The sequence below is a fragment of the Pteropus medius genome, unplaced genomic scaffold (genome assembly GCF_902729225.1).
Source record: "Pteropus medius unplaced genomic scaffold, Ma_sr-lr_union100, whole genome shotgun sequence".
NCBI classification, from domain to species: domain Eukaryota; kingdom Metazoa; phylum Chordata; class Mammalia; order Chiroptera; family Pteropodidae; genus Pteropus; species Pteropus medius.
The window spans coordinates 3,686,464-3,751,749 of NW_024351735.1; the positions used below are offsets into that span (position 1 = coordinate 3,686,464).

The following is a 65,286-nucleotide window of genomic DNA, read 5'->3' on the forward strand; positions in this document are numbered from 1 at the left end:
TTTTTGGAATTTGCTAATAAATTTTTCTGAAGGTTATCAGGAATGGAGACAGGCAAGGTTAGCATCCACCTCATATTGTTGTGAGGATAAAACAAGTTAATGCAGTTCATTCTCATAATTTGCAAATTTTCCCACTAGCTAAAACTTATTTGTAATACCCAAATCAAAACATGTGACCCATTCATGGTCATTCTAAGACATGCACAGTGGTGAAGAATTTTAGTCTCCTCGTGAGCAAGTTCCCAGCTGAGGCAGAACAAGATGACATTCCACTTTCTCGTTTCAGATATCAGACTGTCGGCAAGTGTCGTTTTCAAAATCTGCTTGGTGCCACAGGTGCTCATTTTTGTTCTTTTTGTTAGTCATTATGTTGTTTATAATGGTCCCCAAGGAAGTGTTGGAAAGTGCTATGTAGTGGTGGTAAGCGCAGAAAGCTGCGGTGGGCCTTACGAGAAAACACATGCAGGAGAGCAGCTTTGTTCAGGAATGAGTTATAGTGCTGTGGGCCATGAGTTCAATGATAATCAGTAAACAATATCTATTAAACAAGGTGTCTTTAAACAGAAACACACATAAAACAAGTTATATATTGATTGGTTGGTGAAAACATTGAGACCAGAGGCTCACAGTACTGAAAGCATTGTCAGACACAAAGTTACTGCTACAGAAGTGTTGTTTAATGAAGAAATTCCTGACTAAATGTATACAGAGTCCAGACCCCATCTTTAGGGAGGCTGTACAATGGAACCAATAGGAAGCAGGTAGACTAGACGTCTCTAGGTGTTTCCAAGGAAAGTCAAGGATTCAGATAAAGGGAACCATAATAGGTAAAAGGATGGGATTCTCTCAGGTATAAGGCCCTTTACAAGCACTAGTGCTGCATGGAAGGGTAGTGTGGTGCAGTGGTCTGGCCCCTGATTACACTGAACATAAAATCTGTTCAAAAAAATCTGCTGAGGCAGATTCCCTAGCCTCATCTTAGGATTTCTGATTTAGTTTCTAGAGGTGGGACTTGTGTAGCCTTAATCAGCTCCCCAACACCAATCCAACAGCAGTCCTGGGAATAACTGGGGTGATAGAAAGAACTCCTCCTTTGCAGTATGACAAGCTTGGATTCAAATCTAGGTACTTGACCTTGGACAAGTGAATGAAATCAGTGAGCCTGGATTTCTTCCACTGTAAAGTGAAGATAATATTTCAACCTTGAAGTATCATTGCTGAGAAAAAAGCCAGAGAATGTATGAAAGTTTCTAAAGCTAATGTCTGGGATGTTGTAGATATCCAATACATGAAACCTCCTTCTTGTTGGTTTATCTCAACTGCTGTTTCCACATTTTTCTTTCATGTATGAAAGTGATCCTCCCCCAGGAAACACTGGGTTATTTTCCAGCAGGATGGAAGATTTGAGGCCACTCCCCAACCAGCTTTCTCTTCCTCTTCCTACTGGCTGGGGTCAAACATCAAGTTTAGAACAAACAGATGCTAGGACATCCACGGAAGAACTGAGAACACGCAGCCCATCTCACTTTCCTCACAGTTTCCACAACGCAGACACATTGCTGGTTAAAATGTGAACAGAATGGCAGTACTCTCTTTCCTTGGGTCTGATGTCAGCCCTCCTTAGGAACTTGATCTGGAGCCCCTGGGGCATTGCAGATGTAATTGGTGGATTGAGTAAATGCAGACAGGCCAGGTGGATAGCGTGGGCGCCAGAGCACAGGTGGCCACTGGCCTCGGCTACATCTGCCACCATCTGAAGCTTCCCCAGAGTCATCTGCTGGCCCTCCAGGCACCATCTGTTTGCTGCTATCCAGGATGCGGGTTTCTGGGGCCCTGAGCAACAGCTCTGTACTGCAAGATAAGCTGTCTTTAGTGAGAAGACCCATGTCGGCTTCTCCACCTCATCTCCTCCCATTTTGAACATTTGCCCAAGCCCGTCTCCCTTTTTATTCCTTTCCACCCTCTTCCCCAACTCCTATCCCATCTCCAGAGTTACAGCTCTTCTCCAGTTTGCTCTGAGCTACTCCAGACTTTGCCATTCATGCTTTTGCTGAATTTTGGCTAAGGGCTCAGCAAACAGGAAAATCTCCTGTCTAGGGGCAATGTCAGAACCCCCAATAAAAGCAACTTCCCTTTGACTCTTGGGTGACTCTTGGGTCACTGACTTGCAAAGAGAAGTTAGTTGCCCGCAGAGTGAAATGACGCCCCACATGGTTTCCCTTCTATTCCCCTTGACTGGGTTTTGTTCCAATCAATGTCCAGGTTCGTTGGAGTTTAGTCCTGTCCATTAGAAGGCAGGACTTATATGATCACTCATCAAAGTGCTTTGAAGTTGAGTAGAATTTTCCTAATCTTTCAAGTGTGTTCTACTGAAGAGTGAGGTCAGCTATGTAGGACACTGGAGAGTTGAAAGGCAATTCGCAAACACGTATATTATATTACTTGACATCTCTTGAGTGCTAGTTAGCTAACGCTGCGTCAGGCGCTGCTGTGAACGAATTAACTCATGTAATTTTTTTAACAACCAGGGAGTTAAGAATCGTTAGAATTAGGTATGACCCTATTTTATTGATGAGTACATTGAGGCATAGTGGAATTAAGTAATTTAACTAAGAGCCTAAAACTTTGAAGCAGCTAAATGAAGATTAGAAACCAAGAAGAATGTCCCCAGCATCAGAATTTGCAGCCCTTGCGCTGAGATGGCCTCTAATACAGTGTTTTTCAAGCTGAGATACCACTGAGTTGTATGGTTTCTGGATACTAGGGACAATCAGAGTGGAAGGTACCAAATTCAAATGACATTCAGTCTCCACCCTTCTCACCAGTCCACCTTCCCGGTGTCTGAGGCAACCACAGTCCCACTTTTCTCTGTTATGTGGACTTTCGCCTAAGTCTCTACTTAAAAATGGAGCATCTGAGGGAGTGTGTAGCTCGCCAGAATGAGTTCTGCTCATCAGGGACAGTTTGGGTGGTGTTCATAACTCCAGCACCCAGCAGGACACCTGGCACGTGGTAGCTGCCTAACAACTGTTTGCTGAGGGAGTGAATGATTCTCCCACCTCTCCCTTCCCTTCCTCCTTAGAGATGAGGAAATGAGCAGGAGGGGAAGGGGGAGGAAAGAATGGCAGAGTACCATAAGCATAGAGTGACTGACTGGACACTGACTTTGCCTCTCTGACTGTGAACTCAGCAGGTCATGGAGACCTCATCTATAGACTCTAGGGGTTGAACTACAAAAGCTTGAGTTCCAGTATGAATTTTGTTTCTATGAGTCAACAGCAAGGACACCAGAACCGGGAGCCAGTTGGGCACCAAAGATGTCAATCACATCTCTTATCTCTAACAAGGGAATCCTCCTCCCTACGCAATGAGTGCACTGGATATATTGTTCCATGTTATCTTTGGGAGTTCCCCTGGGGAAAAATTAATATTAAACTTCTCAAGGAAAGAAACAGATATGTATAGGCAGTTATTTTCAAGCATAACTGGGTCAAGGATATCACACGAGAATGAGACCATTAAGAAGGACTGTCTACAGAGACAATGTGAAAGAAAGAATTACAGAGTTCAGAAAGTGACGAAGCACTTATAGGAAGGCCCCACTGCCATTCTGTCAGAGGCAACAACAAGGGCAGAAACATTGCCAGTCAAATCATGTCCTCCAGACTGACCTAAATGCATTAAAAGTCAAATATATCAATACTGACCTGCAAGAGTGATAACTGGCCTATTTTAGAGGCATTGAGATTTAACAGGATTTAAAATGGGATTCTATCTGCCTGACTTTTGACTGAAGTGTCTGTGTTAGTTTCCTGTGGCTGCTGTAACAAATTATCCCAAATTGGATAGCTTAAAACAACAGAAATTTATTCTCTCATAGTTCTGGAGGCCAAAAGTTTCAACTCAGTATCACTGGGCTGAAATTAAGGTGTCCTCGGGGCTGTGCTCCCTAAGGAAGCTCTAGGGGAGAATTGCTGCCTCGCCTCTTCCAACTTCTGGTGTCCCCTGGCATTCCTCGATGTGTGACTGAAGCTTTCTTATTTCTGCCCCCGGTCACATCGCCTCCTCCTATTCTATGTGACAAATCTCCCTCCAGCCCCTTCTTATATGTAGGGATATTTATAATTGCATTAAGAGCCCACTCGGATAATCCAGGATAATCTTATCTCGGCATCCTCAGTTTAATCATGACTTTTGCCATATAAGGTAATATTCACAGACTCTAGATATTATTAGGGCCTAATATCCTTGGGGGACGTTTTTCAGACTACTATAGCTCCCTAAGGCCAAGAACAAATCAATAGGTGCTAGGACAGTGCGAGACTCAAAATGCACCCAAAGGGGTCCAAAAAAGAGTCAAACACCATCCTGCTAGATAGACAGAGGTGGATGCTGAAGAGGCCAGGAGTGTCATCAGGATGCTGCTGGTTTTCTCCCACCCCCAGAGAGAAGGAGAGAGGACTTCCCTTCCTCCAGGCCATACGAGGTGCAGAGGGAACAGAGTGGAGCATGGAAAGGTTTGCAATGTGACTGACCCGCCTTGAGTGTGAGAAGCACTGGCCTGAGCAGGAGTAGCTGAGGGAGAGAGATGTGAGGAAGCACTGCTCACAGCCACACATGGACCATGGAAGACCCAGAGGAACACACATGCTTCCCCAGATGAGCACTGGGATCCAAAAGAAGGGCAGACACACAGAGGTCCCAAGACTGAGAAAGGAATCATCATAAGGAGCCAGCCAGAGGAGAGACATTGCCCTCACCACAAAGCCCACAAATCAGGAAGTGCCCCAAAGAGAGAGAAGCAGAACTGGTCATTTGTCACACCCATGTCTAATCCACTATCCGGTTACATCTGTGCCCCTCAAGAAAGATTTCTAGTCCCTTCTGACACCCCCCCTTGCCCCAGCTCCAGCCCCTGAGAACCCAGAAGCGGAGTCATGAGACAGGAAGAGGAGCAAAAATCCCAGTGTCAGATCTGGAGCCTGAGGCAGACACAAAATGGGAGGAGAAATGCTTTAACTTTGAATGAAGTTTTCAGTTTTGATGTCTACACTGGACTGGCTATTTTAATTATGGATATGCCTAATTTCTGAAATGAGACTGGTCTGGGGACTTAGAGAAACCAGAAGAGTTTTTATTGCTACCAGTGACAAAGTCAGCGGACCTGCCTACGTCTGCCCCCAGTGCTGGGGAATGAACTACCTACAGAATTACAGAACGGATTTGAACATGCCAGAGAGGCTATGCATGCGCCTTATCGAGCCTAGGCCCATTCACTGTCACATTTGGATTTTAAAATACCATTTGGTCTCTTTTTATTTTCTAGACCAGGGAGCTGGATTTTGCCAATGTATCTAGGCCTCAAGAGAAGGTCACTATTATAGGTATAAGTACTAGCTAGAGCTGGCTGAGTCTTTCTATTTCCAAAGATCAACTGCATAAATCACTTTCACAAAGTATGTCCTTAAGCCACGGATTACAAGGATTTCTGGGTCAGTGGGAACTGCCCCGCATCTCTGCAATTAGCTAAACCACTGACCTCACTACTTAAAGAATTCATTTGGCCTCCAAAGGCCAGTCTGTGGGCCAATTCCAGTTTCGATATAGCATCTTCCTCAGGCCTGGGAACAAAGTTCACTGTTTTACTCATTCTTCTAGTGCCTGGGAATCTCCATGCCTTTTATGATCTTGTGAAGCTGCTGCAAATGTAGTTATCTCTGCATTTATCTACTTCAAAAGTTAAAGGGTCTTAACAGTTGTAGCAGATAAAGGCTAGAATGAAAAAAAAGAGTTTTATACCAGGTTTCCCTTTTCTGTTTCTTTGTAGACTTTGTAGGCTCAGGTAGTGAACCTGAAATTTGAATCAAGGTGATAAACAGAGTTGTGGTTTCCCGTCATCTCTGTGGACCCAAGAGCGTCACCCTTCCTAGTGGCAGATGGTCTCTTCAGTATAGGCCAGGACACAATATGAAAACGTGGAAGTGGTACTGGGTTAGAAGTCAGAAGACCTGCAATGTGGTCCTGGCACAGTACTTCCTGTTTCCACGTCGTTCTTCATCTGTGCTCTGGGCGTATGAAGGCCTCATAACCTGTCTAACAAGATCGGGAAAGCCAATGAAACATGGATTGTGAAACTGCTGTACACATTAGTAGCATAAAGATAGCTGATTGTCTATCATCCTAATAGAGGTGGTGAGTAAGAACTCTGACTCCTCTGAGAGGATGACGATTGAACACACTCATTTAATTCTACTCCTGTAAAGGAGGGTAGGGCATAAAGTCACTAAAACAAAGAGATTGGGCCAAAAGATAATAATAACATATATATCCACACACATATGTGCGTGTGCCGTATTTTTAAAAAGCAAAGGACAAATGATAACTGACTAAGCATATTCTGGACAGATGAATTCTAAGTCAGCAGATAGGGGGAAAGCTGAGAAAGAACTGTTTGCATCTGGAAGCCTCAGGAACTGTTAGCACAGGTACCTTTGAATATGAAGATGAATGAGAAGCTAAAAAGGAGACAGTTGGTTCAAAAGTCTGTCTACAAAGCAGTGAGATGCACAGAACTTCTTCCCACTTCTATATAGATGGGTAAGTGTCCCCCCCCCCGCCCTCACCCCCCCCAGAAGATTGGAGGTTTATTCTCTAGGAAGGGCAAAACAGGATCTGCAGACCGGGGAACACTGGACCAACTGGGGACAAGAGTACTTGGTGGGAAACAGGAGGATTAACTGAAATACCTCCAACCTTTCTCCCCTTCTCGATTCTTAAAATTCTGGAATTCGGTGTAAGACTCTCCAGACAGGAGACAGAAAGATTCTTCTCTGGGGAATATGATTAGCCTGAGAGAAGAGACCCAAAGATCCTGACCTTGGTGTTTGCTGTGGAAATGCCCAGTGAAGCCAGCATAGATGCCCCTGTGTATATGGTTCTTAGTCTGAGTTTTAATCCCCCTCTAACGCCTAGAAGCAAAGAGCCAATGACCACAGGACATCTGAGGCAAGACTCAGAGGTGAAAGATAAATTCCAGAACAGACAAACAGAAAAAGACAACTTGAGTGAACAAAAACTCTGTAAGGACATGAGAATTACTTCCCGCCCTTGTGTCCAAACAAACAATGAAAAATTATCATTATTATTCTCACAGAGATAACAACAGATATTACAATGTAGAAGCAACAGAGTTGTTTAAGAAAGGAAAGAATAACCAGGTAGTGGGCATACTACATAGCTCAGCCGTAAACAGTATTTACATAACCCAGTTAAGGTAACCTGCTATGATAGCATCAAAAGTTGATGCAACTATATGAGAAGTGAATAATGGTGGGCAATGAAATCTATGCCCTCATCTTCCAGGTGGGAAGGTAAGAGTTAATGCTTAAACTGAAGAAAAAAAGATGTAATGTACAACATGTAGTTAATACTGCTGTGTGATATACAAGAAAGTTGTTAAGAGAGCAGATTCTAATAGTTCTAATCACAAGAAAATTTTCAAAATTTTCTTCTTCTTGTATCTATATGAGAGGATAAATGTTAACTAAATATATTTTAATAATTTCACAAGATACGTGAATCAAACCATTATGCTGTACATCTTAAATTCATACAGTGATGTATGTCAATTATTTCTCAAAAAAAAACTAGAAAAAAACTGAAGAAATCAAAAGTCGCATTATAAACAATAATAATTTAGAGATACCTACATAAAGATGAAAAGAAAAAATTAAGTGATAGATTTGAGAATGAGAAAATAGGACAGCTGGGGGCAGTGCTAGGAGATTGATAGACTAATATTTTTGGTAATGAGTGTTAAGAACAATTTGACTCTTGAAACTATGTGTATTTAACTATGTATAAAAAATAAAGACCAAGTTATAAAAGAGCTTAGGCTCTGGCATCAGACTGTCTGCATTAGTAACTAGTTCTCATCACTGACTCTCTGTATGACATTGGGCAATCTATTTAACCTCTGCAGGCCCTGATTTATTTGTTCATGTTTAGGTAAGATTCTAATGGTTCCACATTATAGAATTGTTGTGGGAATAAAATAACACGTGTAAAACATGTAGCACGGAATCCGGTACATGGTAGGTGCTCAATAAATGCTACCTAGCATTTTCATTGTTGTTTTCCCACTCCCAGGGATCTAATTTAATTGGTCTGGGATGCAGCTTAGATATAAGGAATTTGAAAAGCTATCCATGTGATTCTAACATAGGGCCAAGATGGAAAACCAGTGGTCTACAACCCGAGGAAATGATAGGGAACATAACTATTGCTAAAAAATAGATGATTTTTGGATGTTTCATTGTCAGTCATCCCGCTTGAGCCCTACACCATCCAAATGATAAAGAGATGGAATATTAACACCACATTGTTTCTAATTTTATAAAAGAGTTACCTATCTGAAAAGTTAACTATACACATAAGTTTTCTAAATTGAACCCCATTTGCTCACTGAATCAGGTTTAATTCCCATAGGAGAATGTTGACTCTAAGACAGGCTAAGACTTGGGCTTAAGCATGAAACAAAAAAATTTAAGAGCACACAATTTAAGAATAAACAATATTATGACAAATACTAATAAGCTCTAAGACTTTAGCGGGGGGAGGGGCGGGCATTCAACTATTGGCATGTTTAGAGCATTTAGGTTGAACTAACATCAAAAGCCTTGGGGGAAATCAATATATTTCGTCTTTAGAGATTTATAGGTCTGTCTCAAATTTCCAGATTTAAAAATGACATTACTCCAACACAACTCAGAAAGAAAGAAAGGAAGGAAGAAAGGAAGAAGGAGTGAAAGAGTGAGTGAGAGAAAGAGAGGAGGAGAGAGGAGAGAGGAGAGAGTGGAGTGAGGGAGGAGAGGAGTGATAGGGAGGAGGAGGAGTTAAGAAGGTGTTATATATATATATATATATATATATGTTGTTGTTGTTGCGCTGTTGTTGTTGTTGTTGTTGTTGTTGTTGCTGCTGTTGTTGCTGAAAGAAAGAAAGAAAGAAAGAAAGGAAAGAAAGAAAGAAAGAAAGAAAGAAAGAAAGAAAGAAAGAAAGTTAATTAGTAGGCTCAGTATCTGGAAAGGCCTGTGGGATAGTCAACAGAATTCAGGGACAAGTAAAGCGAGTCAGCGCCTTGGAGGCCAGCATTAAAATTCATGGTGCTCGCTGTGTTCCAGGGTCCACTGGATGTGTGTGAAATACGGCAATGAAAGCAATGAAAACAAAGAGGTAAATATATAGTGTAAAAAATAAAAAGGCATGTCAGAGGATTGAGAATCCTCTGATGTAAAGAGGCTGATGGGCTCCAAGCAGGAGGCAGAAAACAGGTGGCAGAGTGAACCAGGTAAACCACTGTAAGGCAGATTTTTGCTCTCAGGGAACTAGAAATCCTCGAGCAGAGGAGTGACAGGCTGTAATGAATGTTTCAAAACTATGCAAGCAAACAACCAATGACCTCTTTGCTATATGAAAAATCAACTATGTGGAGGTAAAGCAAGAGCAGGTCAAGTAAAAGGCCACTGTCATTTTCCAGCAGGGATACTAGCTGTTTGAACTTAAGGTTGTCATGGTGGAGATGGTGAGGTCTCATCACATCATGAGGATCTGGTTCGATTTCAAAGGTGAAGATGAAAGGGCTCACTGATGGTTTCTACCTGGGCTCTAAGGAGAGAGAGTCATGGTTGACTCCATGCTACAAAGACTTTCTCTCTCTCCAAGCATGCATCCATCTATCCATCTTTCATCCCTGTTTGTCTCTTGGGTTCATTCTAATTCTCCATATGGCAGGTGATAACATGGTTTCCAAGAGCCCTAAATTCATACCCTCGTATTTAGCAACCATGGTAGCTCACATCATATTTATACATCAGACCTCAGCAATGTCCTGTTTGGATCGTGGGCCTAACCCTTGGACCAATCACTGTTGTCAGGAAAGTGGGATATAATGATTGGCCAGGCCTGGCATACACATTCACCCTGTGATCAGGGCAGCTAAGCCTGCTTCCGGAATTAGAGACTTAGGAAAATTTTCCAGGCAAGCACAAAACAAAAGCTACCATAATTTAACCCCCCAGCTCTAACCAAATTGTTTTCCCCTTGAGTTTTGTCCTCTTTCCCTGGATCCTGAAAACTCTGCCTTTCCCGCAAACTCTTCGCAGCTTCCAACATGGGGTACTCACCTCAAAGGGAATATTGTTCTTTCGTTATCAAGTAGTGAGAGGTCAAATTAAAAGTCACAATAATTTTTAGTCTAGTCTCAGGATCCAGGTCAGTCTGTCATTCAAAAATCGATGGAGTAGGGGAGGGAGAAGAGGGAGAAAGTTCATCCCAAATTGTCGGAAGGGTCCTCCATCCTCTGCCAGTTTACTTGTTGACAGAGAGCCTCTCTGAAATGCTTTCACAAAAAGCTGGGTGAAGAAGCGTTTCCAATCAGTTCTCTGAGCATCCTGAGATATTTTAGAGCAAAGATACGCCTACTTTTTTTTTTTTTTTTTAATCTAACTCAGGCCTTTCTGCATTCTTTGTCACTTAAGGATTCTTGGCCCAAAACCAATTCCACTACTAGCATTTGTGTGCTTTGGAAAAACTGCTGACAAATTGAGGAAATAGTCTATGTTCTGAAAGTATTTATACATTGTGGCAATACAGGATCTTGAAATGTGTGTTTACAAAATGGCAGGAGGGCCCCGCGCACTGGCGCACTGGCTGCCCGTCCACACTAACATTCAGTGACTCCCCTGCAATCAGAGTCTGATCGCTGATCCCACCACAGCTGCCATCTTTATCCTCCTGGAACACCTGCTCTTGCAGTCACAGGGAAAGAACTGATCTATGTTGACAGTTTTCCCTACCCCAAACAACCTTGGGCTGTTTATAGTAAATATTGCACACTAGTGAGGTTTTATTGATCTCTTTTTCTCCCAGACACCCCTCCAACTACTCCTACCCCGCTCTCAGTGTGGTTCATCTGCCACCTGGAAGCAGCAAATGCTGTTCCTCTTGCTTTTCTGCATACCAGAGGCAACGATAATATTTACAGTGGCAGTTAAAGGCCCTTTCTGCTGTCCTCACAGCCCTAGTGCTCAAACTGTGCTGAGACCCAGGGAGAACCAAACTCCGAGCTAGGGCTTCTTCCCTCTGCACTCCCAGAGAATTGTTCATTCTTGCCCCTCCTTTGGCCATCTGGAACATGGCAAACAGGAACTCCTAAAAGTTTCCCAAAATGGCATGGTGTGCCTCTAGGTGTTGAAGAAAAGGTTAGTTTCTTTGCATGAGAATTACAGAGGAGATAAAAACATCTGGTTGAATGTGATGAGTTATCTCCAAAATAGATTTCACGTACTCCAGACAAAACCAAAGACAATCCATTAGGATACAGAAAGAAAATATTATAATTTTTATTTTTTTAATTTTTAAATATAATTTTGTGTATTTTAAAGTAAGCATACTAGTGTAGAAGTATATAAGTATGTCGTTTAAAAATGAATAAATATACATAAATGAAGGTTACGTGCTCAAATTATTTTTATTGCTTAGGGTAGATGATCAAAACACTTTGAAAATGATTAAATTAGGAAATACCTGTGCTCTTTTTTCACACTGAAATTCTGTAGTTCTGTGGTTTTATGTCCAGGACAAACTCTGTTGTGTTAGCAGAAGGGGAGGTAAAAACAGACAACTGGTCTTCTAGTGGCAGCCGGATCCCAGTGGGCTTTCTGCCATTGGGACTCTTTGCTCCCTCCCCATTCCTGGAGGGAGCTGGCTCATGACCACTTCATGGGAAGGAGGTGAGGGAGGTTAGAGACACAGAGCAGAAGATGGGCCTCATTGTTGCCCCTTGGAGCCGTGTGGGGCTCCCTCCCATGGGGACATACAGCTCCACCAGGCATCGGAACCAGGCTGCATCTGATTAGAAAATTATGACTTCTAGTCTTTATAGACTGTGCCACCAAATGGCACCATCTTATCCTAGTTAGGTTTAAGAAGTTTTCTGTCTGATGCAGGCTGTGTCAGTTCTTTGTTTGGGGTTTAATATACAATTTTTCTTAACTTTTCTACTTTTCTTTACTCCTCTTCCATTCAACTTTCCTCGTTTTCTTTTTCATCACTTTTCTTCTTTTCATTATTTAATTTCACCTTCCTCCTCTCTTCTAAGGATCCGTGGCCGCCTCATGGCCAATTTCCTTCAGGCAGTGCAAATTGCCAGCGACCCCATTCCATCTGGCAATCATTATGTAAAGATTGTATAGAGAGTCTGACTTTAATTTCAATTTCCCTCCATTCTCTTCAGTGCTTCTAACCTATATTCCTAAACTCCTCCTGCATGGCAAATTCCTATTTTTAAAAAACATACCTTAAACGTCATTTCTTCTAAGAGCTTCTCTTGTTCCTTATACACCATCCAAACAAGCTCATCAATTCCTTCATTGTACTTTCTGCATACACTTTTTCTTTTCTTGAGATATAATTGACATTTAACATTATATTAATTTCAGGTGTAAAATGTAATGATTCGATATGTGTTCATATTGCAAAACGATCACTACAATAAGTCTAGTTAAATCTATCACCACACATAGTAACAATTTTTCTTCTTGAGAACTTTTAAGATCTACTTTCTTAGCAACTTTCAAATATACAGTATACATTATCAACTATAGTCTCCAGGCTGTATATTATATTCCTATGTAATTTACTTATAACTGGAATTTTGTCTTTTGACCATCTTCTGCACACATTTCATGGCGCCAGCGATATTTAGTTTCACCGATATATTTACATGCTTGTCTCCCTCTGCTAGTCTGTAAACTCATCCAAGGCCAAGGCTGATGGCCTGCCCCACAGCACAGTGCCTGGTACAAAGCAATTTCTTAATACATGGAGTGAATGAAGGAAGGATATCTGAAGCCAACTATTCTTGGCTGCCCTGTTGATCCACCAGAATGTAGCCAACTGCAGAGGTAACGGCAACAAAGCTAATATTTATCGCATGCTTCCATTTGCTTACAGTAAGAAACCAATTACATATATATCTGGTTGAGTGGTGACCAGCAGACCTATTAATTGTACACTCTGTTCACTAAGAAGCAGCTCCCTTCTCCCGACATAGTTTGATAAGTATGTTCCAGGCTAAATGACAGTATCCTACTTGCTTGGCTCTAATTGCCAGATTGTTTCTTAGGTTCATTTCTGTCTTTTAATCACAGCTTATACGTGATTGTTCCTGGACTTTAGGGATTCAAAGTGTGCACTGGGAACACTGACATTTTTTCGTTCCTGGAAATTCACTGGAGATTTTCCAGTGGCCAAAAGGCTGAATCTAATTGAAACATAACTTTACACAAATACAATTTTCTTCTCTTTTCTTTTCCAACAAGGAGTATAATTTTTTAAAGACTCACCACATTGAAAAAAATAAATGCAATTTACTAACTTTGGTTACTAACTCTTCATCTGACCCTTCATCCACAGCCAGGAAAAATCACACACATTTTTATGTGTTTTATATTTGAATTCCACCTGGCTTGTCTGTCTGCCTGTTTGCCTGTCTGCCTCTCTCTGTCTCTCTGTCTCTCTGTTTGTCTCTGTCTGTCTGCCTGTCTTTCTGTCTGTCTGTCTCTCATACACACACACACATCCTGGAGCCATGTAGCTTTAATTCCCAGGCCATGAAAACTTTTGTATTTGTTAATGTTCCCCTCTCAATCTGATAACCAGTCAGCCCTTTCAACCCAGAGATCCCTATAAGCAGCTGCCCAGAGACCACAGAACCTGAGAGAGTAATGTACCCCCTGGACCCCTGCCAAAGCAGCTTGCCCTCCCCAGTCAGTCCCCACTTCCAGCCTGACACACCCAGCCTAACAATGTGTCCATGGAGAAAAAATGCTCTCACAAGGCATGGCAAACCCACACTGTCTTGTAACTTTAAAAATATATTCTTTTGTGGTTGATGTTCCAATCACAGTCTTAGAAAACTGAAGACAGAACTAAAAATCAGTCTCTGAGTTCTAAGATGGTCAGCTACCTGAAGACTATGAGACCTCAGGTGGTTCACTGAGCCTCTCTGGGTCATCTTGAAACTGAGAAAAATTGCCATGTTCCCTTCTTTTTCCTTCGCTCTATGTGATCTGCCCACTCTCCTATTCTCTCTGCTTCTTATAAGGCTATTGTGAGGCCAGAGAAGATAACGTTTGTGAAACGCTTTAAATTAAATTGCTTTTTGAGATGTTATCCTTAGTGCGCTGCTAACCCTGTTAACATCTCTCTATAGGTAGAGAGATCTGTGGATAGATGGTAGTGATGATGCTGGCACGACGCTGTGAATACACTTGATGCCCCTGAACTGCTCGCTTAACGAGGGTTACCGTGGTAAAATTTGTGTTATGAGTATTTTACTACAATTTAAAAATAAATATATAAATAAAGAGTCGACAACAACAAATCTATATTATTTGACTGTTTCGGAAGCAGCTTTCCTGGCCTCTATGGCCCCTGGTCACAGGTTTTCCTTGGTTGTGTCTGCTTGCCTTCTGGTCTGCTATAGAAATCTCACAAAGAATGAGAGAGGTCTAGAGCTGAAAGGGCTTTAAAGGTTGGTGGCACACCTCACCCCTTCCTCTCCCATTACAGATAAGGCATGAGGCACATTTGAACAAAAGGGTCAATTTCAATTTAAGGTTCCTAATTTCAGGATATGTGTAGTTTTCTTAGGGAACAGTAGCATATCGTGCTATATATTATTAGTAGCAATGACCATAATATTAATAGCCATCATAACAAAAATCTATAATAATACCCACCACACATCCCCTCTAGCCCTGGGAGAAGGCCTGCAGAGCTGAGCCCGGCACTCTGGACAAGCTGTCAAGTCCCGGGCCTCCTCTGAGGAAGGCACTCCCCAAGGCTGCTGCTCTAGGCCTGACAGACAAAATGGGGAGGGACACATTCTGGAGTGTGTCTGATTTCAGGCCTCCTCTAGATCAGATTTTAGGTGACCAGTTTCAGTCTAGTGCTGTCTCAGACAATTAAACGCTAAGTCTCACCAGAGAACAGACATTTTACAACTGGGTTATAAATTGCCACCAAGGGGTTCTCAGAGAAGTTGACATTACCTCCAGCTACCTTGACCGAGTGGCGCCACAGTAACTCAACCTGGACCTTTGGAAAGTGCTTTCCCTGGAAACGGGCCTGCTGAACACAGGATGTGATCGCCAAGCAGAGCAGAGTCCCAGGAAAGGGAATACAGCTGCGTTCATCTCGGAGGGACTTTTAGGAAGTGTGTGTGAGGAGGGAAGTTAGCCATCTGGCCAACTCACCATATTTTGCATATAAAGATCTGAAGGTTGAGACACTTGGGGGTGGGGTGGGGCCAGCAACCTGTCCAAGGCTGCTTGGCACTCAGCAGTGTCTGTGAGAGGAAGTCAGGCCAGTGGGAGGCCGGTGATTTTCCTACCACACTACTCCGCCTATGGCCAGGGAGGCAGAGGGTAGGGTGAAAAAAACGGACTTTGGAACCAGGCCCAGCCACATATCCCATCTCTCTCCTTTAATGGCTCTAAGGCTTCGGGCTAGTCATGTCTCCAAGCCTCAGTTCCTTGGCTATAAGATGGATATAATAATTCTCATCTTTCAAGGTTGACATAACTGTTAAGTTAAGCGATGTGTATGAAGTGCCAGCACAGTCTCTGGCAAAGTGCTCCACAAACGGTAGCTATGATTTATCACCATTACTTGAGCCAGTATGGCTCTCTAAGCATAATGGGCCTTACTGGGGCAGGATTCCAAATGCACAGTGGACCCTGCTTGTTGGATTAGGGAAGGTCCAAAGCACAGAGGAAAGGTTCCAAACTGGAATAAAGGGGGACAAAGAAGAAAGGCTGCTCCAGCTAGTTGGGGTGTCAGTAGGTCTGAAGTTTCCATGCAGCTGGCTGGCATATGCCCAGGACACCCATTCTTTGGGATTATCTGACACCCACTATGGTAATTACATGGCTTCCAAAAAATCAACAAGAGCAGCAATGAATAAAGCCCGTATGCCTCAGAATGGCAAGGGAGAAGCTGCCCCTATCAGCTGGCTTGAGGCAGTGGGGCAAATTCACATGGGATGTGCCCCCAGATACATGTAAATGAGGGTGCGCAGAGCACTCTCTCAGCTCTGAGGCTTACATAAAGAATGCTGAATGGCTTAGTTGGCTCAGGACATAGTAACATAGGATCCGCCAAGACCAGTGGTCCTGAAAACATGGTCCTCAGATCAACAACATCAGCATCACCTGGGAGCTTGTTAGACATGAAGAGTCTCTGGCCCTTCCCTGACCTAATGAATTAGAATGTCTGAGGATGGGATCCAGGAAACTGTTGACCAAGCTCTCCAGGTGATTCTTAGGGACATATGATTTGAGAATCATGGACCTACGCCATTTCTCTTAATTTTCTGAGTGAGATCACAGTGGCTATCAATCTTGGCTGCACAGAAGCAGCCCAATGCCAAAGCTACAACCCAGAGCAAATAAGTCAGAACCTCTGGGATTGGACCCAGGTGCTAGCTTTTGTAAGGCTTCTCAGGTAATTTCATTGCGCTGCCACGCTTGAGACCCATTGGTTTGGAGCAAGAATTTGGAATAAGTCATTCATTCTGCTTGTGTGAGTGCTGCAGTGTGTGAGAGCATCAGTCAGCTCAGACGCTGGGCGTGCCCACCTTTTCCTTTGCTCAGAGTTTCTGCGTTTGTTTTTCCTACCACGACTTCCTTAATTATAGGTTCTGTATCCCTAAGAGAATTTCTGAAAACACTTGTCCCCACTTCCCATTCACCCATCTTTACCACCATTGAATCATTAATGTTATTGAATCCACTGACCAATGTTAAGGAACATCCCAGGGGAGGCTCCATGCATTCCAGGCCCTTAGGATCCAGTGCGAATTTGCAAATTAAAGACATTATGTTTTCCTGTCTCTTTTCTGTCAATTTTGTCTGCAATGTTCTTGTTGTCTTTATGCATTTTATTCATCAGGCTAATAAAACCCCATGTGGTTTATGTTTTGTTTGGCCTTTGAAACATGCAGACATCTCACCCCGTACTTAACATTGGAGCCAGTCCTCACCGTGGTGTTTCCTCAGCTGGGGGAGGGTGGGCAGGAAGAGACAATCAGTTTCCCCTCCAGTATTCCATGGACTTACAAGAAAGCTGGTAAGCAGCCTTAAAGGAAATTTTCAGGTCCTAAACACACATACTACGTTTAAAAATGGAGCGGTAGGATAGCATATCATAAGGGCTAGGCTTATGCTTTTAGCTTCAGATCAATTACCTGGAAGTTTTAGAAATTTTCCAAGAAGCCCAATTTACAAACATGTACAGTTTGTGGTGTTAATAAGATTTAGTCGGCTAATATAAGTCAAATGTTTCTTCTCAGGGCACTTCCTAGGGAGCTATCTTCCACAAAGTCTCCAGGAGTATTGAAACCACTCTATTTTGGGAGAAATGGATATTGAATATATTTGTCCATGTTTCTCCACACCGTTAGGATGATCAATCATCCTGCTCTCTCTGGAACTTTCCCATTTTGGCACTGAAAGTCCCACGTCCATTTTTCATCCTGGGCAAACTGAGACAGTTGGTCCCCCAATATACTTCTCAGATCGCCTTGCTCATGCCCTATAAATCTTCTCCTGCTGTACTGCCTCATCTCAAACCGCCAGCACTTGTGCTTAGCACAAATGCATGTGTGCACACGCATGCACACACACGCTAAACACTCCCAGTTCCTTCCTCATAATGCTAATGCTAATGCAAATGCATTCATTTGTCTTTCTTGAATTTCTACTTCACATTTTCCCTATTGCTATCACCACCTTATCTCTCCATAGGAATGATTCCAAAAACATCTTGTTCTGCCAGAATGACTGTGGGGAAGAAAAAAAAAAGTGATTCTTATGTTTCAGAGCTGAAACGAGATGAAAGAGTACATCATAAAAGTTAAAGAGCACCTTTTTATTCAATGAAATAAAGCTTTATTGCATAGTCTTTAAGTGCTAGGTACTGTGCCACAGTAAGACAAGTCCCTGATTTCAAGCTAAGAAATGGCGTCAATATGCTCTCTTAACTCAGTAAAACTCACCAGCATTTTATATTCCCCTCTTCCTTGACTTTCCATCGGACTGAGCAAACATGCCCTTGGTTTTTGCCATTCCTTATCTGGGGCTGCTAGTAGCAATTGACTGTGTCCTCTGCTAGTTCATGCTTTCTAACGTCAGTGCTGCTCCAAAATTAGTATAATGAACTTGATTAATTTTTCAAAGTAATTCTAAATTTTTCTACACTTAAGTTCCTTCACCTACGCACCATGCAGCACATGACTTTGTCATTTACTTTCTGAGTTTAGCGTCATTTGATGGAGTTTCAGCTTGCATTCACTCTTTTGGAAAGAGTGGAAAAATATTACATTTTTCCAGGCTCCTCATAGTCAATTTCTCTTGCCCTATTGCCTTAAATAAGGAAATATATATTATCTCTTCTCTGAGGCTTTGTCCTTTGTCCCCTATCACTTCCTCTTTTAACTTGCTTCTTCAATCACTCCCCATCTGATGCATTTTTTCTGCCTTTGACTTCTCTTCAACATACAAATGTGCTTAAACCGTAATTATTCTTAAGGAAAAAAAAGAGAGATGATCTGATTCCCCAAAACTATGGAATCCCACCTTCCTTCCTTCTCCTACCCCCCCCTCCAACACCCACCCCACCGCCTTTCACATCCATTTCTCCCATTCAGTCCTGTGCAGTCTGGAATTTGCTCCTGCTAAACTGAAATTTTCTCTCAAGGATCATTAATAAACTACTTGTGAAATGCGATGCCCCTTCTAAGTTCTCATCCACCTCAGCCTCTTTGTATCATTTGGGAGTTTTGTTAGAATTATCTTCTTTTGACCTCTCTCATGTTATGTGTCCTGAGTCCCCTCGTCCTTCTCCCACTGGGCCCCATCACCTCCCATTGCCTGTTTCTCCTCCTCTGCCTTCCCTCAGTCTTACCCTAGACCTCAGCCAGTGTCATGGGCTTCAGCCACAGCTCTGTTCTGTTGACTCCCACACCTGCGTTTCCATCTCTGAAGTCTCTCCTGAGTTTTCTACCCACATTTCCAAACATTGAATGGACAACTTCACATGGGAAAAGTCAAAGCTTCTCAAACTTCAAACCCCCAAAATTAAGTTTATTATCATCACCTCTAAAACCTGTCTCCCATGTTTTCTGTCATAGTCAACAAGTCCACTCTGCTAGAAACTTCTGTATCACACTTTACTCTTTCTCTTCTGCACATCTAAGCATGTGGCAAATAATTTCTTTATCTTTATTATCTTTGTTATCTTTATTCTTGGTACTTTTTATTACAAATGGCAGAATCCCAACTTAAATTAGATTAAACAAGAAAAAGGGATGTATTGGCTCATGGAACCAGACATGGAAAGGATGGCCTCACGTGAATGGTATCAGATTTCTCTCTTCACTTCTCATCTCAGCTTTTGTTTTTGTTTGCCCTTGTTCTTTGAGGCTCTTTTTTGTGTAGGGGATATGGCCACCAGCAGCTCTGAAGGCACACCATGATAACAATAATAAGAAGAGACAATTAGTATGAGCCAGGCACCATTCTAGGCACTTCAGACCTCACACGGCAAGAAAAAAGAGGAAAAAGTATTCTCCACTTTAAATTTAGAAAATCCATACATGAAGTCTAAATTGAACCAGTACAAGTCATGAACCCACCTGATGGAACAGTCTAGAACTGGACTTGGATCATCTGCCCACCTCTGAACTTGGATGTTTCAAGTAGGGGGGTCCAGTAAATGACAGCAGGTAAGAAAGCATGCAGGATTAGACTTTGGGGCAAGAAACTGAAATGCAGAAACTTGTGGTGCTAATTGAGGTTCATGGGTGTTTGTATCTTCTTATGAAAATGAAGGGGGCCAATAAGGAATTATATCTGACTAGATGCCCCATCCACACAGACACAAACACACACACAGACACACACACACACACATGCAGAGAAATATAGAAGAGAATCAAGACTTTTCTTAGAAAACAGTTTGCGAATACACTAAAGCGCAAATAAATGCGTCATCAAGTCCCCAAATTTTGTGCCAATAGTTCCTAGTCTCTGCAAGTGTAGGACCTCTTTTTAAAATGAAAAAACAAAGTTTCAAACTTTTAAATGGTAGTTGTTATAATGATAAAATGAGTAAAAACTAGACATGATGGCACACCTTATACATTGCCTGCCCGGCCTGCAGGTGATCTTCTGTGCACTAGTGCACTGCAGGCCTCTTGCACTGCCTCGCTTTCCCACGGGGGTCTGCCGTCATGGGTGAAACTTAGTGCTCTTTTCTCACAGAACTTTTGAAGAATCTCTATTTGGAAAACATTCAGAGACAGTATTGAAATTACGCATTGAAGCCAGGCAAATCTCAATAATGCACTCATGTGATATATGTTTTTAAACAATTTAACTTTCTAATATCCTCTTCAAAGATAAATAGTTGCAAATTTTACCCTTAAGTAACTGCGCAAGTAAACTCGATGCTTGTCCTTGTTTTAGACTCCATAATATTAAACATTTACGGCATGTTTATTTATTATATGATGCTGTACTCTATTTTTTTGTTTCTATATCTATAGTTCCTGTGATTATTGACTTCTCGTTCATCAGATTTGTAAACATAATAAAGCCTAAATGGAGTATACACAACTATGAATTCCATTATATTGTAAATTAAGCCTCCCACTGCAACATTTGGGGGAGATATTACTCCCAGGAGCGATCGCTGCCAACTGCCAGGTGCATTATGAGATGCTATTTTCATCTTCCACTATCTAATATATTCTATGTAACTGGCAAAATTCTGGGGGTGGGAGTTGCCCCAAGTCGTCGTTGTGAAAACTATTATTTCATTATCATGCTCAGCTAGACTTGGAAATAAATTAAAACAAATGTTCAAGAATGTTCTCTTTCCATGTTAAGTATTTCGTCTGATATCTTTTCCTCTTTCACTTAAATGTGACAAAAAGATCCGAAATGGAATGCAGCCTTGTATGAAATCAAATTAATCTCTTATAACTTATTAGAGCATATTTGCCATTAGTATTGTTAGGCTGCAAAGCTATTCTATTTATTTTTTAAAAGTTAAAAAGAAAAAGGAATAGTCATTTGAAGTTTGATGTTGAAAAGAGAAAGCTAAACAGCGTGTTCTACATTTGAAATTCCGCAAGGCGGTATCAAGTTACTGTAATCCCTGGAAGCCTCAGACACACTGTTGATTTTTCCTATAAAAGAGACTTGCATCCTTTTGCCCGATTTCTCCACATCAGTGTGCACGTTTACTCTCCTCAGCTCTCCCTGTTCAGTTAAATGTGTATGAAGTCCAAAGCTTTCTAAGAAACACCCTGCCCCAGCCAGGATCAAAGGAAGGCTTCTAGAATGGAATATCCGCTGTGTGTCTCCATTTGTTAACTTTTCCACTCCATTTTTTTTTTTTATAGTTACAATGGCTACATCTCAGAAACAAAGCCACCTGCTATCAATTCAAGTGAAAAAAAGGCTGTCTTAATGCGCTTATGTGTGTGTGTGTGCGTTCCTATGAAGAAGTTATTTACATGTCTAACCTTTCTTCGGGATATTGCAAAATATTCAGCAGGCTGTAACTGACCTCTCTGGAAGGTGCTAATCCCCAAATGGACATATTAGGGAGCAACTGTTTAGTCACCTCTTCATAGGATGGGTCAGGTGTCAGGCCAGGCCCACGCTCACACCGACGGGCATTCAGCTTAGCAGAGTGAGCACTGATCTGAGGCTCAGGACACCCTTGCCTTTCTTAGTGGTGAAAACTGGGGCATGTGACATTACCTTTGGGAGCCCCAGTTGTCTTATGTATAAAATGAAAAGTTTGGACTAAGTCAAAGGTCTCTACCCACTAAGTGCGGCACAGTAGACTCGCATAGTTTTCTCTTTTTTAATAGTCATGCAAGGGCCTTACCTCAGAGCAGTTAAATTAAACCTCCAGGGGTGGAACCCAGACACCGGTGTTCTTTTTAAATCTTCCCAGATGAGTCTAGGTGCCGCCTGAGTAGAGAGCTGCTGGGCTAGGTGACCTCCAGGGTTCCGCTGGACCTGCTCCTGTCAGATCAGGGCCTGCTGGATCAGCTCTGTTGTGGAAATACTGCCCAGCTCTCCAGTCAAATGCGTGAGTCGCTAGGGCCTGAGCATGAACAAAATAATCAATGTAGGTAACTGGACTACCCAACCGAATGAGTGAGGAGTTTGAGGGAGGGGAGGGAAGGACCTATCGTTAAAAAGGAATCATCATGATTCCTAAGAGAAGTGCAGGCAGCAGCGAAACCTGCTCTTTTCCCCTGGGAACTCTGCTCGGAGAGCTCATTTGCCTGTTCGCGCCCAGCTCCGACTTCTCTTTTGCAGGCCGGCGCTGCGCTGCAAAGATAAACTGATATAATCAATAGCAAGCGCTGCATTTTGCTCTTCCGATCTTGTCACATAATTTCCTTTCCCAAGGCAGTGCCACAATTCTCTTGGCCCAGTTCTCTTGTCTCTCGGAGCTTGTTTTCCTTTTACTCCTTTTTAATCTAGCTATCTCCACATCCCATCATCCACAGACCCGCCCCGCTGCCATGCGTCCCCACCACCCTTGACACGATTTTCCTTTGGAATTTCCCGTTCCCCCCACTTTATACGCTCTTGTCTTTCTTCCTGCTCCTTCGTTTTCCAGCCAATATTGCTGGGCCACCAATGGCTGTGAGAATATGAAAATCGGAGCCACTGGCATGAATAATGAATCGGGAGAGCCAGACTGAAGCCAGTGGGAACTGAGAAGACTATTTGAGAAATGCAGCCAGATGATTTAGCAAGAGCCAGTATCACGTTACTGTAATCCCGGAAGCCCCAGATACACTGTTAATTATGAAAATGCAACTCTGATTAAGGAACAATCTGCCAACATCCAAAGGCAGGCTGCAGCTTCATACCTTGCTTGGGGGCTAAAGCTGGGAGTTCTGGAAGGTGCAGAGACCCCTGCCTGTCGCCACTGCACTGACCAACTAGTGCATGGCCTGGCTAGGTGCCTGTTTGCTCAGGTCAAGAATATTGTTGCCACACCAGGTTGGTGCAGATGGACAGGGATGGTTAGAGGGGCTGTTAGTGCCAACTTCACATAGCAGCAGGGCAGGAAGAGGGAAGTGGCGAAATCTACATCTTGAGGTTGCCAGAGAGGATAAAGGCAGGAGGTCTGAAAGCCAAGGAGAGCTGTCTGTTGCTCTTCTCAGTCATTAGAATCCAGCCTAAGTACAAGGCCTCGGCACAGATATGTCTGATCCTAGACTATTCCCAGTTAGTCAGAAGCCTCCTTTGGACCTCCTTTTACAAACAGGACTTGGTGGGTGGGTCCGGGAAGCCCATGGTTTAATCTGGGAGCTTGCCGGAGCTGGTTGGTGAGTGAGAAGACCACAGGACAATCTTAACCAGCATTCTTGCCAGGGCTGGAGTCCTTTCTCATTTGTCTCTCAAATGCTACCAGACACATTTTTGTAAAATATAAACCTGTCTATACTACTACCTTGCCAAAACCTGTCAGTAGCTACCCGTCAGCTCCAGAACAGAGGTTAAATTCCTAATCATAACATTCAAAGTCCTCTATGGCTTAACCCAAACTTCCACGTCTCTCCACTCGGTGACTTCACCTGACCGCCCAGAGATGCCGAATGCTTTGTTCTCTGTGCACTCTGGCTGCTCCTCTCCTGCACACCTTCGCACAGACTGTGTCCTCTGCCAGAAATTTACTTTCTATCCATCTTTGTCTGTGGCATGAACACCAATTTATCCTCCAAGACCCAGCCCGGAAGCCCTCTTTTCTAGGAATTTCTCAAGAGCCCTCGTGTTGGACATACTTTCCTCCCTTTGTGCTCCTGTCATACCTACTGCTCACTTGACATTGAAGGATCTCTTTGTGAGTCTAGAATAGACACTCTGGGGGCAGATGCCATATCCTATTTACCCAGCAATGTTCCCAGAATGCAATACAATTTCTGGACTATAGTAGATATCAAGTAAGTTTGTCTAGAGAATACCAGCTGGAACAGATTAGGAATATCGGATTACAGTCTTGTATTGTACAGACATGGATTACCATACTTCCTGCCTGGAAGAGAGTCTGGCAATCCAAGCAGTGCTCTCCTTCCCGGTCCCTTACAGTGGAGAGCTCCCCGGCACTTGCTCACAATCCCCTCCCCCATCCTGACTGTGATCTCATGGTGTCAGCTGCTCTCAAGCTCCCAGTCTTCTCATCTTCGTGGGGCCTTGACAGGCAGAGGAGACACACACACCCTGGTGACTCGTTTATTGCCAGTGGTGAACTAAATCTTTCAAGCCAAAACTTACTTCATTTTCCCCAAATAAGGGCAATGTCTGAGTCATGGAGAAAACAGGTAGAGCAGGTATGAATCTCTGTCTGCAAATTCACATGTTCAAAAGAATGGATCCTGATTTTGTCATCACTCAATTTAATTTCTGTTTCAAGTCCCATTTTTTTCTTAGGGTGGCAGAGTTAGTATTCTCACTTCTCCCTTTTCCCTGGTGTGACATCTGAGTACCAGGGGTGTTCGTGTGGTGTCTGGGTGAGGGCATACCTGGTCTTCATTCTCAGTGTCATCTGTTCATTATGGTTCCCGCTGGGAAGCCACTGCATCTAACATCCCTACCCACATGCGTGGGTGCTGAGGTAATCCCATTCCTATCCCTTCCGACATCCTTGGGGGCCAAGACACCATATCAGGGCCATGACGGGACCTGGGGAACTCTGCAGGCTGACTAAGGCCACATCTGCCAAGTCATATTCTACTGTTATTGTCACTTCTCAGAACGTTAAAGAGATAGGACATGGGTTGACTCTACCCTCAGATCATACGAACTTATATGTGAGAATTTTTTGGTTGTTTGGTTGGTTGGTTGGTTGGTTGGTTGGTTGGCTTTTGTTTTGTTCTTTGGTTTTAGGTTCCGGCATCCTTAACACTCGACATGGGAACCAGGGCTCAAGATCTCTTTTCTCAGAAACTGACCAACCTCTTCACTCTCATAACTCTCTGGTCCAATTCTCTCTCCTCCCAGTCTATGACATTCTTTTTTATTTAATGTTTATGTGAGGGTGAAGGGAGAGGCGCCTTCCTACAAATCATCTGATATTCTACTAATCTGTTATCTCTATCCTGATTTCATTTCTTCATAGTTTATTCTTCGTCACAAAAAGACTTGATCTTACCTTTGATCTTTCCTGCCACATTCCTTCCTTGTGTCAGTGATCACCTACCACAGTCCAGTTATTGAATGGAGAGAAGGGAGAAGGTATAAGAGGGAGATGGAGGGGAGAAATATCTTTAAAAATATTAACAGACACTAATGCAGCATTTACAATGAATCTGGCACTGTTCTAGGACTTAACATACATTAACTTATTAGATCACAGCAACCTAATAAGGCAGAAACTGTTAATAATTCTACTTTACAGATGAGAAAACTGAAGTTAAGAGTGACAAATTGGAGGAGCTAAAACTTGAACCCAGGCAGTCTGGCTCTAGACTCTGTACTCTTAACCACTCCGATGATAGCTTCTCATTAATCATTACCCTGCTACATATGTTATTCTTATTGTAGATTCATCTTCCTTGAAGATGTGTAGGGAAAGTTTAAAAATATTATGATGGAGGCTTCTCTTTCTATTCAAAGTGCTAGTGCTGGGATTTAACAATTTTTTATTTTTATGAGAAATTTATCAGTCATCGACATGAATGTCAAAAAATAAAAGAAAAGCCTACAAGTCTTTAAAAATAGAATCCCCCACCACCACCACCATCAAGGCCACTGCCTCCATCTGCCTGGAAATGTTTTATCATGCCCTTCAGCAGTGGGGTAAGAAATAGAGTGCCTGACCTCTAAAAGGCGTGTCAATTCCATACATTTCAGTCTGCATGCCCTTGCGGGTTCTTTCCAGTTCTAAGAACTAATATCCCTTTTGAATAAAAAGATGCCCAAGAAAAAGCACTGTGGGCTTCTAATTCCTCTAGAACAATTATTCTTAACATTTTGGGGAGTTACAGACCTTCTCCAGGAAATGCAAATGCACAGATCCAAATGCATATACAATTTGTCATAAAATTTTAGAACTGAGCCTTGTACTGTGTGTAAATTTTTCCTGGATGGGAAGTTGTTCTGTTTGTTTCTGTACTTTCAACATCTAGCAAAGAGTAAACTAATTGAATTAGGCCCATCTAGCCCCCACTTTGCCCTTGCATCCATAATGTCTCTCTGTGGTACCATAAGAGACAGAAAATCTCCCCTTCCCTTTATCCAACCTAGATTCTCTGCAAACGCCTCGTGCTAACAAGGACTTTGTCCTTTGTGCATTGTGGACCTGTGCATTTGCCTCTGAGAGACAAGCACTGACTGTTTGCAGGATCTGAGTTGAAACGACGACTTTGGTTTCAGACAATTTGGGGGCGGCACACAAAACTCTATGTGCCTCGTGGGAGCCAGGTAGACAAGGCTCTAGGCCTCTTTATAAGCCCATAAAGGACTCCTTTCCACAGGGTAGCCAATCTCCTGACTGATTTTTCCCTCTTCAGAAGAAAATTGAATACATCGATTTAAAAATACTTTTTCAAAGAAAACGATTCATGATTTTCTTGCACCTCAAGAGTACCACAAAAACGCAGTTAACTCAGCTTCTCAATTCTCTAACCAAGAAGCAGAGAGAATGTTTGGGTCAAAGCTAAATATTATTCTTTCATTGAAGGAAACACAAAGATGGTCCAAGATAAATTCTGTGAGCAACTCAGAGCCCCCTGCAAGAGATCACTGTACCCTGCATGTGCAAACATTGACATGATTGTCACTTGTGTTAGTTGGAGCCATGCCACCAAGGTGGTTATTAAGAATAAGTAGGGCAAATAAAGCATACAGATAAAAGATATTATGAAGTAACAATACTTTTATTTCTCTTTTCCTTTCCTCTAGTGTCGGAGTAGAATGCTTTATCTTCGTTACTTCCATCAATATTCTTCATTTCTGTGATGATTTTTATCGTGTGATCTATTCTTGCTATCAAGTTTTAGGATCTTAACTGTGATCATGAATTCCTATACCATGAAAAACGCATCTTTGTTTCTTATGTGATCTCTGGGGCTTTGGGACTGCATACTCATCAGTAACTATTCTAGACATTCTTGTTATATTTATGATTATACAAATTGCATGCATGTAAAACTGTACTAATATATTCCATATATTATAAAATATTACAAAAGTAAATTGTAAAAGGATGAGATAGAATAATTATAAATAAGGCTCTACTATTTAATATGTCTCCTAATAAACTGCCCATTCCCCTTTGGGATTTAAGCATCCTGCTTTCAATCACAGGCCTAGTAAAACATCTAGCATTGTAAACCTCAGAGGAAAGCCCCTTAAAAGGTTTAAAACTGGCTGTTGCTGCCTCGAATTGTAACCTGCAATACTCCCCTAACACCTTTCATTTGTATAAGTGAATTTGTAAGATATTTTCTGTTATGGATGGAATTGTTGTGTCCCCCCCAAATTCATATGTTAAAGCCCTAGCCCCACTGTGGCTATCTTTGGAGACAGGGTCTCTAAGGAAGTAGTTAAGGTTAAATGAGTTATAAGGGTGGGGCTCTGATCCAAATGGATCAGATAGGTTTAGTGTTCTTATAGAGAAGGATTCAAGAAAGCTCTCTCTCTCTTAAGTGTGAGCAAAAGTGAAAGACCAGGTGAGCACACACCAAGATCCGGTCATCTACAAGCCAAGTAGAAATTTCTCAGAAATCAACCCTGCCAGACCTGGATCTGAGAATTCCAGTCTTTGGAGCCGTAAGGAAATAAATTTCTGTTGTTCAAGCCACCAAGTCTGTGGAATTTTGTCATGGCAGCCCAAGCAGACAAATAACATGCTCAGAAAACTCATGAGATTATTCTTGTATCCTGAACTTTATACTCACACAGACATATATTATACACACACGCACACACACACTCACACACACATATGTATATATATAGCTCTATCTATCTATCTATATATCTAGAAGGAGAATTTGTTAAAATAATTATGGATAGTAGAAGACAATGAATAAAATTCAGATAATATACCCTGTTCAATTGCACATTTCTTGAAGGCCTGACTCAATGTATTATTTCCTTTGTAGTTCTTACAGAATATGTAGTATGGAGCTTTGTATACAGTAGGTGTTTAATAAATAAATTAAGAATGTGAATTACTATGCACCATATTTATGGAGTTGAAGTTTTTATTCTATCAAACTAATCCAAATTATATTAATGAGTTTTTATAGCGTATGAAACAATGAAATGTTATATGAGTTTTGAATGGTTTTAAAATTTAAAAGTCCACTAGTTTCTTTCATCTTCTAGATTGCTTGCTAAATTTGACACAATAGGAAAGACTTACTTCAGACAATTAGAAAAGCAAAAAAACAACAATACAAAATTATCTTACCAGCAACCATATTAAATAGTTCTTAATGTTTTCATTCTGTGTGACCTAAATGCCAGCATATGGAATGCATTCTGATTGTGTTTGTATATGTCATATTCTTAAACTTTGTCTCTGGGAACTCTTTGGCTGAAGGCCAGATTTGAGTCTTGGATGGAAGGTCAGGTCCTGGGTGTGCAACTCAGGGTAGAGCATTAATTCCAGATACCCAAGCCAACACTCATGGGGATCTGTCTTCAGGGACCCCTGAGTTGTACAAATCAGTTGCAGCTGGAAGCGTGAAACTGGGTCCTTGGAATAAATGAAGTAAGTGATTTTCTATGTCCTGAAGTTATCTGGACAAAATCACTTTCTTATGCATTCATTTGTATTCTAGCCAGAAAGAAATCATCAGTGAAGATAAGCATGAGAAAGTCTCTTTCAGATGTTTATGTCTCTCTCTCTCTCTTTTTTTTCCCCACAGTAGTGTTTCTTCAAATGAAAGCATAGAGGGGATTCCAATATGTAAAACAGATAATGTGGAATGAGGGTGGGGGCACCCCAGGATTCCAATTTCTAATTTCAAAATCTATGGACTCCTAGTCAGCAGTGGGTCTGACCGCTGGAGAGTCTGATCAGAAGATCTGGGTGGGGTCTGGGAGCCTAGAGGCTGTGCCGCGTGCCACCATCTCATAATCTGTCATCCTTAACAGTGATGCTCAGCAGAGCCCAGTGTGAAAACTACCATCAAGACGATCCAAAGTGAGCCAAACTCTTTGAATTACTCATAAAAAGACAGAGGCCCAAGATTCTCGATTCACTTTAGTTGATGTTCCCATCATTTCCCAAGCCCACCAATCCTGAGGCAGCAACCAAATTTGAGCAAGCTGGTGGAGAGAATTTTCAGAACTTGTTTACTTTAAAGCAGCAACAATGATAGATGCAGAGACTAAAATTCCAACACTCATTTCCCAAATTATCTCAAAAGAAGGAAGTGGAACAACATTTAGATCATGTGGAACTGCTAAGGACACCAGCTGAAAACCTAAAAATAGCTGATCATGTTCCAAGCCTGATCAAGGAATTCCTTTCCGACATTTGACTTCAGTGGATTGCCATGAATGCACAGCTGCCTGGGTAATGCAAAACTGCCACACAGTACGGAAACAAAGGGTCTTAGATTTTAGAAACATGGATCATTAGTGACCTTACATTGGGCTGGCTATTTTCTTGTCTAAAACAAACAAACAAACAAAACGACATTGGCGAAATCCGTATGACTAGAATAGGGGAGCTGTGCGGAGCAGAAATGCCTTCCTGTTTCCGTTTTGGGCGCGGTTATACATCACATTTGGGTGCCCACCTGCCTCTCTGATTAGACAGGAAAAAAATTACAGGGCAGGAACAAGCATACGTGTCTTTCTTTATCCAGATTCAATCACAATGTTTTTTATGGCGCTGGATGATACTTGGTGACTGTCTGGGCAGGAAAAGGCTGGGGAGGTGGTTCCAAGATCCATTTTCTTTCAGAAGAAGTCACGAGCACATTTATGTGTCGACAGAAGTTGCAGAATCACAGCTTTATAAACATAACACCTGGGACTACATATTGGCTAATAACACCAACAATGAAAAACAACTAAACTGTGGTAAATTACATTTGGTATTTCTCTAGGACCTAAAATCTCAGAGAACCTGATAACCCACATAAAGAGATATTATATAACTTGCTTTTTTAAAAATAAAGATAGTAGAAAATTTCAGTCTAAAATCCACAAAGCCCTTCAACTCTTAGATGGAACATCTGGATAAGAAAGATGATTACAAGTATTAATCTAGTTTTTAAGTGAGAATACTAGAACTTTAATATTAAAATAAGCATTAACCTGTATTTTAATGCAACTGCCATTTCTCAAAATATTTTTGGAGTCCTATTTTGTGACTTGCCTTTAAAGTCTGGTTAGGAGCCACATGAGAAAAACTGTTTTATTACAATTTATATTTTTTAACCTTTTAAAACTCATACATCTTTTTAAAATGTGAAAACATTTTTAAAAAGACCCTCAGCTCTTCCTTATCTTAAATCTCATATCACTGATCGCATCATCCAAGAAAGTTTAAATTTAAACTTGAATTTAATTTACTTTTTGTTGTTTATTTAATAAAACCAAGACTTTTTTTTCTATTTTACATCTGTGAATGCATTTTCAACATACATTGCCAACACATCATTACTTCTTACTAACTATGACTGCATTGTATTTTAGGAAAAGCTTTTTTTCTAATAAAAAAAATTAATGCTCAACTTGATTATTCTCTTCACTCAACATCCTGTCTCTGAGTGAGGCCCTTTTTCAAAAACCAAATCCTTTTTAAATAGAGAGAGTTTGCCACCATAAAATAAGAGATGTCACAAACTTTGAGGGTAGTTTCAGATGGATTCTTAGACTTTTTATATTGATATTCAGAAAAGGAGAATATTCGTGTGCTCAAAATCTAATAGGTTGATTAAGAAAATTAATCTTAATAGCCATATCTGCTACTTACAGTTTTGAAATGTAGGGATTGTTCTTACAGTACAGGTCATTATAGATTAGAAACCACAATATAGAGAGCAAAGTCTGATCCCCAGTTTGTTAGTCATATAGTGTATTAATCTAGGACCTTGAAAGACAGGCAGTGAGAGAAGACATTTATATTTATATAACATAAATCCATAAGCAAGAGTTAAATGTTATTATAGAAACAAGGGTGTGTATGTGTATGGTTTGGGAGGTGTATGTGTGTGTGCGGGGGTGGCGGTGATGAGTTGAGAAAAGCATAGGTTCAAACTTACTTCAAAGACATTTTTGAAGACTGACCACTTCCAAATAAACAATAGGAAGAATTTGACTGATCAAAGAAAGAAGTTTGTAAACTACCTCTGCGATTAATGCAGCTTGGATATTTGTTCTCACTTACTAAAAATCTGTATCCTATCAAAGTCCTGCTTAAAATATTCGAAGTTTGAACAGGCATGAGTAATTATAAGATATAACTTTTTAGTGAAAGGAAAATCATAAATGTGATATTCACATGAGAAACAAAACTACACCTGTCTTGTCTTAAGATGATGATGATGGTCATGGTCAGGACGGTGGTAAGAAGACAACGATGATGATGGTGTTGGTGGTATTGGTGGTGTTGATAGTAACTGGGGTGATGATGGTTATGTTGCTATTTCTGCTGGTGGTGATTGTGGTGGTTGAATTTTTGTTGGTGGGCGTGATCCTTAAAATTATTTTGTAACTTTTTCTTAATTGGCTTTACAGAAGTGAACAATATGCTTCCCTAAAGTTTCATATTATCTCAGAAGCACAGATAATGAGTTGCTTATGTTTAGAGAGAGTAGAAGAAAATGAACCATGTATCTCGTCAGAATTAATATTTTTATTCTATAGTGAACCTGGGACCAGAGCCTTAACTTCCAAACATGTCATTCCAGCTTTATAAACTCACTGCGACATTCAGTGGTATATTTATGCTTTGTTTTTCCTCTAATAAAATCACAGAAATATTCACTTTGAAGTGCTACTGTGCATTTCTCATGAAATACACTTTTTATCAGCACCAGCACTAATAGGAGGTTCCTATTAGTGCTGGTGCTGATAAAAAGTGTATTTCATGAGAAATGCACAGTAGCACTTCAAAGTTAAACAGATAAATCAGTAAACAACAAGAAGTTAAACAGATAAATCAGTAAACAACATGGTATTACAGAATTAAAATCTGGGGAATTTGGTTCAAATCCCAGCTCTTTCCCTCTCATGCTGTGTGAAGTAAAACAAGTTAATCAGTCTGGGTCTCTATAAACCATTTTTACCCATAACACTTGTGACATCAAACTCCAAGCAATTACCTAACTCTGGACCACAATTGAGTGTCATACAATTCAATTCAATTCTGACACTAGCTGCCCTGAGTTAACGTCAGACCCCACAGGTTAAGGGCTCGGGCCCACCAAACTGCCTCCACTTCAGATGCCGAGTGCCAGTCGCTGGTCTCCCATACTTCTGACCGACTAGCTACAAATCAGGGATTCCTGAGATCCCTTCCTCGGGTTTGGTAATTTGCAAGAAGGCTAACAGAACTCAGGAAGACACTTTATTGAATATTACCAGTTTATCATACACTCAAATATGATATTATATACAACTCAGGAGAGCCAAATGAAAGAGGTACACAGAGCAAAGTATATGGGAAGGGGCCTGGAGCTTCCATGCCCTCTCCCATCTTCCCAGCACCTTCATCAACAGGAAGCTCTCTGACTACCACCCCTGCGCTCACTCCCTACACTCCTAGTTTAGGAATTTTTCTAAATGGTGGTTTCATTATGCAGGCGTGATTGATTAAATTATGGCCATTGGTGATTACTTCAACCTCCAGTTCCTTCTTTCTCCCTAGAAGTCAAGGGGTGGGGATAAAAGTTCCGATCTTCTAATCACATCTAGGTCTCTCTGAAGAACAACTCTCACCCATCCTGAAGCTAGTTAGGGAACCCCAACCACCAGTCATGTCATTAGCATACAAAAATACATTGTTATCATTCCAGAATCCCAAGGGTTTTGGAAGCTCTTGCCTCAGGAACCTGGAACCAAATATTACAACAAAATATGCTCTTATCACCCCCATCACTCAGGAAATTACGAGGGTTTTAGGGCCTTTTCCAGGAACTTAGGACAAAGATCAAATATATATTTCTTATTCTATCACGGTCTTGGTTTCTTCACCTATGAAGTAGGATTATAATCAATACATCACTGATAGTTAAAAGGATTAAATCTGTCATTTGTTGGCAAACACCCGGGACTGAAGGAGTGCTCTTTTGGTAACAGTTACCTTATATATTTTTTCCCTGTTCAACAAGTACATGGTAACCACTCCCCCTGTGCCAGTCTCTGATGCTGAAAAAAAATCAGACAGGTTGCCATCTGCCAAACACCTCAGCAGAGCTGTGTGGGCCCCTTAAGGGGACAGTTCTTCCCTGCAGTAGAAACTTAGTCTGCAGACCAGCTGGGCATTTATTGTTTAAGTGTGTCAAGTAGCAGAATGTTTCGAATGTCAATGATTAGCTAACTTCCACCCAGAGTTTAGAGACCCACTTCATGTATTTGTTTAAAGATCAAGGCCTGTGATACCAAAAAAGGAAATTGAACATAGTTCTCCCATGTGCTAAATCTAGAAAGCTCGTAGGAGCTAATGTCTGCGTTGTCTTTAAAAATGAGCTGTTGTGCATATCTTTGTTTTAAAATAAAATAAAATAAAAAGGAAAGAAACCTACACAGCTATATTGGCAAGAAAGTGGTGTTCTAATGAGATAAAATATTTTTAAAGTGCTTTATGAATGATATGGCACTCTGCAAATGTTTGGCAAGCTTCCACCTACACATTTTATTACCTTTGTTATTTTAGCGTGGGTTATAATCGAAGGCTTTAAGATTGTAAGAACATAAGTCTGCCACCTGCACTGGGGATATTTGAGGAAGAACAGTGAATGTGTGTGCACTTGAACACACCTTGGCTGGGGGCTGTGTGGCTCCTTCTAGACTGCCATTAGCTTAAAACGTTTGAAATATTATTCTATTTATAAATGCTGTTTTTTTCAAATTAGGTACTGAATTTGTTTTTGATGTGCAATAGCATACCTTTCATGATAGAAACTTTATAGAAAAGTGTTAAGAAGCTGAAGAAAACTAAGTGTACCTTCAATGTCCCTGGCATTCCGAACTATGAATGACCTTGAACTGAAATTAAGTTACTGTCTTCACACTCCCAGGACATTAATGCATGAACCCCTTCTGGTTTAGTTACTGGAATGTGGCCCCCACAACCTAACAGCCACATATACCCTCATCCCATGCCTCCCAACTGATCTGAGTTTTCTCAAGGTGCCATAATATATGTTCTTGGGAGCAAGTTTTGGGTTCGCTTATATATTGCTTCTTGGCCTGCAGTCTTTGCTGCTATTGCCCCTTATAAGAGTATAGTTTTTATGGGCCAAGCATCTCTGTCATCATAAACATCCCTTTCTCCAGCCTCCAAGAAGATTTTTCTTAACTCAGCCATAAAAGACGCAAGCAAGGACACACACACACACACACACACACACACACACACACACACACTCCCACAGAGAGTACATCTACATCTGAGATCAGGCTTTTAGTAAGACTAGTCACAAGCTAAGTGAAATTCACAACTGCTTCTAGAACCCTATACTCTTAAAATTTCAAGCTCAGACCCAACCTCTGCATGTGGTATAGGCCTCCCCATTCCTCAGAGTCTAAGCCCAACTTAGTTCCCAGAAAGAAGAGATGAACCTTCTCTTCCTGGTCTAAACCCAAATCCATTCCTCTCCTAGGTTAAGTGATCCTTGTTTCTTCCCTTCAGGTGAGGACCCATCCTTCTTCCAAGGAGATATAGTCTGCTCCGCAGAGCTGAGGCCTGGCAATCACAGGAGACATGAGAACTCTCCCAATGTCTGGCATATTTCACCTTAAATAACCACTCATATGGGCAATGACAGCAACCCAGGTCTCATGATCCCAGCCTAGCCATTCCTTTTCTCATTCCTTCCTTTAGCCTTAGGTGAACAGAAATGCAAGTAAGCTTGCCCTTTTAAATTAAGCTGGTTCTTGCTCTCAAGTTTTCAAAAGCAAATGCTTGGACGACAAAGCACACATACCTTCCATAAACAAAAATAATATTCTTCAAGGTTTTGAGGAAAACTTTTTTCTATCTCTTCAGACATAGAGTTCTATTATTATATCTAATCAACATTGCTAAGCACCTAAGCATCCCAGCCTGAAGCATCTGATTCTGGATTCTTTCTCTGGGTTTCAAGGTTCCCTCTGCACAAGAGGCGGTCACTTGCCTTGTAACTAACATACCGAAAGGTCCTCCCAAACAGTTCCTCCTACCACGGAGGAGGCTCCACCCAAAAGAGTACTCGCATCCCTAGGGTGGCAGTGTTTTACCCATCAAATGATATAGTCCAGTGTCTTCTTAACATAAATGTTAAGATTTTAAAAACATTTTTCTTAAACTTTTCAGCTCAATCACACAATTCCAGAGCTTTGCTGCTACTAAGTCCTCAAACTATGATGGCAGCTGTAGAAATAAATATTCTCCATTAAGGACAACTTTATACCACCGTGGGGTAGGTGGTCATGCTGGGAGTTAGACAAGGTGAAGTTGTAAAGATTTATAAAACATTCATAATATCCTTAAGGAAGATAAGCCACGTGTTAAGTCCATTCCCCCACCCCTCTCCCAATGATAGGAGCAGCAATGATTGCCTTTCCTTCTTTTTTATTGGCATCATTTTACGCATGAAATTTTATTAGCTATTTAGATAATGTGGTTGGTGTGACAAACGAAGCCCATAAAAAATATATAGCAGATCACTTGCAAGTGTGGAGCAACTTAATTGTTGTTTTCAGAAAACACAGATCGACAAAGGGGATTATATTTAAGTCAGGTCGATGGCATTTGTATTAGACAAAAGCTAATATCAATTTCAGTAGTTATTATCCTCCCCTGCAGTTTAAATTGCTTTTTACTAAGAGCAAAACAACAAGAAAAAAAGAAAATCTAACCTTATGTAAACGCAGTTCTCCAAAAAGATTATTTTTGCAGATCTGGAACCACCAAAGGAGGTATGGTTACACAAATCTAAGGAATCCAAGGATTTTATAGATGTGGTCATAAATACTGCAAGCCAGTTTCTTTGGTCAGTGCTTCCTAAACTGGCAGGCCTGTGCCCTGATTACGCAGGGCTGTGCTGGGGATGTTCCAGGGCGACTACGAGATAAAGCCCTACAGCGCGACATTGTTACAGGGCCAGACACAAGGTAGGCATTTAGGAAATATATGTTGGATATAGAAATCTCCACGGTTTATCAGTTTTGCTGAATGTTAAGTAACTTAAACCATTATTTTAATATCAGAGCAAATCTGCACTAAGCATAAACCTATCTTATATTTATACAAAACATAAAATTTGTATGTAAATTTAAAAAAAAATCATCTAGGAGATTCTAGGGATGAAAGGCAGAATGTGATGAAACAATCTAACTGTATTAAAGCTGTATGGAACAACCTCTTTAGGGAGTGGAGGGGAGGCCGTGGTGCTGACTGTGCTTAGTAACTTTTGGAAATGAGTAGAGTCTGTCTGTAAGACCAAAGACAACATAAACTGTGCGTAAGATTGTGCTCTAGTTGATAAAGTTGTTTCTCGCAGAGGTACAAGTTAACAATTCAGATACTGCTATACATGTATATCGTAATTGTAAAATTAAGTAAATATATAGCCGGTGGTGGGAGCCAGATTTTTCACTGTTGGAATGAGAGTTTACAGATAAGCAAAAGGAGAAGACTAGAATGATCCACGTATTAATGGATTTACATTGGAACATTGTACGAACTTATGTTTAGCTTAATTTAGGAATAGAAGTACCTGATGTACTTTGGTTACACATAGGAACACTTATAAATATGTGTATCTAATGTGTAAGTTAGTACACACACACACATACACATACATACATTCCTTGCTCTGTTAGCTGAGAGGACCTAGAATTAAGGACACCAAACACACCTAGCACTGAGATCTTGATTTCTAATACCATTCTCCAATAAATGGAACAAGGACTCCTTAGAGAAATGGCTGATTCTAGGACTGAGGCAGGAAACACATGAGATGAGCCTGGAGTATGTGAAAGTCCCAGAAAGTATGAAAGTGCTAAAAAACAAACAAACAAACAAATAAACAAACAAACAAAAAAACAAAAAAACACCACAATGATAGGATATGTCAAAGGGACACAGGAGTCTACTGAAAGAGTTCCTAATGGCCAAAACTGGAACAATTTGAGCAACAAAGTAATTAAAGTAGAATTGGATTATAACTAAAGTAAAAATAAATACTCACTAGTCTATGCTAATATAAATAAATGATTGAATAAATGAATAAATGAGGAAGAAGAAACATATCTCTTGTGCAGAAAATAATTTCTGTACCCTGCCCTACTGGAGGTGGAGAATAACTGTTCACTCCTTAAGTGTGGGTTGTGCTTAGCGACTTTCTTCCAAAAAGGACAATAAGGAAAGGGGGGGAAGAAGAGTAATTTCGCAGAGGACAAAACTGACAAACACTACCTCAGCCAGGAGAGCAAAGTCAACATCAACAGTGATAGTCACTTTGATACTACGTTCTCTTGATAGGATGTGATGAGAAATGCCCTTTATCTGTGGTCTTCCTACTAAAAACCCATAACCCCAGACTACTCATGAGAAAAACATCAGACAAATCTCAATCGAGAGACAATTCTACAAAATACCTGACCACTAATCCTCAAAACTGTTAAAATCATCAAAGCCAAGGAAAGTCTGAGTAACTGTTACAGCTAAAGGGAGCCTAAGAACTTTTGACAACTAAATATAATGTAGCATCCTAGACCAGATGCTGGAATATTAGGGGAAACTAAGAAAATCTGAATAAACTAAGGTTTTAGTCAATAATAATGTATCGATATTGGTTCATTAATTGTAACAAATGTACTATACTAATGAAAATGTGAATAATAGGGGAAACTGGGTGTATGGGAACTCTCTGTGCTATGTTGTAATTTTCCAATAAATATAAAACTGTACTAAAATAAAAAGTTTAGTTTTTAAAAATCTAAAGAGGTCATGGGTAAAAGGCCAAGTACGATGAATCTTAAAGAAATGGCTTGAAAGCCAGTTGAGTAGAGACTACCCCAGAACCTCACGATGTGCTTCAACTCTCATCCGACGTTAGGGGAACCTTGGTGCAGGGTTTATGGTTTATGGAACTCTACTTTAAACTTTGGACTTTACTTAAGATAAGTCCAAGGAAACTTCAAGGATTTACAATCTTCTTGTTGTTTAAGGAGTGGAACAAAAAGGAAAATTGGGAGTCCTGTAATGATTAACCAACATACTTAAATTTCACAGGTTAAAAAAAAATCATTTACAAAGAATTAAATCAACTCCTTATCAGTAAGACTTACTAAAATATTTTGTTTTCATAGTATATAAAGACAATAAGTAAAACTGCTTTATTTTAGCAATACTTGTTCATTAGCTTTTAAAAATCCTTTGGAAGTTTATAGTGACTGTAAATATTTATGCAAATAATCCATATGACCTCATTTCATCAATTTCCCTTTTTTTGCCTTTTACTCTTTGCAAAGCTAATACCCCAGGTAATTCTTGAGGATAAAGAAATCTCAGCAGTTTAGTTTATAAAAAACCCTTTTAAAATGTTTTGTGCTTATTTTTAATTCTATAAGGTCCATAGTACCTGTTAAATTGTAACTTGTTTTAATCCTAAATAAATCATCCTTGGTTATTAATAAAATGCCTCCTCCAACTAACTACTTTGTCCAATAGATTTATAGGTATTATAAGTGAACTTCTGCCTCTCCCTTTCCCTTCCTTCCTTTCCTTCCTTCCTTCCTTCCTTCCTTCCTTCCTTCCCTTTCCTTCCTTCCTTCCTTCCTTCCTTCCTCCTTTCTTTCCAAAGTGCTTATTGAGCATCTACTCTGGTCAGGATTTAGAAAAAATATTTTTAAAATATGGCTGGTATCAAGAAGCTCACGATCTAGTAGGAGAAGCAGATGAACGGGCAGATAATTAAACCTCAGTATATGAACATTAGGCTAGAGATGTGCAAAGGGTGCTTTTGATGAGAATACAAGATGGAAGGCCGTGACTCAGACAGGGAGAGTCCTCTCTGTGCAGTCCTCTCTTTCACCCCACACTTGGCCATCACTTTCCGATTACTTCCTCTGTCCTGAGGTACATTCTGAAAACTGATCATTTCCATCAGCTAACAAATGCATCAGATATAATCTGGAATCAGCCAAGCCTTCTTTCTTATCATATCCCAACTGCCCTTTGTAATACCCCCTAGAAGTGAAAAACAAGGTGTTTGTGATAAATCCTGGAAGGAACGGTGAAATGCTTTCTGTACTCTGGCCCTCTCCACATAAAATACATAAAGAGAAGGAGTTTAGAAAAGTGACCAGATTTAACTGCTTAGCATATTATTTAGCCAAATAATAAATCTATTGGACAAAGTAGTTAGTTGGAGGAGGCATTTTATTAATAACCAAGGATGATTTATTTAGGATTAAAACAAGTTACAATTTAACAGGAACTATGGACCTTATAGAATTAAAAATTATTTGAGTGGAAAGTCAGATTTCTTTAAGAGTTTAGAAAGTTAGGGAAATAATTTTTAAAAATATTTATTTAGAATTTTCCTCACTGATAACATGGTTTTTAAGTTGTGAGTGATTGGAGATGCCTGATTTTTTACATCAACCCAAAGCGATAAATAGCTATTAAGCTGTAATCTGATAGTGCTGGTCTCAACGACTATCTTGGAAAAAGAATGTCTCTATTGTAGGGTTGTGAGGGGCAAAGTGGAAGCCTGTCAGAAGGGTCTTAGTTCATACTTTTACTCCAAAATGTGCTGAATATCATGTGCTCACGTCACATTAGTATGTAAGGCAGAGCCCGTGTCGTTACACAGAACTGTATTATGTAGGCCAGATAAGGGCCACCAGTTCTGAAAGAATTGATCAGCAATGTCTTCCAACAATCAAACTTAGCAGTACGCTTTCTAAAGTTTTTATTCAGGGAGTGTTTAATTAAAGTTCTTATTTGTTTTTTAGTTCGAGAAAAGATACTTCTAAGTTTTGAACATTAGGGGGGAAACTATATACATGTAAATTATACATGCCCCACTATACTTCATCACGTGTTTAAATCAGATCCTGCAGCGACTTTAATAACACTAAATTTTAATCGAAGATGTTTATGAAACCACCAGATTGACATCTGAACTTTCCTTTCTGGAGCTAACGATTTCTGGAAAGAAAGAAGCTACTACTTACACAGTGTGCTAAGTATATTACCTGGCTTGAATAAACTGTGGGTGTGAGGGTGCATATGCAGTTTTGGTTTGTCAACAATAGTTTCACTAAATAAGGAAAGTCCTGAAGGCAGTTCTTTGATTAAATGACACCACTGACAGATCATGCCTCTAATCTAGTACAGATAAAGAGAGTAGCTATAACCTGCACCACCCAGGGTGAGCCAAACCTGCAGGGCTTGTGGAGGAAAAAGCTGATGGTGTGTTTCCTAGCATAAGGCACTGTAACCAGAGAAAGAAACAGACAGAGAAAAGTTAGGGCTTAACAGAACTCTGAAGTCAGAAGTCACTTCCTCGGTTCCAGGGATGGCTTCGTTCATCAGCAGAGTGGCAGTGGGCAGTAAGGCGAGGCAGAAATTCGATCAGTGAGAAGGTTATCCAGAACCAGTGACCAAGTGCCTGCCAGGGACTCCTGAGCACTTGCACCCTTCTGCCTGAACTCTTCCCTCCCCCTCCCTGCTATTCCCCTCCACTTTCTTGGGAATAACCATTACTCATCCTTTAAGATTCTAATTAGACGTCACCTTTACCAGGAACCATCCCTATGTCAGGGTAGCTAATTGTCCCCATCTACATCCCCATCCCCATCTCCCTGTCATATCTTATAGCAGATACCACCTTTGGGTGGATGGGCGTCCCCCGAATCTTCCTTGTTGTGTCATTATTCTAGCAGTGTGTGACTATCCCGTCACTGCTTGGACACTTGTTCAGGAAGCAAATTTAAAGAGAAGTGAGAATGGTGATTATGAGGCATAACAGGAAACTGTTGGGCAGGAGAATGATTTGCAAGACTGCATGCAAACTACTCTGAAATCACCATTATGATTTTGACATGAGAGGAAGAAGGCCAAGGCAAATGTTGTTAAATTTTGTATTAGAAGAGAAGAGAAACATAGAGAAGACAGGGCTAACTCTATCTCTTGGAAATAATAGAGAAATTATAACAAAATAAATCTCAACAGAGAGAATATTTGTGTGCCTGAAATGTGTGTGTGTGTGTGTGTACGTATGTGTGGATTCATATCAATGCATACAGTGTATATATTGTTTTGTAAACGAGTGTACTAGCCACCCTACGCATGCTTCCTTTTGCTTGTGAGAGAAATTTTCTTGGCATGCCATGACTGGCATTAATTCAAAAGTGATAATCCCGGCAGAATCACTTATCTTGTCACTCCCAAACCCAGATAATGTTCCAAGTTTTAAAGTAATTATTTCTGTCCTTCTCTCAAAGATGGTTAGGCTGTATTATTCATTCCCAAACTAATCAAAAATGAGATCCTTAAGTCTATTACTCATGATACTGGAACATTCAATAAATTCAGGAGGCTACTACTCAAGAACATATAAAGATGACTAATTTCTATTAAAATATGATAAACTCAGTCACAGAGACCTAGAAAGATGGTCTGATGCTTCTAAAATCATTTAAAGTCTAATACAAGGAAACTACTTCAAGATACATATGGAAGAATGTAGTTCCTGATTAAAAAGATCATTATCTAGTCAAATTACTGGTGACATATTGCTGTCATAATTTTCCATCGCATTATTCAGAGGTCAGTAAACTTTTTCTAGAATGGGCCAGATAATAAATATTTTCAGCTTTGCAGGCCATACTGTCTCTGTCACAACTACTAAAGTCTGCTATTAAGCATAAAGTAGCCACAGCAAAATATGTAAACAAATAGACATGTTTTTATGTCTGTGGCTGTATGTCAGTCAAACTTTATTTACAAAAACAGGTAAAGAGTTTGCTAATCTGTTATAGGTGATAATATAGCAAAAATATAAGAAAACATTTATAACTCTTTGGGTTTTAAAATGCCTATCGTGCATTCTTTAGGATGCAATTATATATAATGGGTAAATAATTTTGTTCCGGATCAGACCTGGATTTGAATTTTTGCTCTGCCCCTATATAACTGTGTGACACTATGAATGTTATTAACTTTCTAAGCCTTGATTTCCTTATCAATAATACAGGTTAACGATGGTGCTTATTTCACTGGTTGTTGTGAGGATTAAATAAAATAATATGTGTCAAGCACAGAGCATAACCAATTTAATGTTGTCATTTAATTGCACTTGCTCACATTTTAGTGTTCTCCTCCTAGGAACAAGGGCTTTTTTGTCTTTGATTTTCTGATGATTTAGTGCAATGCCAAACATACCCCAAGCATTTAACAAATGGCTTTTGAAAGAATATTGATAACTGGATGGAATGAGTTGAGGAATGAAGATAAGATAAAAGTACCTTTCTGTGACTCTCAGGGAGTTTCCTAGGGACCACGATTTCTCACTCTTACATGCAGACCCTCTGAGGATGGGACCAGTATCAAAACAAAAAATCATTTCCACTAGTTTCTTTTCAAGGATGAGTAAAAGCCAATGTACATCTCATTCTATACACTCAGTTGGATAAGAAATGTAACTCGATTTTTCTATAATCCAACTAAAATTTGTTTCATGCCTTTACTTTGTGGTAGACTTAAACCCAGTGAGTTACAGTTCCCTTTTCCTGCCCAATCATTGTGTCTAAGGCATTTTGGAGTCTGGGGTTCACCTAGTCTTTGGACATCACCCATCCAAATCTGGCATCCTTGAGAAGCCCATTGTCCTGCCTGGCCCTGGTCATCAGGTACCCAGGGCCATGTGTACTGTCCCTCATTACTATCCAGGCAGTTCTTTCTGAAGCAGCCATCTTTCTGCTCCAACCCTGTTCCTTCCAGGCATCCAGAAGAGCCTCTGCCCTCTGTGTTCTGCTGTCTTCTCTTCCCTGGGGCAGTAGACAAGAATGTCCTTGGTAATTTGTGGAGGAAGGACAAAGGTGTTCGTGGAAATGTGGTGAAACAAACTAGTTAATATTTCAAAATTATTCTGCCATATATATCATTCAAGTTAAGATGAACTGGACAAGTGGGATATATACCTGTGTGCAAATAGCCTGCATGGCTTCGGGTATAGGATGGGCCAATGGTTAGAAGATGTTGGGAAATAGATTGAACTTACTATACAAAATAAATAAATGAAAAAACTCAAAGCCATTAGAGCTATTCAAAAATAAAGGTAGCTGCTTCCATGACCATTGAGTACCTGTGCAGAAAATATTCAACTGTGGGTCAATGCTTGCTTAGGCAGATGCTAAAGAAGAGATTTATGGCTTGGGGGAGGGTGGGGATAAATTGTCTTTAATATTTTCTCAAATGCAGTAGTTCTGTAATTCTTTAGGCAGGTCGTGTGTGTGTGTGTGTGTGTGTGTGTGCGCGCACGCGCGCGCATGCACATGTGCGCTTGCATTTGGTTTGATATTGTGGTAACAAGTCTCACAAGATCTGTGCTATTACTTTGTCATGTGTCCTCAGGAGGGCCCTTCTCCTCCCTGGCCTATTTCCTCACCCACAAACTTGAGAAAATAATGCTTACTTTGCGTGTTTGTTTGGAGGATTAAATTAGGTAAGACATCTCACACAGTGATAAACTCAATAGCAAGAAAATAAATCTTGATGGAAATGCTTACTTCTATGTAACTGATTAGTGCTCCCAAAACTTTTTAAGACTGCCATTTTCAGGGTTTCTAGAAGTGGTACGTTTCTTTGACAGTGCGGGCCAGTTCCTGGGAAAGTGTCACTAGGACTCGCTATTAATGATAATAATAATTGCAGCTGAGTTTCCAGAGTCCTTGCCCCTTCACATTTCCATAAGGTAGGTAGAAATGCCACCCTAATAAGGTGACCGAGCACAAGCTGATGACTGTCAGAGCCTTAATTAGAACTCAGATAATTTGGCTCCAGAACCTCTGTCATCAACCACTGCACTCTCCTGCCTTCACCCAGGTGGCTGCTCTTCTGCCTCTGACTTGCTCTGTGAATTGCATAGTCAAGGTTCTCCCGGAGAACAGAACCTACAGGATATGTGTATATATATGCATATGTGCAGGGCAGGGCAGGCTGGAAGGGTGGAGAACAAGGGAAGAGTAGCAGTTCAAGTCTAAAGGCAGTCTGCTGGCAGAATTCCTTTTCGTTCCTGGGAAGTCAGTCTTTGTTTAAATCAGGTCTTCGTCTGACTAGACAAGGCCCACTCATATTATAGAAGTAATCTGATCTATTCAAAGTCCTCCAATTTAAATGTGAATGTCATTCAAATACCACTTTCACAGAAACATCCAGAACAAAATTTAACCAAATATCTGGGTACCCCATGGTACAGCCAAGTTGACATATAAAATTCAACATTGCACTGTGGTTCTCCGCAAAAACCCATTCCAGGTCCTCCCGAGACTCCCGTGTCCTGATAATCAGGTAATACCAAGTGAATAGATTTGAAAACAACTTTTGAGATTCTAAGATGAAAGGTGCTGTATCATTGCCCAGATTTTCTCCTTTCTTCTTTTCCACTCCCTACCCCTCTTACCCCTTTTCTCTCTTCTTTCTTGTCCCCTCCCTTTTTTTTTCTGGGAAAAGAACAAGGTTGGAGAGAGAGAGAGAAGTTTAAATAGCAAAAGTTTTGCAATGGATACCACAGCATGTTGCAACACTATCATGCCTGAAGCAAGTGTATCTAAAACAGATTCCATTTTAAGTGCATATGCTATGTAATAAATCAGCATTTACATATCTTAGAACTTTGACATTTTTATATGTAACTTTGTTCTTCTCAGGTAGTTAATTTTTGAAATTTAATAGTTTGAAGAATTACAGTTTGGCTCCCAATTTCCTATGGGAAAAGTTGGAAACCCATTCTCCTTCAATTGTTTGCCTTATTGCAAAAGGAACTGCTAGATCTCCGGCACCTACAGCTGAGTCCCTTCAGCCAGCAGCGCCTTTGCCTGTGCAGGTATGGATAAGAAGCGGTGTTCTGTTCTCCATGTGGAAGGTCACAAGACTGGGGTGACAATATCAGAAAGAAAGCTACCTTTTGGAACATTTATGACAAGTTCCCATGACCAGCCTGTACTGGTTATGATCATATTTCAGAACAAATACTTCAGCTAAAAATTCAAAAGATAATTCCTTAATATCAAATCAAACTAAAAGTACAATTGTTAATTGCTGCATGAGTAAGTTACAGTAAATTGCTATAAGGCAAGGTTGACTTAATTTGCAAAACAACCTTTCAAAATGAATTCTTATTCAAAATTATCAAAACCCAGAAACAAATTAAATATTCACTAATTAGTGAATGGGTAAACATTTTGTGGTATATTTATATAATGAAATGCTACTTAGCAATAAAAAGAACAAATTACTACTATGTGAAACAACATGGACACATTTAAAAAGCATTATGTTGAGTGAAAGTAGCCAGACTCAAAATGCCATCTACTGTATGATTCTACTAATACGATTTTCTAGAAAAAGAAAGGGAAAAGGGACAGAACTCAGATTGGCAATTGCCAGGGGCTAGAGATAGCAGGAAGAAATTGACTATAAAGGGATGTGAGAGAACTTTTGGGGTGATAGAACTATATCTTAATTGTGGCAGTGGTTACATGACTATATGTTTGTCGAAATTCATAGAACTGCAACATCTAAAAAGGGTAAATTTACTATATACAAATTATATCTCAAGTGTGACTTCTAAAAAACAAAGATACATGATAAGGAAGATGTCAGGAGAAAGAGAAAGGCAATGATTCTTGGAAAATGTTTTCAGAGAAGTAACAAGGGGAATTATGAAAGCTTTACTGACCTTTCATGCTCTGCCAGAGCTCAGCTCGGCAGTGAAGTAAGATGCTGAGCGAGAGGTTGAGAAGGGAGGGGAGTGGGGAGCAAGAGTGCAAACTCTGTTCTCCGTCCAACTCGAAATATTTTTGTCAGTGCTTTTGTTTATTGATCACGCACGCTCACTATCTATTTGAGGACTGAAAACATGCAGTCAGTGTAAACCTTCTTGGTGCATGAAGTTGCTGCAGGCTGACCTCCCTGGAGTAGGAGACCCGCACCCATTGCAGCTGGTGCACTTGCTCCGTGAGGGCATGAGATGGATGCCGATCGAGTTAGTTCTGTTTCCCTTTTTGTTTCTGGACTGAAAGATTTAGTACCAGGGAAACAAAAAAAGACAAGTTTTTTATTTGTCTTGAAGAGCTAAAAAAAAAAATCTGTGAGTGTGTGTCAGCGTGCGTGCGTGTGTGTGTGTGCGTGCGTGTGTGTGTGTGTTGGGAGCAGGAGTTGCCAGAATCAGTTAAAAAAAGGAGTTTTGGGGGCAGGGAGTGCCATTCAAATTGCCAGCCACATTCTCATTTATATTCAAAGGCAGGACTATTAGCAGAAACAGTATGATTAAATCCTAATTGTCATAAGAAGGTGAGGAGTAGTGAAACAGGAGTCTTGACAGGAGGCTTGCTAGAGGTAGAAAAAGAGTTGAAAAAAAGGTTAAGAGCATCTAGGTCTTTATAGATGGAAGGGACCACCTCAAATTGTATCAATTGTGGCTAGAGCAACTGAACAACTTCCAGAGTATGATTTAAGGATATCCTTTCCTAGTGCTGAGCATGCTCCTGATTTGTGGAGTTACCTCTGTTTTCTTCTCTGCAAAGTAGGGTCTTTAATCTGTGCTGTGCTTTCTCCCCACAGGCAACATGGGGAAGCCGTTTGCACAGCCCTGATACACTGCTGACTGGCATTGGGGTTGCAGTCTGTACCTGGCTTTGAGATCCACAGAAAAACATAACATCATTATTACCAAGGTTGTTTATCACCTCAGTCTGCATTGTGTTTAAGCTGCAGTTCCTTGCCTTTTTCAAGCTGCATATTCTTCTCTTCCCATAGTCAAACCATTCACTGTGCTTAGCGCTCTTTCTCTGTGAATCAGGCAGTGAGCATTTGAGCACAATGCTAGGTGGGGGAGGTGGAAAGATGATCAGACCATCCATAGAAAATAATCTTTTTACAAAGAAATCAGCTGGAGGCAATAAGAGTGCTACCCTTATCAGTAAGTCCAGCTTTCAAGGAACAATCTGCTTGTCTTGCTTTTTTCACCTATGGTACTTCCTTATTACTTGGCTCTTCACTAATTTCATTTACTATTAAAAACAGCCCTCTGAGGAAGATACTGTTAGAACTCTCATTTGTCAGATAAAGACTCGGAGACAGAAGCTAATGAACTTGCAGAAAGTCATTCAGCTAGTTAGAGGGTAGAACTGACATTCAAATCCATGCCAGCGCACTGCCAAAGCCAGAGTTCCAACCCATTAAGCAAAGACTGCTTCATCCTCGTAAAACCAGGCCATTTCTTTACAAAGTGATGGGTATCTCTAAACACTACCTTCTTTATTAAAAAAAAAAAAAATTATGCAGGACATATGATTGGGATTCTGTGAAAAGGGCTGTGGCATCAGATAGGTCCAGGTTCAAATACAAGATCAACAAATTAATGGTTCTATGAACCTGAGTAAGTTGCTTGTTCTCCCCAAATCTACCAGTTGTAAAATTGGATAAATTAATGCTTATCTTGTGGAATTAAATGTGATTTTATATATATATATAATATATATATATACACACACACACACGCATATATATATGTATATATATACATATATGTATATATACGTATATATACACATATATTACACATATATATGAAAGTCACTCAATAAATGGTACTTTTTCTCCAAAGAATAATTCCCTAAAAGTCTAATTATTTGCTACTCCTCGCCATTGTAAGTTGACATAAAAAGAAAGCTGAACATGTTTAAAGAAACCAATCATTATTTTTTCTAACTTTTAAAGGTTTTAGAGTGCCTAACATGCTCATGTGTATACTGAGTTGTGTACTAGATGTGAAAGAGGGAACAAAATTAGTATTGCCTTCTGAATGACCACCATGTTTTTAGGAAAGACCTCCAAGAACAAAGACATCAAAAATGATAAAAACTGGACAAATCTTGTTTTCATATACCCTCCTTCCACATCCTGCCCTTCTTTCACACAGATGCTTCCATGAACTCTATAGATGCTCTATATACTGCATGGTCTTCATCTACCAATATTATAATCCATTGAATCCCCGTCTGCTTTTTCAGGTTGAAATAACCTGCTTTCCCAGTTATTTCAGGTGTCCTTGTGCACATAGACAGTAACAAAAGTGATTCAGGTAGGGAATAACCTTGGCAAGAGAGAAAAGACATGATGGGAAAGTGCAGGGAATGACCTAGAGATGAACTTTGAAGGAAGAATAGAATTTAGATTGGGGCGGGGGGTAGGGGGAGTGGTGGTGAGAAAATAAACTTCATAGGTAGACTGATTAAAATAGAAAATAAGGAAAGGAAAAACTCATTGGTGGGATGAATGCACTCCACCAATGATGACAGATTTAAGGAGATGTGTCTAGGATGAACTTGTGTACTGAAGATTAGGGGAAGACCAAGAGAGATTTAAGGAAAATCTGCAGACGTGATGATAGATCATGAACTGCTTCCCTGAAGGTCTACAGAAAAGTAGGATTACCCTTTGAAGGTAGAAAATGGCAGCATTTGGTGAAAGTAAAATGAAGTATTACTTTGCAAAGTAGTTGGAAACCTAATAGAACTGGTTAACCTTAAAAGATACAGACTAAATATATTATATTAAAAAAGTGCGAATATAAACTCATAGTTTATACACACATCGTGGGTTATTGAGAGAAACTAGGGATGTGTCTTTATCCTGAACTGGTGTTAGCATCACAAAGAGCAACAATATCTTTAACAAAAACACATACAATATATTTTCTTTTCTAAAATAAATAAAGTGACTCTCCAATGAAAGACCTAATGTTGCCAGTTTTAGGGTATATCTGGGATTCGGGGTTCCATGACACATAGATGACGTTTCTCAACAGAAACATCTAATGGTCTAATCCCAAAATAAGGTCCTTTGCTCCTTAGAACGCATCCAGTTTTATTTGAAGTGTACTACTGAGAATTGACCTTATTGTCTCTCTCAACCCTCTTATAAATTAACTGCGCTTTCTGATTTGTGCACGTCTAGATATTCCTCTGGTAACTGAAAATTCTTAAATAATGGAATTTGGGATAAGCATTGAGAAGATCCTTCTGTTTTCCTGTAACTTTGGTTAAAAATAAGTTACTATTAATATGCTGTTTTTATAGATGACTTATTTTTATATAGATGACTTATTTTTGTATATAATGTCACATCAGAATATCTCAGTTTTAGTTACTAGGTTTCTCTTTTCTGCACCAGAGAGCCCAGGAGAAGTTGCTATGTGTTGTTAATAATGAGTACCAATGTCACTCCTGAGTATTCCACAGAAAAAGCAGATTCCACTTTTTTAAACATTTGCTTTATAAAATGAGGGTGTTTTGGTGAGGAGGGGACATATGTCTCTTACCGAAGTTTTATTTTAAAATGTTTAAATTCCATTAGAACTGCAAAGAACAATTTTTATCATGATTCCTTTCTTCTAATGAAGAAACAGGAATAAACACCATGGAGCCTTCGATATTATGTTTAACTGCCAAGACATTTAAGTTTTTTACAAAAGTGTAAACAGAAATAGTGTGTGTGTGGCAGGGGAGAGCAGCGAAGCAGACATTGGCATGAAGAACTGTGTCTGGTCGCTGTGGCTTAGAGAATAAAGAAATGCCAAAAGGGCCTTCAGGACAAGCATGTTTGCCTTATATCTGGAGTAGCTGAAGAAAGTTTGGCGCAGGAGTAAAAGGACAAGGCATTGCCTACACTCAGAATCCAAATTTCAGCCAGCGATTTAATTTTCTGTCTGTCCTGCGTGCAAAGTAAATTGTTTCTTTGCTGTGTGTTATCTCTAATTTCTTAACCTATAGGCTCCAAACAATAGCCTGGAGGTGGTTAAGGGAATGAAGCTAAGCAGAAACCTCTAGTTTGGCTGCCTTTGGAGTTGTGAGTCTATTGGAGCTAATGACTCAGAACGGTTTTGAACTCTCTGAGGGGTTCATGTCTCCATGGCTTGCCCTGCATTTGGCAGATAATCAAGCATTGGCTGAAATAACCATTATGATAATATGGTGGTGAAGTTTCACATCTCTCCTAGTGACTGCCCTTACAGTGGGATGGAGACAAAACCCTCAATTGGTGATCATTCTGATGTAGATTTTAATGGTTCTATAAATGATTAAATTGGACATATTCCAAAGTTGAAAAGTCATAGATAGAATTTAAGATTTTTTTCTTTTCTTTTATCCTTTTTCTCTCTTTTTCTTTCTCACTCTGTCTCTCTCTGTATCACTGTCTCTCTTTCTTTCCTTCTAAGATACCTTGCTTACCTGTCTTTCCCTTCCTTCCTTTTCTTTCTTTCCTCTCTCTCTCCTCTCTCTCTCTCTCTCTCTCTCTCTCTCTCTCTCCTGTTGAGAAAGCACCATAGGAATCTTTCATAATATTGAGCTTTACATCTGAAAGGAGCCTTAGCAGTTATTTTCTCAAATCTTCCATTTATGGTGCAGTAAAAGATCTGGAATAAATAGGCCTGGAGTTTAGTCTAAATTCCGCCACTTACCAAGTGCATATTCCTGGGTAAATCATAATCTTTTGAACCCTAGTTTTCTCATCTGTAAACTAAGACAACTAGCCAGGAATAGGATTTAGCTCTCCTGACTCTTAGCTCAGTGCTCCTGTGTTTGCTCCAGGATCCTATTGGTGCCTTCCCACTTGCCTCCATAATCCTCCCTCAGGTGTCTTCCTGTAAACCCCTAAACCCACTCCTTTGCATTGTCTACGTTCCTCCACACCCATTCCTGTGATGTCAGAGTATAGCAACTCCTGTGCCAGAAAAAGCACTGGAATTTAGTTCTTCCAAGTTCACATCGATAAATATCCTCATCCCCTAAGAGTATGACATTAAACCACAACAGAACAGAGACCCTTTCCCATATCCTGCTCTGTCTCAGGTCTCACCCTCCAAGTGGTCAACCCTTATCCTTGCAATCTCAGCAACCATGTCAGTTTATAGGGAGGACCTCTTTGACACTATAACTGACGGAGCTCTCCTGCTCTGTGACCTTATAGAACATTAGTCCTTCAGAGCTCCTGTCATTATTTGCCATCAAACACACACACACACACACACACAATGCCCTGCATGCACACACATACCATTCTTGTCTGATTTAGAAAGTCAGGACACCTATCTGTTGGGCTCATCAATGTATCATCAGGCCCTTGCTTAAAGCCTGGCACAAGGTTTGTCTTCAATAAAAACATACTATGTGAGTAAACAAAAGGATTTAACTTTCCGTTGAATGCTCTAACAATGCCCACTATTTACTGAAAACATGGTATATGCCAGGTGCCATAGATTGATTGTTTGGGTCCCCCACAAAATTCATATATTGAAACCTAACCCCCAAAGTAATGGTATTAAGAGATGGGATCTTAGGGCCATGATTAAGTCAAGAGGGCAGAGCCCTCATGAATGGGATTGGTGCCTTCATAAAGAGACCCCAGAGAGCTTCCTCAAAGCCCCTTCTACCGTGTGAGGACAAGCAAAAAGACAGCCTTCTATGAACCAGAAAGCAGGCTCTCACCAGATACTGAGTCTGCTGGGATCTTGATCTTGGACTTCCCAGCTTCCTGAACTGTGAGAAATAAACATTTGCTGTTTATAAGCCACCAGGCTATGGTCCTTTGTGATAGCAGCCCAAATGAACTAAGATACCTGGTTCTTAACTAGGCATTTTGTATAAATTAGCTTACTTAATTTTAAAAACAAATTTCTGTGAAAAGTATCATTAATTGTGTTTTATAGATAAGGATGCTGAAGCCAGTGAAAGCACCAAGAAGGGACATTCAACTTAGCTTTGACAGTCAGGAAAGGAATTCCAAAGGTGAAAATGATGACACCCCACTTAATTCTTTCCAAGTCCTGCTAAAATCAAATTTAAGTGTCTGACTTTATCTGGTAACTTAGCATCTTAACAAGGAGATATAGGTAGGTAGGTAGGTAGGTAGGTAGGTAGGTAGGTAGGTAGTTACATACATACATACATACATACATACATGTGTAGATACATAGATACATAGATGGACAGATAGGTATCTCACATATATGATGACACAATTGATATTTATCAAAGCTCTATCAGTATGGGCAATATCAGTAAATATGAGACAAAACTATCTAGAATGTATCTGGGCTAACCAGTTGACCATGGAAGGTATGGGGATTTTTTTCCTATTGCTCTCCCCTCCCCAACCTCCAAGTATAGCCCCTTGGAAACCAAGAATTGTCCCCTTCTGGCTCTCTTAAGATACTGATGCTAATCTATCAGGCACAGGTTATCCGTACTGTAGCCCCAAAGACGTGAATCTCTATATTATCTCCTGTCATACAATAGCATTGTGATGCTTCTTTTTTAATTGAATTACACACAAAGCAGCACTATGCCTTGATATGAAAAGTCACATTTATTTTCATTCTGGACACTAGCTCTGTGGAATTATACAAGTGAATGCTTCTGTCATCCCCACTCGGACTTAGTCAGCTGAGTTGGAAGAGATTTTGTGTTTGTTTTATTTTTTTAAAGAAAAGAGATTAGTGAATACATGTCTGTTTGAAAGCAAATTCCTTTTTGAGCAAAACACCAGCTCTCGTCATCCTGTGAGCCCTGACCTATGGGTGAGAATATTAGATAATAAAAGATTTATTTAAAGGAGACTCACAAATAAAACTCTACAATTCCCTCATTTCACAAATGCACATTTTTTCTTTTCCTTTTATACTCTTGTGTTACATCTTTTTGGAAGCTGTTTTCTCATTCAAACAACCCCTACTGGGCAAGCATGTCAGGAAGAGCTGCAGGTGTCCCCTAGGCTGCTGCTTACAAAGCCTACTTGTTAATCATCCCTATCACGTGTCTTTTGACCCTCTTCCCACTCTGCTCTCTTTGCATCTCTCCAGCCAACCACTACTGCTACTTCTAAAAGGGAAAAAACTGAACAGCCAAAGAGCTATTATCCTAAAGACTCCTTAACAAGGCCCGGGGCTTTCCAGTAAATCAGTTCAAGCTTTTGCTCCCCTTCCAGTTTCTAGACTTGGTGCCCCCTTCTCTCATTGATTGGTCACTGAAAAGCTTGTTGACTCTGCTACAGTCTGTGGTCACTGGACATTCTATCAAGCGTCCCTCTGGGAGTCTCTCAGCCACTGTTGCTATATGTTAGGACCAGTAAGGAATGTAAATCCACAAGCAGATCGTCCCGATTCCAATAAGAGCAACGATGGTGACATTGTGTACAGTGCTGGTATCTGGGAGTTTACACAGAGGATCTGGTACACCAATTAACCAATCACTTTTTCCCCCTTCAGTCTTCTCTACTTGATTATTGCTGGTCTGATTATGCAAGTCCTCCCAATGCCACTTTATTGAGATTTAGATTGAGAATATTAATTCTATAACATTATAACTCAGGGAGAAATAATTTGCTAATAAAAGTCAGTGTTTGTTGAAGACTCTGGGGTTGGCATAGATAGGTTATAGATAATATATGTCAATTATGTACCGTGGACCTGTAATTGAAGGAAGACTGCAGGTATCTGCAGGTCCTAGATGGGAAGGTTTATGTGTCGCCCTCACATCACGCTACCTTGCCCTATACAGAAATCGTGTAACATCTGTCTTGTGACTGAGCTCATGCTCTAAAAATCTGAAAAGAGGAAGCAAGTTAAAGAATTTTTGTTTGTTTGATTCACCATGTGGCGTATCATGGGGAGAAATAAGACAGTTCTTCAAAATTACTTGTGCTGTATCAAAATGGGATTTTACTCCTGGCAAGGGCAAACGCTGATTATTAGTAAAATGCTTTGAGTGTCTAAAAGATTGTCTTAAGATCCTTTTATGGTATATTTCCTTTGAGACCCATAAGGAAAAAAAAAAAGGGAAAGAGAAAAGGCCACCTCACTTCAAGGGTGAATTAGCAAAGGAAACACTTTGTTTTTCAACAGGTTCATAAAACTTTACAACAGATGGCAAATAAAATGTTCCTTTTAGATTAAAAAAAAACAACAACAACTTTTTTTTCCCCTACCATTGAGCGATTTTCAGGAAAACTTGATTTAGAACACTGGCTTACCTTTGTGAGTAAAAACCACTAAGATATAGTCATATAATGACATTCACATACTAGGTTTTGGCGAACGATAACTTAGTCTCAGAGGTAACATTACACAGAATGCTTCCGGGAGAAGTCAATAAAAACAATGTAGAGGTCAGGACATTTTAAAGCCTACTGACCTAGTAAAACTGAAACCACAGCTGCCTTGGAGAAAACAAGGAGAAAGCCATGGGACTTTGAACCACAACAAAGTATGTGATGTTTTCCCATGTTTTATCAGGCAGCAATAGGCCAGGAGCTTCTGTGATTTTATAGAATTATGAATCCATCTGTTTCTAACAAGAGTTTATAACCGGTTAACTTTCTGATTGACTAAGGCTCATTGATCAAAAAGTAATATGAAATTTCTCAGACCTGTTCCATTTTTCGAAAAGAAGCACTTTACTTACAGAAACATAGGTGGTTTCTACCCCACCACACCACCATGATAAAATATATATAATCTAAAAATGACCATTTTATTCTTTGAGAAGTTTAATAAAATTGACAAACTCCTCCTAGACTCACTAAAGAAAAAAGAGAAAAGACATAAATAAACAAAATCGGGGATGAAAGAGGGGAAATTGCGACAGACATTGCAGAAATACAAAGAATCATATAAGAATACTATGAAAAAATATATAACACCAAATTTAATAACCTAAAAGAAATGGACCAGTACTTAGAAAAATACAACCTTCCTAGACTGAATCAAGAAGAACTGGAAAATCTAAGTAGACCAATCAACAGTATGGAAATTGTAACAATCATCAAAAACCTACCAAAAAGTAAAAATCCAGGACCAGATGGCTTCACCAGTGATCTACCAAACATTCAAAGAAGAGTTAATACCTATTCTCATCAAACTCTTCCAAAATATCGGAGAGGAGTCAATACTTCCCAACTCATTTTATGAGGCCAGTATAACCCTAATACCAAAACCTGGTAAAGATAACACAAAAAAGAAAACTACAGACCAATATCTCTCATGAACACAGATGCAAAAATCCTAAATAAGATACTAGCGAACCGAATACAGCAACATACTAAAAAGATTATACGCCATGATCAAGTGGGCTTCCCAGGGGCACAAGGATGGTTCAACATATGTAAATCGATTAATGTGATACATCACATAAGCGAATTAAAAAAATAAGAATCATATGATCATACCTATAGATGCAGAAAAAGCCTTCGACAATATACAGCATTCATTTATGATCAAAACACTTCACAAAATTGGTGTAGAAGGAAAGTACCTTAACATAATAAAGACCATATATGACAAACCCTCAGCCAACATTATACTTAATGGTGAAAACCTAAAAACCTTTCCTCTAAGATCAGGAATAAGACAAGGCTGTGCACTATAGCCACTGTTATTCAACATAACATTCAATATATTACAAGTGCAATCAGACAAGAGAAAGATATAAAAAGCAACCAAATAAGAAACGAAAAAGTCATACTGTCACTATTCATGGATGACATGATTCTCTATATAGAAAACCTTAAAGGCTCCACAAGAACATTACTAGAAACAATAAGCAAATATAGTAAAGTTTCTGGATACAAAATCAATGTTCAAAAATCCATAGCACTCCTATACTCTAATAATGAAGTGTCAGAAAAAGAAGTGGAAAAAATAATTCCTTTTGCAATTGCAACAAAAAGAATAAAATACCTAAAAATAAATCTAATGAAACATGTGAAGGACTATATATTGAAAACTATAAGACCCTATTAAAAGAAATAGAAGAAGATACAAAGAAATAAAAAGATATTCCGTGTTCTTGCATTGGAAGAATCAACATAGTTAAAATGACCTTATTACCTAAAGCATTATACGGATTTAATGCAATCCACATCAAAATCTGATAGGCAGTTTTTAAAGAAATAGAACAAAAAATCATCAGATTTGTATGGAAGCACAAAAGACCCCGAATTGCCAAAGCCATCCTGAAAAAAAAAGAATGAGGCTGGAGGCATCACTCTGCCTGACTTCAAATTATGCTACAAAGCGACAGTAATCAAAACAGCATGGCATTAGCAGAAAAACAGACACACGGACCAGTGGAACAGAATTGAGAGTCCAGAAGTAAACCCATATTTACATGGGCAAATAACTTTTGATTAAAAAAAGCCAAAAACATATGGTGGAGAAAGGAAAGCCTCTTCAACAAATGGTGTTGGGAAAACTAGAAAGCGACCTGCACAAGAATGACACTAGACTGTTGTCTGTCGCCACACACCAAAATTAACTCAAAATTAATTAAGGACCTGAATATAAGACCTGAAACAATAAAATGCATAGAAGAAAACATAGGAACTAAACTTAAGGACTTTGGACTTAAAGAGGATTTTATGAATTTGACCTCAAAGGCAAGGAGAGTAAAAGCAAAAATAAATGAATGAGAGTACATCAAACTAAAAAGCTTCTGCACAGCAAAAGAAACTGTCAACAAGGTAAAGAGACAACCATTCGAATGGGTAAACATATTTGCAAGCAATGCCTCTCATAAGGACCTAATATCTAAAATATACAAAGAACTCATATGACTCAATAACAGAAAAAAAAAATCCAATCAGAAAATGAGCAGAGGACCTAAACAGACACTTCTCCCAAGAAGACATACAAATGGCCAACAAACATGAAAACATACTCAATATCGCTAGCTATCAGGGAAATGCAAATCAAAATCACAATGAGATACCATCTCATACCTGTTAGAATAACTGTTATCCACAGGACAAGTAATAAATGTTTGAGAGGAGAAAAAAGAACCCTCATACACATGGGACTACAAATTGGTACAGCCACTATAGAAAACAGTATGGAGGTTCCTCAAAAAACTAAGAATTGATCTACCATATGATTCAGCAATCTCTCTACTGGGTGTTTACCCCAAAGAATTTAAAACTCGTATCCGAAAAGATAATTGTACACCAATGTTCGTAGCAGCATTATTCACAGTGGCCAGGACATGGAAGCAACCAAAGGGTCCTACGATAGATGATTGGCTAAAGAAGCTGTGGTACATATATATAACGGAATATTACTTGGCCATAAGAAGAGATAAAATACTGCCATTTGTGGCAACGTGGATGGACCTCGAGATAATCATGCTAAGCAAAATAAGCCAGACAGAGAAAGTTGAAAAACACATGACATCACTTATATGTGGGATATAAACCTAAAAGCAACAAATGAACATGACAAACAAACAGAGACTCATGGACATGGACAAAGGACTAGTGGTTCCCAGAGGGTAGGGTAGGGGATTGGGGAAGATAGATGGGGTAAAAAGAGTCAAATACGTGGTGATATTAAAGAATTAAAAATTAATTAATTAATTAATTATTATTCAATTGACCATTTTAACTTTATTTAAAGTATACAGCTCTGTGTCATTAAGCATATTCGTATTGTTGTACAACCATCATCACAATCCATCTCCAGAACTTTTTCATCTTCCCAAACTGAATCTCTACTCATTAAACATTAATTCTCCACTCTCTCCTCTCCCAGGCCCTGGAAACCACCATTCTACTTTCTGTCTCTATGAAGTTGACTACTTTAGATACCTCATGTAAGTGGAATCATTCAGCAATTGTCCTTTTGTGACTGTCTTATTTCACTTGGCTTAATGTTCTAAAGATTCATCCATGTTGTATCATGTGCCAGAATTTCTTTCCTTTTTAAGGCATTTCATCTGTAGTGGGCATTAATTAACATGTCTCCTGATTTGAGTGGATTTTTGAAAAATCTTTACCTAGAAGCAATGTATCATTCATTGGAACATTTTTATTTTAGTAACTATATCAGTTTTCTAGGGTTGCCATAAGAAAGTACCGAAAACTGGGTGGCTTAAAACAATAGAAATTTATTGTTTCAGTTCTGGAGGCTAGAAGTTTGAAAGCAAGGGCTAGGCTCTCTCTGACAGCTTTAGGGAAGAATCTTTCCTGTCTCTCTTCACTTGGCAACCCTTGGCATTCCTTGGCTAGGAGATGCATCACTTCTATCACATTGGCCTCTTCTCCTGTTGTGTCTTCACATTGTCTTCCCTCTGTGTACATCTGTCTCTGAGTCAAAAATGTGACCCTTTTATAATGACACCAGTCATACTGGGTTAAAGATTACCTAATGACCTTACTTTAACTTGGTCACTTCTGTAAAGACCCTACTTCCTAATAAAGTCACATTCCAGGTACTGGGTGCTAGGGCATCAATATATTTTGTGGGGAGGTAAGGGAATACAATTCAACTCATAACAGTAAGATTTTGAAAAAATGAGGTTTGCAATAATATATCTGTCTCTGAATGCACGTCTATCTGTAATTATATTATAAAAAGGAAAAAAAAAGTGTTTTCTTTTTTAAACACCTGACATCTGAGCTCTTTGGTACTTGGGCCCAAAGAAAGATCATAACAATCTTGAACCCTTGGCCTTCAGTCCCATGTAGTTTCAGATTCTGATGTCCTGCAGTTACTGAAATAATAACTTTCAGTTTAGAGGGAAAAAATCCATTCAGTACTTGGAATGTGATGCTGTAAATTATTTAGAATGTTTCATCCTGTGGAGAACTGCCTAGGACTAAAGTCAGAATGGGATGTTAGAAAAGGTATTTTAAAAAAGTTAGGCCACAAGGATGTGATGCCGTAATCGCAGGACAGGGATTAACCGATAAGATTGCTTGAATTTCCACACCTCAGAGAAGGAAAAGATAACTCTGGGTTGGCAACTGAAAGAGTGATTATCACTTGGGAAGAAAGACAAAGAGGAGCGCGGCCTTGTATGCTTGCCGGACCAGCCTTTAACTGGCTTACAGAGAAAGATCACCTTCTAGCAGGACAGAAGGGACCCAGAAGGGCTCCTCACAACAAATTTTCCAAAGACATTTTTCCTTTCCTTCTTACCCTACCAATCTCTTCCATAGTGGTTTTAGGACCTCTATGCAAATGCCACTAAGGCAGGACTTGCACATGCCCATGGCTTCCAAGTGCTCCATCCTCTCCCATCTGCACTCCCTTCCTCCCCTTGTTAAATGCTCTTTTTTCTTCCTTGCATTCCTATCAAGCCCACCTTTCCCATCCCATTTGTCTTCCCATCTGCTTTACTTCTTCCATGGGGTCCTTTAGAACTTCCAGCTGTTATAAGCAAAGTAACTAAGACTTTAAGGTGGTCTCAAAGACTCTCCACCTCGTGTAATTAACCGAAAACTAGACTTCCCTTGACAATACCTCCTCCCTGGCTATGTTCTCCAAGAGACTTCTCTCTTCATGCTGCTCTAGATTTAAAAAGTCTAAAAGAGGAGGTTCACACTCTTTTTCTTCATGGCTTCCCCTATATTCCTGTGTTCCCAACCCTTCACCTCTTCACATCATCTTTGCTCCTTCTTCACCATACTCCTCCAACCTCATTCATTTTTTTCTCTGGCTCCAAACACCACACCTGGCAGGACAGCTTCATTCACTGGATGGCTAGCACAGACTTCAGACTCAGGATACCACAGACGAAGTCCTCTGACTTCCCTATTTCTACTAATAATACTATCGTTGAAGCTACCAGTGTCTGAGGCTAAAGTCCTATTGGCCATCTTTGATTCCTTTCCCTCAGTAACATCACCTACCTCAGAGTTTCTGTGAGGTTTAAATGAGAGAAGGCGTGTAAATCATCTGGCACACAAGGCCTGACACAAAGTAAGTGCTTCTTAATGTAAGCTATTATTAGTGAACATCTTATTGCTCGTAGTGAATCAGTAAGTAGCTGGTCCCCATATCTGTCTCTTCATGTCTTTCAAAACCATCCATTCAACAAGTATCATTCCATTTGCCCTGCCATCTCCCTTATCCAGGCCCCTTATCTCCCATCTGGACCAGAGATAGAAACTCTAAGCCAGTCTCCTTGCCTCCAATCTCTCTTCCCACTTCCTAATCCAAGATATAAGATTTAGATGAGAAAAACAACTTGGATAATGTCATTCAGCTGCTCAGATATGTTAGCACTCTTCTGTTGGCTTACTTGGAAAGCAAACCTTCTCTGTCCAGTGTCACACTACATTCCCAGCCTTGTCTCCAATAACCACAGTCCAGCCAGACTGGATAGCAAATCTCCGAAAAAGTCCTCTGTCTCTCCTATGTCCATTACTTGGTGAATGTCATTCTCTCAATCTGGAAAGTCCTTATTGTCCACAAATTAAAATATTTCTTACCTTCCTAAGCCCCCTTCCTTCACAAAACCACTATTCATGTTTATGTCTTTTAATTCCCTCTCATAAAGCTTATATTTGGTCTCTTACTCATCTTTCTTTTTTTTTCCCTGTAGTACCTCACCCAGTGCTTCATAAGTAGAAGGCACTCAATAACTGTTTCTTGACTAAAATTGAACACCTTTCTCACTTTAAAGTGCGAGACGCCCCTCCCTCCCTCTATTTATTGAGGTCCATTCTTCAGCTGGGAATGTATCATATCTGGGATAACTTTGGTCCAATCTTTATGATGTCTAACCCCTCAAGTACTCCACCTAGCATTTTCTCAGTAAAGTCATGAGCCATTTAACAATGGGGATATGCTATGAAAAATGCATTGTTAGGTGATTTCATCCTTGTGTGAACACCATAGAGGGCCTACTACACACCCGGCTATATGGTATATACTTTATTGTTCCTAGGTTACAAACCTGTATCGCATGTTACTGTACAAAATAACACGAGATTAAAATCAAGCATAAGAGGAAATGATGCAATCAAATAAACACTAGATATGAGGCGTAACATGGCATATTGTTTTACAGCAAACTTTTTTTATCAGTAGAACGAGCACATTCCAAAATAATAATAAAACTATCGTCTTGTAAATACATAAAGCATTAACATAGTCATTTATCATCATTATCAAGTATTATGTACATAATTATATGTGCCATACTGTGATACAACTGGCAGCACAATAAGTTTGCTTACACCAGTGTCAGCACAAACACACGAGTAATGCATTGCCCTACAGTGTTATAACAGCTAGAAGGTCACTAGACTACAGGCATTTTTTAGCTCCATTTTTTTTTTCAGCATTGGGGCCTACAGGTGGCTAATTTATTATAATTTCTCCTTTTCTAGTACATGCACAGGAAGCCTGACAGCTAATTGCTCATGTACATGTGTACAGACACACCTAGCCTCATTTCCAATAATGAGAGGCTCTGCAGAGGAAGTTAATATGGGACCACTGTCATATAGGCAGTCCGTCGTTGACTGAAACATGGTCGTTATGTGGCACATGACTATATAATTTAATACTGTGCACTTCTTCATCTTATTTTTCTGCCTTTCTAATTCTGCAGTGCTTTACCTTATCCACCCCCAAGCACTACCTCTCCCAACCTTTGTCCTTTTTTCTGAAATGTAACTTCTCTCTTGTACAGTATGATGCTCATGGACTAAAACCCTAAACGGAATCGCTCTTCTTCAAGATCTGATCTGTATCAGGGAACTCAAGCCCTGCAGTTAAAGGTGTCATAAAAATGGACTAAAAAGCAGCTAGAGCCAGAATGCTTTGTATACACAAACTTCACTGCATTGCAGGGTGCAATTTGGAAGTTCCAGTAGAAATGTTTATTAAAACTCATGAGCTTGCTGAGACTTTACTGAGGAGATAACATACTTAACGGTCACTGGTGAAGCACTGCATAAGAAAATGGGCATTTTATGTGCATCTAAGTGAGTCTTTTGAAGTATTTTTTTGATTCTTTTCATTAGGCAAGATGAAGCCATCCTTAAGGCCATGTTGCTGGCATAAAAACATGCACATTGTATATCAGCAACTACAGTACAATGCATTTATTTTGTGTGAGCACAGCAAAACACTTCAGAACGCAGCTCGTTTCGCGGGACTAAATTAACCTTTCAGTTGCTGTCCCTTGACACAGAACCACCAGTCTTGTCACACTAGCAAGACTTTGCTTCTTGTAATCATGTTCTTTAGCCTGTTCATGTATTAAGGATAAATTAGGTAAAGAGAAGAAAATAAAGTGGGAAAGTGAGTGCCTCTGATGTGCTCATTCCGGCAAGGTGGGTAACTCCACTGGGACCTCACAGAGGAAGAGCTGAAATAGCCTGAATCACGGGAACCAGGAACTTCTCAAACACCCAGCTTTGTCCTCTTCCATTTTCACTGAACTGCATGTACCTCCTGATGTCATTTTTAATTTTTTTTTTTAATTTTATTTCCCCAACATAGATAGATCTCTTTGTACTTACCCGCTTCCTGGGTTTTGGTAAATTAGTGAGCTGGAACCCTTGGCTTTGTTGGGTACTGATGAAACCTAACCAGGGTTTTCCTTCCATGTATGATCAAATGGTTTCCCTCACTTTGGAAAGAAAGAAAAGTGGGGCTAGACTCCCAGTGCTTGAAGAGGGCAGTATGATGGAGTAAAATTGCTCATCCGTGGAGTTAGACAGTTCTGAGTTCCAATCCTGGCACTACGAGTGTTCAACCAGATGGGCCCTGGCAAATTATGTGGCCCTCTGTACCTCAGTTTACTTTTCTATAAAATGGGGATGATGTCCCTCTCCTGGGATTGCTCGGCATAAGGTAGGTACTTAAAGAATGTTGGTCTCACTTCCATCACTTTATACCTTCTATTCATACACCAGAGAAATCGAAGACATTGGAGCATGAGAAAGTACTATGTCCCTCCTATCTTTCTTTTTTTTTTTAAACATAAAATCATGTCTTCTCCCTCTCCCCCTCCACCTTCCTCCTCACCCTCCCAGTTCTGCTCTGTCCCACCAGTTCACAAGGAGAACACAGGAAATTAGAGGGAACCAGCTTTCCTCCTCTGAGTGCAGCGGAAGCTGTCAGGCTCTTCTGGTGGGCTGAAGGGCAGAGGATCTTAATCGGAATTACAATACACTGCCTCCCGGGGTATGGAGGAGCGGGCAGAGAGGACGTGTTTTGGGGGGGTCTTCTTCCTGTTCCATTCACCACATTCCCTCAACCCAGGCAGACAGAAGGTGATGACCTTGGCGCTGGCTCCAAGAGGAAGGGAGGGGACTGACTGGGTCGTAGGCTGCCGTACCTTCGCTGAAAAGATTTTTAGCCCTGGGACTATCTCGAACTCTTTCTATCTCAATGAATGAGTCACTTAATGGAAACGGTGTAAACACAGGTGTAACATTTGGCCTGAGGAAGACCTGGCAGTCCCAGCGTCGTGGAAGACGACTTTCTCCAGTCCAACCCTTGCATTCCATATTCAGAAAACTAAAATTCAAAGAGATTAAGCAATTTGCCTGAGGCCTCGGATCAGTCCAGAGACTGAGCAGGACCTAGAACCAGCCTTTGGGATTAACAGGCGGGCTCGGTCTAGCGCCACCCTCCCAAGGGCAACAGCAATTGACGATCATGGTGCCCACGCAGCTTTCGGATCCCGTCTCGGCTCCTGGCCTCACGGTTCCACTCCCGACCCCTCACTTTCTGTTCCTCCACTCCAGAACTGGTGCTTTACTCTCCCCCATCCCAAGCCCCCGTCCCCACCTTCCCCGCGCTCCACGCTCCAGGGTCTCGCAGAGCTGGGTGGATGAAAGGACACCTAGACATACAGCGTGGAAGGCAGCAAACACTGAAACTCGCCCCGGCAGAACCATGCAGAACCATCGTCGAGGAGGGGTGCAAATAGGACTCCACTGGGGGTGAGACAGCGCCAAGTCTCGGGCTGGGGCGGAGCTTCACGGTCGAGAGCGGGAGGGGGTACGTGGAGGAGGGGCCGGGTGTGGAGAGTTTGGAGGAATCGGGGCTGGGGAGCTGGAGCCGGACGGCGAGGGAGCTGGCGGCGCGCGGGGCTGAGGGCGCGGGGCGGCGGGGACTGCGGAGGTGCGGAGGGAGCCGGGCGCGCGGCGTCACCGGAGGCGGAGGAGGCGGAGCCGCGCTCGCAGCTGCGACCCGGCCGCCGGGCTCCTCAGACGACACCCGCCCGCAGCCGGGCACGGACCGCGCGCGCACACTCTCCAAACAATGCTCCGAGGCGCCCGGCGGGGCAGCTGGCGGCTCGGCGACCGACTGCGAGGCCGGGAGAGCGCGGCCCCGAGGTGAGCCTGCGACGCTTTCTCCCAATTCGGCCTCTTTTTGTCTGGCAAACGTGGCCGCAAAGGGGAGCTTTGGAGGAGCGCCGCGATTGCCCCGCCGGCGACCCGCTGTCGGCGTCGGCTGGGGTGACAGGCGACCTCTTGGGGAAGGTGGAGGGTCGGGACCGCGTGCGCCCGAGTCTGTGCCGGAGGGGGACGCGCCGAGGCTAGAGGACCCGGGGGCTTGAGGGGTGTTTTCGATTCATTCGAGAATCGCGCTCTTGAAAACGGGGAAACTTTCCTTGGAGTTCCGGGAGGAGGAATTCGACTCTTCTGCTGCTGGTCTTGTTGGTCCCGCTGGTCTGTGCGCCTCGGGATGGCTGGCGTGGAGACGTCCTTTCCGCCGCAGCAGTATTGTCAAAGGAGCGGAGAGGGAGAGGCCGCCCGGCTGCCCTGTCCAGGACACCGAGGGTGATGATTGGGGGCCCAGGGTCGTAGGTACCTCTTACGCGGCACGAGGTTAGATGCCAGCCTCGGAGTCTCCAGAGGGACTGATATGATGCCTTTTTCCTGAGCCATGGCCGAGCCCTCTGAAAGGCT

General features: G+C 40.7%; 1 protein-coding gene and 1 long non-coding RNA gene across 2 annotated transcripts in view; one reads left to right on the plus strand and one right to left on the minus strand.

The window, feature by feature from the left end:
- Positions 1–4,645: 4,645 nt before the first annotated feature.
- Positions 4,646–22,721, minus strand: LOC120589075 (uncharacterized). The gene is made up of 3 exons (XR_005649378.1): positions 22,027–22,721; positions 20,260–20,403; positions 4,646–6,093 (listed from the first exon to the last, which is right to left on the minus strand). It is a non-coding gene; the product is annotated as an uncharacterized LOC120589075 (long non-coding RNA).
- Positions 22,722–64,575: 41,854 nt separating this feature from the next.
- PRAG1 (PEAK1 related, kinase-activating pseudokinase 1) overlaps positions 64,576–65,286 on the plus strand; it is a 63,867-nt gene continuing 63,156 nt past the window's right edge. The window contains 1 exon segment of the mRNA XM_039846485.1: positions 64,576–64,710. The gene's annotated coding sequence lies outside the window, so the exon portion shown is untranslated.